The 72,089-nt window shown below is 39.5% G+C and overlaps 1 protein-coding gene and 1 pseudogene across 1 annotated transcript; both read left to right on the forward strand.

The window, feature by feature from the left end:
- The first annotated feature begins 5,977 nt into the window (after positions 1–5,977).
- LOC107531069 (malate dehydrogenase, mitochondrial pseudogene) lies at positions 5,978–7,003 on the forward strand (annotated as a pseudogene).
- Positions 7,004–15,538: 8,535 nt separating this feature from the next.
- TMEM47 (transmembrane protein 47) lies at positions 15,539–45,884 on the forward strand. The gene is made up of 3 exons (XM_087813516.1): positions 15,539–15,963; positions 32,251–32,391; positions 42,502–45,884. The coding sequence occupies exons 1-3, from the start codon at positions 15,738–15,740 to the stop codon at positions 42,678–42,680; spliced, it is 546 nt and encodes a 181-aa protein (XP_087669642.1). The 5' UTR covers positions 15,539–15,737; the 3' UTR covers positions 42,681–45,884.
- Positions 45,885–72,089: the final 26,205 nt, after the last annotated feature.

Below are 72,089 nucleotides of genomic sequence, written 5' to 3' on the forward strand. Positions count from 1 at the left end.
GTTGGTGTTTTAATAAAGATTGCATTGAATTTATAGATTGCTTTAGTTTCTCTGAGAGTTTATTATTGGTGTATAAAAATGCCATCGATTTCTGGGTGTTAATTTTGTATCCTGCTAACCTGCCAAATTCATTTATTAAATCTATTAGTTTTTTGGTGGAGTCTTTAGGTTTTTTTATGTATAATATCATGTCATCTGAAAATAATGAGTTTTACTTCCTCCTTTCCAATTTGGATGCCTTTTATGTTTTGTTCTTGTCTGACCCCTATGGCTAGGACTTCCAGTACTATGTCGAATAAGAGTGGTGAAAGTGGACACCCCTGTCTTATTGCTGTCCTTCAGGAAAATGGTTTTAGTTTTTGACCACTGAGTATGATGTTGGCTGTTGGTTTGTCATATATAACCTTTATTATATTGAGGTATGATCCCTCTGTTCTCACTTTGCTGAGAGTTTTTATCAAAAATGGGTGCTGGATTTTTTCGCATGCTTTTTCTGCATCTGTTGATATGATCATGTGATTTTTATCTTTCAATTGGTTTATGTGATGTATCACATTTACTTATCTGCGAATATTGTACCAGCCTTGCATCCCTGGAATAAATCCCACTTGGTCATGGTGTATGATCTTTTTAATATATTGCTTGATCAGATTTGCTAATATTTTGTTGAGGGTTTTAGCATCTATGTTCATCAGGGATATTGGCCTGTCATTCTCTTTCTTTGTAGTGTCTTTATCTGTTTTGTAATTAGGCTAATGCTGGCCTCGTAAAAAGAGCTTGGAAGTGTTCCTTCCTCTTGGATTTTTTGGAATAGCTTGAGGAAGATAGATGTTAGTTCTTCTTTGAATGTTTGGTAAAACTCCCCTGTGAAGCCATCCAGACCAGGGCTTTTGTGTGCTGGGAACCCTTTGATTACTGCTTCAACTTCATTAGCAGTTATAGGCCTACTCAGGTTTTCTGATTCTTCCTGATTGAGTTTTAGGAGGTTGTATTTTTCTAGGAATTCATCCATGTCATCCAGGTTGTCCAGCTTGGTGGCATATAGTTGTTCATAGTATTTTCTTACAGTCCTTTGTATTTCTGTTGGATCAGTTGTTCCTTAGCCAGCCAGTCGTCTTGTCCCTCAGCACTTCCTACCAGTCTCTATGTGGTCTCCCCTTTTCCTCCTTGGTTATGAGGGTGCTCTCCAGCTCATCTTTAGTTGCAGTTGACTATTCAGGATGGTTTTTTCATATTTTAGTTGTAATTCCAGTTTGATCCCGGGACAGTGTCAGTGTAGCTTCCACTCAGTCCACCACCATCTTTAATCTCTCTCTTATATGTTCTTTTTTAAAAAGAAATATGCTTAGTCTGAAAGACTAGGTCTCCAGGTGGAGAGAAAGGCTATTAGCAATGCAAGTGTGGGAAAATGGTGAATGGGGCAATCAGTCCTGGGCTGAAGTCTATTAGGAGGAATAGCACAAAAGGCAATTAGCAGTGCTTGTCATCTGATTCCCTGGGTATAACATAGCTTTAGGTCTCCTTGTAAAAAAACATTAGTTGGCCACAATAAAGTGACCTTGATGTTCTATCAATTTCAGATGACATAAGACAGAAATCTCAGTTTTTTTACCTAATTGTGTGGCCTTAGATAAGTGACTGAACTTTATACTACTCAGTTACCTCCCCTGGAAAGCAGTGCTAGTATCTACCTCTTTGTGTCGTTAAATTTAAAAAGCATTTGTTAAACCCTTAGAAAAAGCTAGCAGTTGGCAGGCACTTAAAAATTATAATTAATAATAATATTAAGAAAATCATGTGCAATGAAATCTGATTTGGAGCTAAAGACCTCTCTCAAACACTGGGTCATTAATACATGTGTGTCACAACAGTAAGTCTCTGGCAGTCCTTATCAGACATCTGAGAGATGTCCACAGTATTCTCTCTCTTTCCCAACTTGCTGGCCATACTTTACAGCACATTGCAACAGTCTTATAATGGAAGTCACCTTGCCTCAAATTTATATAAAGAACCAAATAGAATAGATATTGGGATGCCAGAGTGAAGGTGACAGAAACTCCCTCTTCCAATTACTAAATTTTCAAAGAATGCAACATAGGACCAGTTCAGTATCTGTTCAACAGCCTGATCAACAACATATAGACCTAGAATGGAAATACCATCCCTTTTAAAAAAAAAAAAAAGAGCAGCCTTGCTCTGCCAGTGTGGCTCAGTGGTTGAGCACTGACCTAGGGTCCAGGAGATAGAGGTTTGATTCCCAGTCAGGGCACATGCTTGGGATGCCGGCTTGATCCCCAGCAGGGGCCGTGCAGGAGGCAGCTGATCAATGACTCTCATCATGGATGTTTCTTTCTCTTACTCTCCCTTCCTCTCTCTGAAATCAATAAAAATATTTTTTTTTTTAAAAAGAAAAGTTTATCTGTCTAACCTGAATCAAGCCTGGGCTACAAATAAGTCTTAACACTAAATGAAGTTTGGAGGTTTTTTAAGTTCTTTTAAAGTTGTTTTTGGGTTTTTTTTATTGATTTCAGAGAGAGGAAAGGAGAGGGAGAAGGAGAGAGAGATAGAAACATCAATGATGAGAGAGAGTCAATGATCGGCTGCCTCCTGCATGCTCCCCACCAGGGATTGAGCCCGCAACCAGGGCATGTGCCCTGACCGGGAACCGAACCTCTATCTCTCCTGGATTGTAGGTCAGTGCTCAACTGCTAAGCCATGCTGGCTGGGCAAGTTTGGAGTTTTGATTAATATATTGCATCCGGACATTCTAATCACTGAATTGAGATTACATTTGCTACTTAAAGTGACCTCGGACTCTCTATTAACCTGAAAATGAATGAACAGATACCCATGAACTCTGTAAGAGATTTCAATGAACAGTGGAGGAAGATTACCGCCATGCTAAAAATGTTTAAAGAGACCTTGGGGGAAAGAGAAAATATTAAGTTGCATTTTATTTCTTCTATTTTTATTGTGGCAAAATGCACATAAAATTTACAATTTTAACCATTTTTAAATGTATGTTTTGGTGGAATTAAATGCCTTTATAATGTTGTGCTACCATCACCACCATCAATCTTCAGAACTCTTTGCATCTTGTAAAACTGAAACTCTAAACCCATTAAACAATAACTCCCCATTTCTTCCCTCCTCCCCCCAGACCCTGGCAATCACCATTCTACTTTCTGTAAGCTGCCTTTTGAATATATGTCTTTTTCAAGTAGATGAGTTAGCTATAAATGGTTGAATCATTTCCAACTCTTCATTCTTTAGTATCCACATATCTTGGTTGTTTCCAAGCAGGTTTTACATTTCTTTCTATACAATGCTTTTCCAAACGTTTTATTCTTATGGAGTCACTGTCAAATAAATTATTCAAAATATAGTGAACACTAACTTAATCTAAACTAATTTCTCTACTGTTGATTTCTTTCCATTTAAAGTGCTATTAGTGATTACCGCCAAACTATCCTCATTTATGTACATTATCTGCTATTTTACATTTGTTCTGATACTTCCCAGAAGGGATGATCAGAAGGAAAGAAACAGCTTATAAGACTAAACATTGCAGCATTAGCAGATATGCTGAGAAACTCAGGCATGGTTGGAAAACCATTTGGAAGAGTGAAAGAAAAATGGAGTAGTGACAAAACCACAAATGCTTAGCTTCAATAGTAAAGAAGTCTGACTAAGAACAGAGATCAAGGACAGAGTAAACATTTTTCACTACAGATTCAGTAATTTCATGTCTGGATTTTGTAGGACACTAGAGAGTCCTAATAATTGGCTTAGTTGTTCCCTTAGAACACTTAGTTGGGCAGACCTTGTGTCATAAATTTAGGTTTGAGGACATGCTGGTTGGCATGGCTCTGGCTTGGTAATGGCAAAACCAGCCCCACATTCGGTAAAATGGCAATGGAAACACTATCTCAAACTATGCAGAATTTTCAATTTGGTGAAATTGCTCACATGCAGGGAAAAACGGTTCCACATATTTCTTGGGGAGAGACAAGGATATTCATGATGATTGTATGTCATACAAATAATACAGTATGGGGTATGTGTGTGTGTGTTTTCAGACAATTTGAACCATTGCTCACTTATTCCAAAAAATGAAAAGGTCAGAATGTAGATCATGTGAGAGAATAAATATGACAACAGCATAAAAGGAATAAAAGTAAGGTTTTTTAAATGGGAAAATTTATACATCCTTAAGAAATGCCTTTAAACTGTTTTCATCTCTGTGTCTGTTTCTCTCACTGGAAATAGGGAATGAGAGTAAACATTGAAAATCATCAGGAAAACACCATGAATGATAAAGCATATGATAAATGAAAGTTGAATTAAGAAGCATGGAATAACTGAAAGTATTTTGCAAGAGGTCTATTGATAATTAAAACCACACCCTTTAAGATGATTCCTATTTTAGTTTTGCTGACTCCAAAGCACAAATTTGATGTATTTATTTTTCTTATATTACTTGATCCTGCACTCAGAAACTTGAGCAAAGAATGAAAACCAGATTTAGGTTTTCTCCAAAAAGGAAACATGTTTCTAAGAGAGAAATGGGCTCCAGAAAAAGGCATGAGCAACAGCAGCACACATCAATTCAGTCAGTGAAAAAACATACTAAAAACACCGAAAGCACACACAACACATGCAAAATATGTGCTCTCCATCGTGGACACACACAAAGTATTAAAATGTATGACCAAAGAAGTGTCCAGAGATTAAAATGAAGGTAACAGTGAATTGGTAATATGATTGAAAACATTTTGAGGAAAATTGCAATACCGAATAGAAGACTGTATTGGAAAAAATGTTCTTCTCTGAATGTGTTTAGGAATTTGCTTTATGTGTCTTGCTTTATCAAAATTGGTGATATCTTGTCAAGAAATAATAAAGGGTTATCAGAAATCACAGCTTCACTCAGTTCACTGTAGGGCAATGGTGTCAAAACATAGAATAGTGGTGTCAATCACCCTGATTCTATGGTAGCTATGAAAAATTGGTCCCTGCAAGGGTTACTAGCATGTCCTTCAGCCTTGTCAACTGTAGTAATCAATAATTTTTATTTATCTTTTATTTTTTCTCCTGACTGCCAACTGTTCATATATAATTGAGCTTCCGTAATTGTGAAGTAAATTCACTTGTCTTCCACTTCAGTTTTTTCTGAAAATCCTGTATCCACTCTGTGCCCATCATGTCCCCTGGATCAACTTTCTCAAATGCCATCTTTAGCTTACTTTTGCTTCCACAGTTTCTGTTTTCAGCACTGTTCACTGACACACCACCACTTTTTGTTTGTCAACTTGTCGATTAAGAAGATATATATATATGATTCCAAAATCTAATAACTGGGTTGGCTCAAGATAAGGACTTTAAAAGGAGTCCAGAGAGTAAACGTCAAAGCAGCCAGAGTTTGAAACCATAACAATGCAGCTCTGTCCCCTTTATCTAGACATATCATGCCCAGGCCCGCGACTCTTGGTATTTAATGCTCTGTGTCAGTGGGGACTAGCTGCCCTTTTGTACTTTGTTCCATGATGCTCTTGCAGATGGCTTGGATAATTGAACTTCTGCCTTTTGCTTCTAGATCCCTAGTAGTTTATTTATGTATTGTGAAGCTGCATAAATATCTCAAAGTGAATTCACAAGAAGCCAGGGGTCACTCTTAGTGTTCCTCAGTCTAAAAAGTTATCTTTTTAAGGTGTACTTGGAGAGGCATCATCGTTTGTCTTCATTAGTCAATTAACACATTGGCAAAATTTTGGTACTGCACTGAGAATCATAGCCCTCAAAAGTGGAAGCAAAACCAAAATGAGGTGGTTTAGAACTACTGTGTGAAGAATACACTGATGCCACAGAGGCCAGGTGGGGCGCAGCCAAGAGGACCTGAGCATTGTGGAGGCCGTAGGGGTCACTTGCCCACCTCTAGCTCTTTTGCTTGCTGGTCCAAACCCTGCCCACCCCAGACATGCTCTCTGCTCTCACCAGGCTGGTGGGCTGGTGGGCTGGCAGCACTCTCTGCCACAGCTTCAGCACCCCCGCCCCCAGAACACTGCTAAAGTAGCTGTGCTCAGGGCTTCTGGAGGAATTGGGCAGCCAGCCCCTTTTCACTTCTCCTGAAGAACAGCCCTTTGGTGAGCCGCCTGACCCTCTACAATATTGCTCATATACCCGGAGTGGCTGCAGATCTGAGCCACATAGAGACCAGAGTGACTGTGAAAGGCGACCTCAGGCCTGAGACGCTGCCAGACGGCCTGAAAGGTTGTGATTTGGTGGTTATCCCAGCCAGAGCGAGTCGCGACAAAACCAGGCATGGCCTGGGATAACCTGTTCAACACCAATGCCACAACTGTGGCCACCCTGAGTGTTGCCTGTGCCCAGCACTGCCCTGAGGCCACGATCTGCATCATTTCAAATCCAGATGACTTCCGATCACATCAGAAGTTTTCAAGAAACATGGAGTGTACCACCCCAGTAAGACCTTTGGGGTGACAACCCTGTATGTTGTCAGAGCCAACACTTTTGTTGCAGAAATAAACAGTTTGGATCCAGCTGGAGTCAATGTTCCTGTCTTTGGAAGCCATGCTGGGAAGACCATCATCCCCCTGATCTCTCAGTGCACTCCCAAGGTGGACTTTCCTCAGGATCAGCTGACAACCTTTACTGGGCAAATCCAGGAGGCCAGCATGGAGGTGGTCAAGGCTAAAGCTGGAGCAGGCTCTGCCACCCTGTCCATGTCTTTTCCCTGGTGGATGCAATCAACAGAAAGAAAGGAGTTGTCTATTGTTCCTTTGTTAAGTCCCAGAAACATACTGTCCCTATTTCTCCGCACCATTGCTACTGGGGGAAAAGGGCATTGAGAAGAATCTAAGCATTGGCAAAATTGCCCCTTTCAATGAGAAGATGATAGATAGTTGAAGTCATTCCTGAGCTGAAAGCCTCAATCAAGAAAGGAAAAGAGCCCGACTGGTGTGGCTCAGTGACTGAGCGTTGACCTAGGATCCAGGTGATCGGGGTTCGATTCCCGGTCAGGGCTCATGCCCGGGTTGCGGGCTCGATTCTCAGTCGAGGGCCTACAGGGGGCACCCGATCAATGACTCTCTCATCATTGATGTTTCTCTCCTTCTCCTTTCCTCTCTCTGAAATCAATAAAGATATATTTTAAAAAAAAAGAAAGAAAGAAAGGAAAAGAGTTTGGAAAGAACATGAAATGAGAAAGTGGCTAGTGAGCAATCCAGTTCCTTAACTTATTAATGCATTTTCATTTGCTTTGATGATGAATATTGTATTAACATTACCACCTCTTCCCAATTGTAGGTCAATCTACTGGTGCCTCAATAAAAGCAGGCTTTGATTTTCTTTAAAAAAAAAAAAAAAAAATGAAAGAAGATAACACTGATGTCAGTTAAGGTAGAAAATGCTGACTAATCATTGATAATGGGACCAAAATCGGTGGCAACTTTAGCCTGACGATAAGTGGACATGAAAGAAACACCATTGTCTTGGTCACCACATAATGTGTTGAAGAGTAAGGAAGAAAGTTGAGACTTTTAAAATCTCTTAACAGCTGCTTTGATATAGCTACTTTCAGTACAGGTGAGTCCTGAGACACCTGAGAAGATGATATAGATCTACTTCCTAAACTTTGACTTGTACATGAATCATTATGGATCTATTGAACTAAAGATTGTGATTCAGTAGGTCTGGGGAGAGGCCAGGGATCTGCATTTCTAGTGAACTCCCAGAGGAATCCAGTACTGCTAGCATCCCTGGACCACACTTTGTGTAGCAAGGATTGAGAGCACCAGGCATGGAATCTACTGAATGAGCAGATGGGGAGAGGAGGGAAGGATGGGACTGACAGAGAGAGAATAGGGGACAAATGCAGGTTCTGACGAGGCAAGCAAGACCTGGAAGGCTTTACTCTTCATACTGTAGGACCCCTTCCTCATGACTTCTCAAAGTACTTAGAAAGTTTGGTAATTCAAAACTATATAGTGCTATTTGATGTTTTTCCTGGAAATTGGTGAAGGGGCTGACATTTGCACCTAAGTTGGTTAGGAGTAAAATTGAGCATTTGACCTGTTGTAGAACCACTTAAAGAAAAGAAGAAGCAAAGATTTGGGAAAGGATTTTAGACTCTGAAGAATCATGGAATTAGATTCAAAGTTTACCTAAATCTCCCAGGGACCAGAAGGCCCTCGCTGACATCTGGATTATAATAATATAATAATTATAATTAGTGCTTACCATATGCCAGACATTACACATTATATAAATTACCTCATTAATCTTCACAACTTGAAGATGTAGGTATCACCCCACTTTAGAAAGGAGGGAACTGAGGTTAATGGCATGCCCAGATCTATACAGTCAGTAGGTTCCAGAGTCAGTAGGTACCTTAACCTTAGTCTGGCCGAATCAAAAGGAATCCCTAGTCTTGTTTACCAAAGAGCCTTTAGCAGCAAAACTTTCTCAAGTAATAAACCAGATAAAACCAAGTATAACTTATGTCAAGATCTTCATGATGATTTTCTTTTAACATCTCCTAAGATTTTTAAGTTCCCTAGATTGACTTCTACAAAGGACATTTTAATTTGTGGGCAGATACAATCCTCTTTTGTTCACATTTATAGAATTATTGTGATCTCTGGGGAATTACCGGGAATGACAAAGAACACTGATCTTCATATCATTCTGATATTTCCACCTATATTTGTTTGGACCTAAATTAGCTGACATTTGAATTTTGACAGACTGCTGACAAATCATACAGTACTACTGACTCACTTTACAGACAAATTTTAAAAGGTGAAATCTAGAGGTGAGCGCTACACTGAAATACAATTCCTAAGAGGATCATTTTTCCACTAGCCTCAGTCCCCTAGCATTGCTGACATTTAAGACCACCTTTTGGAAATTCCAGAGAGAATTCACTTAACTACATTCTTCTACTTGGAAGTGTGAGTATAAATTGCTCCAGGTACCCTTCTACTTAATCTTTTTTAAAATTTCAGCCTTTCTTTAACTTTGATCCATCACTATACTTGAGATGTATAAATTTGGGGTTTACTTTTTCCCCATTGATAAAATGAGTCCTTCAGGCCAAAAAGGAGAGGAAAGACCCACACTTTCTATGAAAGAGAATTTTCTTACACTATAGACATAGGCTCTATCAGGAGAACACTGGGAAGGGCTTCCAGTCACAACTTTGAGACAGTCTATATTGCAAACCATGAACACATGGGAGAGAATACAATAGTGCTAATCATCATGGATGAAACTATTTTTGAGATGAGAAACTGACCATGTTGCTGTCTAATTTGGGAAGGGGGGGTGTTCTATGCAGGCATTTCTCAGAATTTTTCTACCTAGTCACAAATGTCTTCATTCAAACGTCCAAGGGTAAAGATCTCTTTGAAAACTCACCAAGAAGTGCACAAAGATGGCTTTAGAGTAACATCTAAAGTCACAGAGGAGGCTTAGCTAATGAGCTCCAGAGAGAGCAATGGAAAGGGTGAACAATTATGCACAGTGACTCCTGATGATGACAATTCCATCTCTGCTCTAACTTCCTTTGGCTTGTGTTGAGGTCAACAGCTAAGTCATGATTCAACACTAATCTTCTTCAAGCTCCACCAAGCATAAGCTAAACCACCAACGTATTCAGCTATTTAGGGTAACCATTTCTCAGGCTTCAGGTGCTCCTTTTCAAATCAGTCCTCAACCGTGGTACACAGCAGGAGAGATGTAGAAATGTCATAGCACGCCGACGGTGGCCAAGGATAACTGGAACACCATTAGGATGAAATACCATTATGTTGGCAGGTGTGCACTTGCTTCAGAGTAACCAAAAGATTCCAAAAGCTTCCATTTATAGTAGTAGAAACAAAGAAACAACAAGTTTTAAAATGCAGTCACGAGGTGCATGAAGAGCTTACAGTCCACAAAACTGTAAGTGAATACAAATAAAATATAAATATGAGGGAAGATCTGCGCCTATAAGTGATTGTTGTTAAGGAAATAGAGGCTTCCAAAGGATGGAAAAGGCATTTAGATTTAGTCCCATTGGGAATATTCTAATTTTCCTTGTATTCCTGCCTCCCAGGCATCTAATTCACACTTCTTTCATTACAAGAAACATTTATTTAAAAACTAATCATCCTCCAACTCCAGTGGACTCTTGTGTTTTCACTTCCATGATTTATTTCTTTTCTTTGTGGGTGAGTAAATTATTATGGTCATAGCTACTACTGTGAAACAATTAACTTGAAATCAAAACATCAACACAGAATGTGAATAGTGAGTGTGCCATTACTGATTTAAATCTAACTGATTCAACAATATCATACATTTTTAATTGGAAACGACATTCGAAAATGATGGAATTTTGTTTTTTGAAGGTGGAATTCTTCATTTTCATCAATGTTCTCTTTAAAAAATAAAGTAGACATCAACAAAACGAAAAAGGAGCCCACTGTATGGGAGAACATATTTGCCAATGACACATCGGATAAAGGGTTAATATCCAAAATATATAAGGAACTTATACAACTTAATAAAAGGAAGACAAACAATCCAATTAAAAAATGGGCAAAGGGCCTAAACAGACACTTCTCCAAAGAGGACATACAAATGGCTAATCATCAGAGAGATGCAGATTAAAACCACAATGAGGTGTCACTTCACCCCTGTCAGAATGGCTCCATCAACAAGTCAACAAACTACAAATGCTGGCGAGGGTGTGGAAAAAGGGGACCCTAGTGCACTGCTGGTGGGAATGCAGACTGGTGCAGCCCCTATGGAAAGCAGTATGGAGGTTCCTCAAAAGATTAAAAATTGACCTGCCACTTGACCCAGTGATCCCACTTCTAGGAATATATCCTAAGGAACCCCAAACACCAATCGCAAAGAACTTATGCACCCCGTGTTCATAGCAGCTCAGTTTACAATAGCTGAGATCTGGAAACAGCTCAAGTGCCCATCAGTGGATGAGTGGATAAAAAAGCTGTGGGACATTCACACCATGGAGTACTATGCGGCTGTGAAGAGGAAGGACCTTCTGGCCTTTGCACAGCATGGAGGGAACTAGAGAATATTATGCCAAGTGAAATGAGCCAGTCAGAGAAAGACAAGGACCAAGTGATCTCGCTTATATGTGGAATATAATAAACAAAATAAACTGATGAACAAAGTGGATCCAGGAACACAGAAGCTTGGAACAAACAGGGATCTCAGAGGGAAGGCGGGGAGGGGTGTGTGGGTGGGAAGAGATTAATCAGGGAACTTGTATGTTTATGGGCAGGGCCCATGGACGTGGACATTGGTGTGGGGAGGGCCTGGGGGTGGGATGGCTGTGGGGTGGAGGGGATCAGTAGGTTTAAAAGGGGGACATCTGTAATGGTCTCAACAATAAAGATAAAGAAACATTAAAAAAATAAAATAATAAAATTAAAATAAATAAATAAAATTTAAAAATAAAAATAAAGTAGAAATAGCAATTAGTCATAATTATTTGGGATAACTCTAAGCCAAGAACAACACAACAAGAAATCTCAATAATGCAATACAGAATATACCATAACCTGGAACTATCTTGGACATGATTATCATAAATAACAAGCAAGCCTCATTATATTATAGTTCCACTCCCTTCTAGACCTCAAAAATGGAATGAAGAGAGCAAACCACTGAAGGATTCTGTTTCTAACTTCTAATGTATTTTGCCAACATTACCTGTTACACTGAAGAAAAAGTTAGTGGATATTTCTAATCTTTTAATGATCATTTCATCATCGTTTTCCTCTCCATTCTGTTTCTTCCTCTCTGAGAGCAAACATGTCTGGAATGCCTGTCTGGATGTGATCTCAGTGCTGAAAGTCCTCAGGGTAGGAAAACCTTTCTAGGATCTGGGGAAAGAAGCAGGATTCAATGAGCAGAGCAAAGTGGCCTGCCCTGATGGAGGGAGCATACTTTATAGGCATGGCGACCTGGATTTGGAATAACTGGAGGACACCTGCCCACTGCCTACCTAAAGAAGGGATAGAAGACTGACATTGACCAGAGGCTGCTGTGACAATGACAAGACTGGTGACTTGAACAATGTATGAGATTTCCTGGGCTCATTCCTGAAAACAGTGAATTGTCCCTGTTTAGTCCCTAACTGAGCAAGTCCCCTCTGGTTTATCTCAAACCACTGAATTTCAACTGATAAGCAAATGTAGAGATGGTGCCCTTGTGAGCAGAGAACATGACATTTTCTCTTAAGAGACATTCAGAGTTTCTAGCCTGACTGATTCAAGCATGGGACTGATCTCTTCCTTTACTTCAGGGTCTAGGGAATGACTCCTTCCTGCCTTGCCTTGGCTGCACAACTCACACAGAGTCACACATCAGAGTTCTGTGACTCCAGTTTTCCATTTTCATGGAGCTCCTGTACTGTGGGATAGAGTTAAGTTCGACTATTGTGACATGGTGCCCTAGGTTAGGCTCAGGTGAAAGAGGGAGCCTCTGGCCTTTGTGTGACACTACAGTGCTTCTAAGAGATCTCAAATTCTCTTGAGGTAGAAACTCTTTTTCACATACTACTTCTCAGATATGGGTCTATTTTAATTCTTGTTTCTACCTTTCTCCTAGACACACACACACAGACACACTCACCCCTTAGTTGTCATCTCCCATTCCACTTCCAGCCAGATAATTTTTTGTAGGTTTTCATTCAATGTTAATTGTTGAATCCCCCCTCCCCCGCTCTACTTTTTCCATCTTTGGGGTAAATGCGGGTCCACCATCTCTTATCTGACAGCTTGGGGCCAGCTGTGTTAAGGAACTCAGACTTTTTCAGATCTTTGAAGGATACTCTGGTTGCACATACTGTGAACTGGACAACACCCAACAGGGTGTGTGGCTACCTATCTATTCACACTAAGTGGGATAAATCGAAACTAAATAGCCTCAGATCAATTTGAAATTGGGTTTTCCACCAAAGGAGTTTGCTACAAACTTGTAAAAAGAAAAAACAAACAGCTTTTGTGTTGAGAGCTTTTCAGTTTTTGAAAGTTAGGGTTAAGGATGGTTGATCTACATTACGTCGTGCAAATTCTAGAAATGATTTAACAGAGGAGTGGGGTATTTTAGGAGAATTTGGCTTTTTGTTGTTAAAACGGCTTACTTTTCTAATTTTGGAGACAGTATACTGACAAGTTTGTAGGTAGTACAAAGAAGGATGGAGTCACTCAAGTAAGCGGTTGAGAACAAGCCAGAAAAATGAAGCAAAACGAGGGCAGAGGCGGCTAGAGTGGGGGTGGAGGAGAAAGGGAGCCCAAATTAGAGGGAACAAAGATAAAGATAAAACATCGGCTGACTAGGAATGGAACTTATTAAAGGGCAAGTGGTAGAACTTGGAGAAAAAAACATTTCTTTATGACTTGGAGGGCACAGTCAAGAAATTTTCTTAAGCATTACTTTCAAAAGGACATTGTAAGCCCTCGAACAGAAATCCAGGTAATAGAAAACTACCAAAAGCCTGGTCATTCCTATTAACCATCCTGGTTTTTTAATTTTCCAGTGTTCCACTAGAAACCATTTTCAAGGAGAAGCACTTAGGCTTCTTCCCCCTTGGGAGGTTGGAAGGTCAAAAAGCCTGTTCGGAGTCAGAGGTTAAGGAGCTTGGAGTGCTCTAGGCATTTTTTTTTTCTTTTTTAAATATATCTTTATTGATTTCAAAGAGGAAAGGAGAGGGAGAGAGAGAAACATCAACGATGAAAGGGTTATTGATGGTCTGCCCCCTGCACGCCCCCTGCTGGGGATGGAGCCCGCAACCGGGCATGTGCCCTGACCTGGAATCGAACCCCAATCGCCTGGATCCTAGGTGGAAGCTCAACCTCTGAGCCACACCCGGCGGGCTAGGCATTCTTTATTAATGGCAACAAATACTGTGATTGAAATATTGTGAATATAAGAAAGCCATGGGTTTTTCTTTTACATTGAGTTGGTTCTTATTCTCAAGTCATTTGACACTAACCGATTGTTTCTCACGTTCAGAATGTTGCTGGGGTCAAACTGTGGTCAGCCCAATGGAAAGCTGTGGCTAGAGGAAAGAAATGGTTATTAACAAAAACGATGACATCTTGCAGTGTCAAGGACCATGTTTCATTAAAAGAGAGGTGGCATTTCTTCCCTTCTTCAGATCTTAACCCCTCTTTTGGATTTCTCACCAAATTTTCCATATGGTGAAAGATCTGGGAACACCCCCACCCCCAGTGATCTATTATTCAACAAACTGCTAAAGGAAAAATCAAAGTAGTCAAAGAGATACAAAAGGCAGACGACCCACCAAGTTACAAGCTGACCTAGTTAATTACAGAACTGCAAATTCAATTTCAAGAGGTGTTTGTTCCTCAGGTATAGGTAAAAAAAAAATAGAGCGTCTCCTTAAGAACAGGGGCAAGGATTTGGCTGAATCCTTAGGCCGGAGTGCACATAGTAGGCGCTCAATACATATGTGTAGATCGATCACTTAAAGATATGCCACTTTTCCTATGCCAGGCCCTGGGCTAGGTCTTGCTGGGTACAAGAACAGGTTTGTGCGCAGGGAGGGATTTAGATGCAACTTGGCATTGTGCAAAGTTCAAAGAATAACGGTTTTCGTCAACACCCACTGGACGAACTGCACGTTTTGCAGGAGCTTCCAATCCCATTTTCGTGCCTGCATTCCCCGAGCAATCGCCCTTCCTAGGGGGCGGGAGAGGAGGCGAGTCCAGAGAAGGGAAGCGACGGCAGTTTTAGAGGGAAAGTTAGGAAATAGGAAAAACTGGTGGATTTCTGGGTCCGAGACTGGGTCCGTTCCGGGTTTGAAAAATTAGAGAACGAAATACCTGTTGTCACATTTCTCCTCCTTCCTCCAAGCCCCCCAGGATGAGAAATTGACCACTGACCGGGCGTTAGTGGTGGTGGCGGCGGTACCGAGAGAGAGAGAACCTCTCCTTGGTCCAACGGCTGCAGCCCAGGAAACCTAGGCATCCGCAGCTGACGCCCTCTAGAAAAGGACCCACCGCGGCTGGCTAAGAAAAGGAAACCCACGTGATGGCGGGGGGTGGGGACGGGAAGCCTGGCGACCCCGGAGCCCGCTCGGCCAGGGGCGGGTCCCGGGGCCCCGCAGCTTCGAAGAATTGCCGGTGGGGGTTGGGGGGCTGGTACTGGGTTCCGGGCGCGCGGGGAACCCGGGACGAGGACTCGCTCTGCGCGCTCTGCGCGCGAGGGACGGAGCGCAGGGACCCGCTCCACGCGCTCCGCCCAGGGTCGTGGCGGGGGCGCGCAGTCTTCTAGCGCCTGGCGTGGAGAGCAGGAGCCCGACACCGCCAGGGTGCGGACCACCGCCCCGCCCCACTCGGCACCGCCTCCCGCAACCAGGGGAGGGGCCGGGGCGGAGCGAGTCGGCCTGCGTTGGGGCGGAGCGGGCGCCGGCGCGGGCGCGGGCAGATCGAGGCGCGGGACTGGTGGCGAAGGTCCGCGGCGGGCTCGGCGGCGTTGACCCTCTCCGCCCCGGCCGGACACCTCCGCAGACCAATTTCGCGGCGGCGGGAGGCGCGGAGGCCGGAGGGAGAGAGTCCCCGCGCATTAGCGGCGCTGCTGTTTCCCTTCGGAGGGAGGTCCGGCACCCGGCTCTCCGGACCCGCCTGGCGTCTTCGCCTCCGGCGGGCCGGCCACTCGACTGCGGCGTCCGGGGCATGGCTTCGGCGGGCAGCGGCATGGAGGAGGTGCGCGTGTCGGTGCTAACCCCGCTGAAGCTGGTCGGGCTGGTGTGCATCTTCCTGGCGCTGTGTCTGGACCTGGGGGCCGTACTGAGCCCGGCCTGGGTCACTGCCGATCACCAGTACTACCTGTCCCTGTGGGAGTCCTGCCGGAAACCCGCCAGCTTGGACATCTGGCACTGCGAGTCCACGCTCAGCAGCGGTGAGGGCCTGGCGCGCCGCGATCCCTTCCTCCCGCCCTGGACCGCCCCGCGCCCCGCGCCCCACCGCCACGACCCACACCGTCTCTCCCCCACACCTTCTGTGTCCCCTACCCTTGTCCGCCCTGCTCCTTCCTGGCCCTTCGCGGATCCTCGGGACCCAGCCGCTTCCCTGATGTCCACCCTTCCCCTCCCCTCCTCTCGGTCCTAGTGGCCAAACAAACCCAATGCGACGTCCCGCGCCCTCTCCCCTCCTCCCGCGGTCATTCCTCCGGCTCTGGAGTAACCTGTAAGCTCTTTGGGGTAATTGTTATCATTTAAGGCGAGAACCATGTGGCTGTGTTAGAAATGCAAGGGCTTCCTCACCCCCTTTAAAAACAGAAAAAGCAAAAACGCCCCAACTCCACCGGGATGCCCCGGGCTCTCTCTTGGTCTTCGGCGCGCTCTGCGCCCTTCTCTCTCCGCGGGAATGCGCCGGAGTTTACCTCTTACTGCCCGAGTTCCTGCCGCCTCTGCTCTACTTTACCTGACTTTTCCCCAGTGAGTTTAGGTCGGGACTTTATTTCCTGACATTTTCGAGGGATGTGCAGAGTTGCGAGAGGGACAGGCTTAATTTCCCTTCCTTTTTTGGTGACACTGCCCTTGGCTGTGAGTTGCCCTTCCTTCCCTCCCGGTCCAAGTACCCCCTCTCTCCTGCAGACCTTCCTTTCTTTTCTCTTCTTGAACTACTCACAGAAGCCTGGAACTTCGTACCTTTTTCAGCCAGCACTGAAAGCTGCAAATGGATAGGATGGAGGGTGGGTGGAGAAGATGGTCACTGGGGCCGCCAGCCCCATGGGGGCTTTACTGCTTTACTCTCTCCTTGATCCCAGTTGCCTTCCCCAGCGCCCCAGTTTCGCACTTAGTAGAAATCTGCCAACTTCCGATTTCTTGCTACAACCCCTTTTCCTTGCTAATCGTGAGTCTTTAGCTGGTGTCAGTACAGAGAAAGGGGAAGGAAGAGAGAGGACCTGCCCGTGATTTTACGCACTTACACGCACCCCCCGAGAAGCTCATTAAATTCTTTCGTGCCAGTTTAATGTCTTTGGGACTATTTATAAAGCTTTACTGGAAACGTTCCCAGTTCCAAGAAAGTTGAAATAGCACAACATTCACGAGAATCTGATTGACTTTTGTCTTTGGTCTCTTGTTATACGAGAGATTAGTTCACTTGGTTAAGTTTCTTCCATAAATTTGATTTTCTGTTTACAAAAGGCTTTTTCTTTGATATTTCCTCAAAATTTCCATTGAAGGGTTTCGGCTTTGTTGTTTAATTCACTGTGGAGGGGACTGGTTGGCAGCAGGAGGTCAACATTTAGGCCTTTTAATTCTTTCAGGGTTGGTTGTTTACAACTAAAGATGAAATAAATCGGTAAAATGCCTTTCTTCAGTAACCAGGGGATCCAAATAAACTTTGGGGAAAATATCTTTTCTTTCCCCTCTTCAATAGAAATGGAAATTTATGTAGGAATGCCTGCTTTAGTGTGTCTCCTTAGCAACGTGAATCTTTTGCCCCTTTCCCACTGTCTCGTGAAATAATAGCCCCTGATTGTATAAAGACTTTTCAGCTAGGTTAGAGAAACCAGCTTCAACTCCCATTTTCTTTTCAGGCCAGGATCTTTTTCTCTTGGCCAGGAATGTGGGGTATGGGGAGAAGCCAGCTTCGTTTGTTGAGCGGTATGCAGTGCTGGCTAATCTCTCCTTAATTGCCTCCATACCCATTTATCTTGGCTTTTTTCCCCCCCTCTCCAGGCCAGGAAGTAGGGAGACCGGAGCTTAAGGCAAAAGTAGTGATACTAGGACTAGGCAAGGTAAAAAGCAGAGGCAGGTAGTTCCTGATGTTTTCCCTCGACCCGGTATTGTTCTTCCCTCTTGCTGAAACTCATACCCCAGCATTGACTTCTATTTGGGTTCCTGAAAACCAGCTTTAGTTTTATTTTGCTTCCAAAATAGTTTTCATCCTAGAAAAAGTATACTTGGTCAGCCGATTGGGGCGCGGTGGGGAGTAGAGATGGTGTTTTTGAGGCTATCTGGAACAAGTTGTTGGCTTTCTTTATGCAGTAGCAGTTTATTTTTGCTTCCCCAAGGTGGGGGGGGGGAACAATATGGGAAATTGCTCATGCTCCCCACTTTACAAAATCAGTTTTCTTCCAATGCTCTGTGCACTTGAAGCCTCTATCCGCCAGTGTTTTGAAACGAAGGGGGAAGCTCGAATGGCAAAGGAGCAGTGCTTTTCTTGCGTGTTCCAACGGGCCAGCAGCTTTTCTCAGTCTGTTTGCTGCTTGGAGTAGCAGAAAGCAGGGAGAAATGTGAAGAGATCCACTTCATTGTCTCTCTAAAATGAATTACTTCGGCAGGAACCAGCAAGGACAGTTTTACGGAAGGCCCTTCACCAGGATCTTCAGGGCATAATTAAAAACCTTTGTCTTAATTAGAATTAAAACTGCCGTGAAGAGGCCAGCTTGTATTTACAGAAGGGAGATTTCAGGAATGTTTCTGCTGCCTGCAATCTGTCCTACTTAGGCCCAATTCCTACAGAAACTTTCCCCTCCATTATTTTTAAAGCTGCATTTTAATTTTGGTACCAGATATGCATCGTTTGCTGCTTATAGCCTGCTTTATGGTTCTAAGCCAAAGCAGAACCATGCCTTTTGTGTCCTGGTCTATTGAAGGTTGCGTCAGCACTTCTAGTAGGAACCAGTAATCCGGGTGTCAATCAGCCCTAATGCTTTTCTCCAGTGTCCCAATTCAGTGTATGGAGGACAGTCCAGGCATTTCTCTTAAGATTGAAGTTTTCCAAAAATTACAAATGAGAAAATGGCTAATTGACTGTCATTTGTGGTGGAAACAAGCAAACAAACAAAGAAATAATAGAGTATGCTTGTCAGGAAGTTTAGAATCTGGAGTACTCACATGGCTGCTGGCCATAGAATTTCTTTCTAAGGATAGTTTTCCCCACTGCTGATTTAGGCTTTTAATAAATCCTTTTAATTCATGTTTAGTCTTATTTTTAAAACGATAGTTATGTTTTAGACTTTTGCTTAGTCACATTTAGTTGTGATAACTTTTTAAAGGAATATAGTTATTAGGGTTTCACAGCCATAGCAATTACAGGAGAATCCTACATGCAGATAGGACTGCTCGAGTGTACACAGAGTGCTGCTGCTCTGAACTTGACTTCAAACATGCTGTATAACCTCTAGGGTGATTGTGCGTTTCTTCTTTAAGATTCATAAATATGTAGCTATTTTATATTAAGCACATTGTTGGGTTTTTTTGATGTTTGTGTGATTTACTGACTAAGCAAAAAGCAAGGACCTGCAGATGGCCAAATGAACACATTTTACCGGGAATCATTTTGGGATATAGCAAGTGCATGTATCCATTTTTCCATCCACAAAATACTTGATCAAATAGTTAGTGGCATTTCAAGGAATATTGTTAACATCATTCCTGCACTGTCCTAAAAATAGCTGCATTTGTAACATGAGTCACTGGAGTTTTGAAATGGCAGTGCACTGTAGGCTAATAACATGTGAATATTATTTTTCAGTTGACAAGAGATTCTTTTAAGAGTGCTTTATATGTAGTTCATTTTTTAAAATGGTAATATTAAAATGCACTTTAAAAATATATATATCTTTATTGATTTCAGAGAGAGGAAGGGAGAGGGAGAGAGAGAGAGAAACGTCAATGATGAGAGAGTCATTGATCGGCTGCCTCCTGCACGACCCCCACTGGGGACCAAGCCCACAACCGGGGCACGTGTCCTGACCAGGAATCGAACCCCGATCTCCTGGATGCTCAACCCCTGTGCCACGCCCAGCTGGGCTAAAAATGCACTTTAAAAGGTATTATAAGAAACTGTCTTGGCTGGTAGCTTAAGGTAAACCAAAGTTTAACACCTGCAAATCTTAGAAAATCTGAGCTACAGTGATTCTGAGTTCAGAGAGTTATCGTCTGTGCATATTTTAAATCCATACCTTAATTGGAAAACAGCATTTTATTTGGGAAAGCTCACAGTGTAGTTTACTCCAGGGAAGGTTCAGCTTGCTGCTTAAAATGAGTTGATATTGATGCATGTTCACAAATAGCTCAGCAAACCTGGAGGTCACAACAGTTGTACCCTCTTCTGGTTTCCTGCAAAAGAACATAAGTAGAACAAATGCTGTTTTGTTTTTTTTAACCCTCACTCGAGGAGTGAGGATATTTTTTCCATTAATTTTTAGACAGTGGAAGGGAGGGAGGGGGAGAGAGAGAGAAACATTAATGAGAGAGAGACACATCGAATGGTTGCCTCCCACACGCAGGCAGGGATCGAACCTGCAACCCAGGTACATGCCCTTGACCGGGAATCGAACCCGCAACCCTCTGGTGTGCACGCTCTAACCACTGAGACACTGCCTAAATGCTGGGTTTTTTTAACCTACACAGCTCACATGGGCGGAAACATTATACAAAGAGTAGCACTTAGCACCAAAACTTTCTCAAGCAATAAACCAGAGAAAACCAAGTATAACTTATGTCAAGATCTTCCTGATTTTCTTTTAACATCTCCTTAGATTTGGGGAGTGTTGGGGCAGTGTGGTGATTGCGGGGAGGGGGGAGGGCATAGAGTGGATAAATGGTGATAAAATAAAATAAATTTTAAAAAAACACATGATTTTTAAGTTTCTGAAATTGACTTTTACAAAGGACATTTTAATTTGTGGGCAGATATAATTTAATTCCTCTTTTGCTCACATTTATAGAATGATTGTAATCTCTAGGGAGCCATTTAGATCAATCTTTGTCAGCTAAGGGATTTGATGGGTATGTGAGAAACCTGGCCTTTCATAAAACATTTCAAAACAAACAAAAACATATCTTAAGCAATAGGTTTTGCCTGCTGTCAGGGGTACACTTTAGGAATTTCTTTCAAGTTTCTGTTTAATAGTAAGACCACTCTGAGACCATAATACACGTCCAGTGCTACTAGATATATCAGTGAAAAGGATTATCAGTGCTTTAAAATAAGTCCCTGGAATACATTACCTAAATACCACAGTAAACTTCTATATGAACTATGCCAAATTATAGCATAATCTTGTAGGAGGGTCAAGTAGTCTTGTAAGAATACATGCGGCTTTGGATTCAAAATGCCCTGAAATTGGCCACTTACCAATCATGTGATTTCATACAACTTAATGTCTTCAAATGGTTTGTTATGAAGATTAAAGATACAAAAGTACTTGCTCACTAAGATTATATTTCTTCCTTATTATATATTCAGAAAAACAAACCCAAAGGGAGTTTTTTCAGTAATTAAGGACTTTTTCCACCTTAAGTGGCAAATTTTCTTTGCATTAAACAATGAAGTCCATTGTTAGTTTCAAATTTAGATTTTGATATGCATTACCTGGCATTTAACAGTGCTCCTGGTAGATACATGGTCACAAATAAAAGCTGCCTTTTATTCAGTACTCTTACATGCTGGACATCTCAAGTATTCCCAAGGTCACAGTAAACTTGCAAAGTAGCGGATGTTATACCTATATATTTTTGAAGAAACCAGGGATTTTTGTAAGTTTACGAAGTTCTCAATCAGTGGTAGAGACAGGATTTATCCAAGAGTGTTCCAATTACTAATGCTGGGAAACAAACCACCCCAAAAGTTAGTGGCATAAAATAATAATTATTTTATTGTGCTCATGGCTTCTGTGAGTCAATAATTCAGATAAGTCATAATGAGGATGACTTGTCTCTGCTCCAGGATGTCTGGGGCCATAGCTGAGGGGAGCTTGAATGTCTGGGCACTGGAACATCTGGAACTACAGGATCCTCTTCCAAATGGTTTCATTTCATTTCACACTTTGGTGGGAATGGCTGGGAGGCTGGACTAAGTGGGGACTGACCTTTCCACCACGGTGGTCTAGGGGTAGTTGGACTTCTTACAGGATGAGTGTGTTTGTCCAGACCCAGGGTCCTAAGAGAAACAGACTCTATCTGAACTAGCCTAGAACATCACAGAGGGGCCATATGGCCAGCCCAGATTCCAGGGGAGGACAGTTGGACTCCACCTCTTGATGCATCAACAACAGTGTCACATTATAGAAGAGCATGCAGGATAGGAGATGCTTTTGGCCCATGTTTACAGCATTTATTTTGACACTGGAGTCTAGCTGCAAATCTGCATTCTTTATTGCCTCTGAAGAACAAAGACAGCTAACCACATAGCTACTTTCCTTAAGAACTCTGAATAGATTATATAAATAATTTTTGGCTGGGGCAAAAGCTACCCTCAACCAACAGATGGTTTTAATTAGTCACTTGTCGGTGGTTACTTTGGATTGAGAATCAAATGAACACAAGAACCTAACCTGCCCACAAATAGAGAACTTTTTCTTCTCTCTGTATAACCTTAGGTCATCTTCAATTAACAATCTCAAATGACTGAGGCTCAAACTGATTAAGAATCTGAACAGTAATCTGCTACTTGGTGTTGCATGATGAAATTTTGGTATTTTTTAAGTTTTGTGAGTCTGATGGGATGCTTTGTAAACAAATACTAAAATCTTAAAATTCCAGACAGGAGCCAAGTCTTATAGCTCTAGAAAGGTATTGGAGTTGCAGAGTTGTTTTTTGTTTGCTTTAAAAAAAAACACCACATAATTCTTCGCCTGATAATTGCCCATATATTGAATTGCAGAATCATAGCACATTTGGAGTAGGAAAGATTTTAAAAATAATCCTGCCCAATCAAATGTATTGCATGGATTAAGAAAAATGGGGCAAGGCACAATGTTAAAGACTCAATAGGGAGATAGTAATTAGCTGTAGTATTTTTGCAAGGTGGATTTTCAAAATTTCCTGTAATATTTCGGATAACTGTATCTCTTGGTGTTTGAAGGATTGTTGAATACTGTCATGTGTGGAATTTTTTATGAAGAGCTTAGGGACTACTTGTGAAATAGATGTCTACTTTTTTTTTTTTTTTAAATCCTCACCCCAGGATATGTTTATTGATTTCAGAGAGAAAGGGAGAGAGAAACATCAATGTGAGAGAGTAACACCTATCGGTTGTCTCCCATATGTTCCCTGACTGGGGATCGAACCTGCAACCTTTTTGGTGCTAGGGAGGACTCTCCAACCAACCAAGCCACCCAGCCAGGGCAATGTCCACTTTTTTTAAGATTATCATCCAAAATTTGATTTCACACAGAATTTAGAGTCTTCAAATACTCATATGTTGATAAGTTAGTTAAGTTTTAGGTGTTTATTATCATCAACTTTACATTGTTACCATGACTGGTCCTTAAGAGTCAACAAAGACTTTTCTTTAGGTTTCTCCATGATACTTTAAAACAGCTGCTTAATTTTAAGTTGAAAAATAATTCTAAAAGTATGTGGAAGCCAGCCATGTAAGGTTCTTAAATAGATTAAATGGATATAAATTTTACTAGGTCAACTTATTACTGCATTCTGGCTTTATTATTAAAAAATACATTTATTTGTCAAAAGAGACTGATTTTTTTAAGCAGAATTTCATCTTCACATGTCAGAGTCACTAACATTTAAGTCTTTAACAGTCTTGTCAAAGTATTGGATCATCTCCCTTGAAAATTAGACAGGGACACCTTTCCTTATGCTTTTTTGCTCCTGTATTTGTGTAGGATTTTGATATGCTAGTAGATCATCAGTTTTGTATCCTACTATAATCTTGCCTTTGGCACCAAAGACTCCCATTTAAAAACAAAACAAAACATCCCACAAAAATGTGGCACCATGGTTCCCAAAGAACACGGTCAAAAATATCCAGGAGATCGTTTTTGTCTCTACCAGCTTATTAGCTTACGAGGTTTAAAAATGATCTTTTAATGAGCCATGTTGCAAGCTAATGTCACAAACACCGGTTCTGTCTTTTCAAAACTATATGTATAGTAGGCAAAAAGATGCTAATAAATAGAAGCTGGGACTTCTGAGTCACATGTTCTCTGTGCATAAAAAGGAACAACCACAAAAGAACTCAAATTTCTATCAGAGGGGGTCTTATTGCTGTCATGGTTTAAGGTCCCTAAACCAAACGTTCAGCAAAATGCTGCCATAGTGCTTTGTGAATGCAACCTGGAGTCTATTCCTAGCACCATTAGGTGACTTAAAGAGAGAGAAAAATAACCTCCTTTCTTTCCTATCTTCTCACAGGTATCCAAGGAGTTAACTCCACTGAAACACATTCATTGATTTCATAGCAGGGAGTAGGCATTATCCTGGTGCAAAGTCAGCTGTCAGTCAATATGCCAGGCACTGTGTGCCCCTAGGGGTCAGAGTAAGGTGATGGGTGAAATAGTTTCTTTTAAATAAATTAATGAAATAATATAAATGTACAGAGTTCTGTAAAGGGGGACATTTTGAGCTTGACTTCTGCAGGAGGATAGAAGGGATCTCATTTAAAGAAACTTGCTAACAGAGAGCTGGTGGGGGCAGTGGCTTGCCAATCTTATCCCTTCATACTTGTTTTATTTACTAAGGGGGTGTTTAAATACCAACTGTGGGTGTCTGGCTGGCTGTCTTCCATCTTGTCATCTCTGGTTATTGTGAGCTACCATAAATCCATCACAAAAGCTTTTGAGTTGCTTAGAGGAAGGTCACCCCTCCTAGCCCCGGCGTGGGTTTTCATCTTCCTGCTTTTGAAAATAGCCAAGTTTTCCAAATTGTAACCTCCTTAGGTTTTTTTCCAAAGAATGGAGAAGAACAATGTTCAGTGTAACAGACTCAACACAACTAACTTTATAGAAATACTATGATTAGAAATTACTGTTGAGGAATACCTGTACCCATTAGATAATATTAGTTATCACCAAATGCTGATGAAAGCTTTCTAGTATAGTACATGGGAAGAAACAGCAGTCATTAGCAGTGATGGCATCTTTCCTTTTGTCTAAATACTGAAACTCGCTTTAATAGCCAGGCTTTTTGCAAAGCACTGTATACAGTGGCTTTCTTTCGGGTAAAAACTCCATATGTTATGGTATTTAGATGATAAATTACATTTCTATCAAATTTTCTAAGATAGAATTCAGTGACCCAGCTAAAATGTCACTGTATTTGTTCTAATGTCAATACAAGGCAAGTCAAAAGGCTCGAACAAAGTTGTCGTGGATTGAAAATTACTAACCTGTTGTACTTTTGGGCAACCAGAATTTTCCAAAATTTTGGCAAAATCGATCGGCACTTTGGTCATTAGAGTTTGTTGCATTGCTGATTTTGGATGGTTACTGGGGTCACTTATGTGCTTAAAATCAGGCTGGGACTGTACTTTTAAACACATTTTTTAAATCCATAAATGGGATAAAGAGTAGGACTCTAAATTCTACTGTTTCCAGTTTGATTAACTGTGCAGCACACGGCAAATAGTGTCTATATTATAGGTCATTTTATAAAAGGCAGCGTTGTTTGCCTTAAATATTTGTGTGCACATGAAGAATGTTTTGATACTAGTTGTTTGAAAAAGAGATAGTGATTTTAATTATTGAAATTACAATCCAGATTTTTTTTTTTTTTTTTGCTGCCTTTTGTTTGTGTCTCCATCTCATGGAATAGTGGAAAATTAATGCAACACTGATGGATTTAGGTCAAAATGCAACGTAGCCAAGAAAACAAAGTGTAAACTCCCTTAGTAATGGCTTTGGTGTCCCACTGCATTTGCCACATGCAGACTAACTTTTAAAAATTAACTATGTAGTTTGATACCTCCAGAAATATTTCGGGGTTCCTTTTGCACAAAATAACAGCACCTTTTTGGTTCATTCTCCATATATGAGCATATGGCCTTACTCTCCAAACTCAGAAGTATGTATATGTAGTATTAACCTCAAAATAAATTCTTACATTACATTTGATGAAAACAATTCAATGCCATAATTTCTGACAATGTGAGCTAGCTGGGAAAAAAACAGGGTCTTCGGTGAGGAGATGGATATCTCGGAGAACATGGGTTTGAAATGTTAATCTGTAACTGAGCTTTTTTTTTCCTTAAACAAATATAACCATCCCAATACTTCCAATTTCTGATGACAGAATGGAATTAGCAATACTGAATTTGCTTTCTGAGTTCTTACCAATATAACTAAAATAAATGTTTTGCTAAAAAATGTGGCCTACATGTGAATAAAGGTATTTAGAAGAACTGGAATGTTTGCTGGGGTTGAGCGAAATGATCTAGTTCATGTGGATAAATTAGGGAGAGCTTGTGGGTGGCCTCTAAGGTGGTGTCAAGATGATAGGTTGAATAGTGAATGAGTTTGATTGCAGTCCTCGATGTCATTTTGGGTCATACCATTTTCTTTTGGAGAATTCAGAAGTGAAAACATAAGTGCCTGTCTGTCAGATTTGAATGTGATTATAAAAGGTATTAAAAATCAACCCTGTCCAGGTGGCTCAGTTGGTTGGACAGTCGTCCCATACACCAAAAGGTGGCGTTTGTGAGGCAACTGATGGATTTCTCTCTCTGTGCAAAAATCAATAAAAACATATCCCTGGGTGAAGATTTAAAAAATTTATTCAAAATCAATATTTTAATTTGTGATATAGAAAAGTGAGAATCCTGCCTTAAAACATTAGGATACATTTAGGGAAGTACTACCCCACCTAAACTGGGAGTTAAATTTTAAGGTTAAAAATCTGTTTCTTCATTGCTTTTTAATTATATCTAATTGGCCAGAAGTGGCAATTGTGTGCTAGGAATTTACATGCAATAGAACTAATCTCAGTTTATAAACAGCACCTACAGGTAAATGAATTAGGCAGTGTTTGACAAGTTAAAGGTTTTGAAATGAGACCGATGGAGGAAAAGCTTTAGGTACTGATGTGGTACATTGACCTTGGCTCAAAAGTGTGGGAAATGTGTCATCATTAAGATTTTGTCTTTCCTGAAAATCGGAAGTCAATTTTTACCATGAATTCCCTAAGGGAATGGGAATTCTCTGGTTTGGCAGTTATAATGTAGCCCATATAATTTTCATAATGCAGTGGCAATTTCAGAACTGTGTCATGTTAGACTGTAAAATAAGTGGCACAATTCTGCAGAATACTAAGCATTTACAGACATTGAAAACTCCGGTCAGAGCCAGCTAATAAAAATACCTTGAAAAAGGATTTGAATTTAGTTCCTGTGTTGTATAATCATTTTGGACTTGATTTTATGGTAGGGTGTGGAGGGCTGCAAATCTAAATTTCCCCCTTTTCCCCTCTTAGTTCTTCTGACTGGCCTAAGAATTAAATTGAAAATAACCAAATTTATTGCCTTTTTACTTAGGGGGGTTCCAGAAGAATATGGGGCCCTAGGACAAATGGCCGGTTGAGGTTTATATGCCATTCTGGAGCTAAGGAGAAAGGACAGTAGTGGTTGGACTTCAAAGGGGAGAAGGCAGTTCACATGGAGATGCAAAGCAAATGTTTGGTAAACAAATATTTGCTGGATCATCTTTAACAATGGGACAGAGGTAGGATTTGATCTACAGTGGGCCTTGCTAGGCCTACACACTGGTTCATATTAAAGTACAGTTATCTGTGATGCTAGCTCGCTTCCTGGAGCAGCTCCTCTAACTAAATTCTTTTAGGCAGTCAGGCGGAAGGTCAGAGTTTCTTCCTGAGTCTTTTGTTTCTTAAAAATAACCAGCTTAAAATAATCAATATCCTCACAAAGGTGTATTTTGTGCTGGCAAACTCTCCTCCTCCTTATGACATGAGGACTGCCCGATTTTTGTTCTGTAACTACAGGGCAAAGTATAACATTATATATATAAATATATAAATATTCATTCCTGTTATTTTTTTCCCCTTTTTTTTTCTGGAGAAGTACACACTTATCTTGAGTCTCGGCTTCTGTAGGTGCAGTTCCATGCTTCCAGTGCGTCACTGTGTCAATTTTGCCAAAACACTCTTAAGTGGAACCTGACATATACTATGACTCCCTCTTTTCTGGTTTGATTTCTGGATCTAAAACATTCCCCTCAGCCCATTTGAGCCCTCACCGGTTTATGGATGAAGGATATACATTACTTCCTCAAAACTAATGATCACTTGTTCTCTCAGGTCTTAGAAACCAAACTCAGATTTCAAATCGGCTGGCCTGACATTGAACAATGACCAGCTTTAATTGTGCAGAGCCATGCAATTTGTAAAACACCACCATAGCTATTGATGTTCTGCAGAGCTGGTTTCTGGTCACTGCTCCACTTCACTATGAGTATATCATTTATAGAAATGTGTAAAATTAATGCAGAGTAATAAATCTCTAAGGACTTTTAACACTTTATCTGACTAAATACTGTGAGGGCTATAAAATTAGGGAACTAAGATTGATACAGAAATTCACCAATTATGAGAACTTAAAATAGGTGATTTTTTTTAAAGAAATGGGGCTGAAAATTAAGAATTTTATGACATTTTAATTTGTTTTGCCAACACTGAATATGAGATAGCAAGGATTCCTGGCATGCAAACCTTCTAATGTAAAAACCATTAGTGTAGAGACAAGTTTTCTGGTCTTTATTATATTACTGCAAATTGCCCATCCTATAGTATATTACAAAATATTTTATATTTATTTCAAATCTATATTTGGTAGATAAGTGAATATCTGTGTAAACATAAAGCCTAGCCTATTATTTTAATGGCCATTAGTAGGTATCTATAAAAGTATTTTTCATTTTGTCAATTCCCCATATTCTAATTTTGTTCAGTAAGAGGGAAATGGTATCAGGTCAATCTACATAGTCCCTGACTTCAGCTCACCCATAAGGCAGGCCCTAATATTTAGATGGATTCTAGATGTTTGCTGAAAGAGACACAACACCAGGAGCATGTTCACAGCTCCAAAATGCATAGTTGCTGAACCTTGAAAAGTGCCCCGGGCTTCTTTGACGGCAGCGGCCACATCGACCCGCTCTCTCAGCTCCCTGATCGAAGCTCATCCGTTCAGCGAGTTAAAGCTTTGGTCCTGGGCAGCCTGCCCGAGTGAATCCTTCCAAATGGACATAATGACAGCAATCCCCGAACTTGGCACTGTCCGCTAGAGATAAAGCCTCAGTACTTCAGTTTGGGCCCCAGCCTCTGGCCATGACAATGGCAAACATGGCCCAATTCTAGTCCCTCTTGGAAAATAAAACGACTTTTCTGTGTGAGCAGGTATCTCTGTGGTTGTGGACCAAAGCGAAGGGTGGTGGTGCTGGTGACGTGCCTTTTTGACTCGATGTCCAGAGTGACTTTCTCATTGGCCACAACCCTCAGTAGTTAAAAGAAATATAGGACATTTAGAAGAAAATCAGACCTCGGTGTATTCATTTATTTTTTAGAACTATTTCCTGTGCTATAAGAGGTTCCCTTCCTAATTAGGTTCTGGACCCTTTTAATAGCTGTTATTCCCCTGGTAGCTTCTGTTGCATTTTATGTGCTGTTCCATATGGAATAAAGTAGTAGTATCTTAAGGAAATTCAGCATCATGTGAGATTAGGATTTTTTTACAGTTTTCTCTTGTTCAATTGGATAACCATCACTTTGTGCTCCTGTATTAATCATTTGTCAGATCGACTTCATTGTGAATTTATTATCGTCTGAGAGATCTACACCTAGAAAAAAGTTCACTTAAAATGGTAGAGAAAGTCTAGACCAGGCGTCAGCAAACTACATTAGGGGGGGATCAAAACCAGTCCGCCATCTGTTTTTGTATATAAAGTTTTTTTGGGACATTGCTTTGCGCATTTGTTTGTGTGTTGTCTGTGGCTGTTTTCACGCTGTGTGGCATAGCTGAGTAGTTGCAACAGAGATCATGACTCACAGAAACGAAAGTATTCACTCTCTGGCCTTATAGGGAAAGTTTGCCAGTTTTTTCCTGTCTTAGTCTATCTTTACAAAATGCCAATATATGTGGTTTAGCTATTCTTTGAGGATATTTAAAGGAGAGAAAGTGATCGAAATTAATTCCTGGTTTATTTTCGGTTGAAGGTGGAAATAGTCACATTTATAGCATTTTATGCAGATTGGGCCATGTAAACAGGCTTATCAGAAAAAAGCATTATATTGTACTTTTGAGATATTTTTAAATGAGTAAACATTTAGTTGTATCATGATTTAATAGGTACCTTAAAATTCTTATTTATTTAAAATCATTTATAGGAAGTTGCTGAAAGTCATCATCATTTTATAAAAGTAATAGTACAACTAGAAAGTATTCAGCATGGGTTCTCTTAAACAAAGTCTCCAGAACTGAATGGATGGATAGATTTTTATTTTCTTTGTACCCCAAACACTTTGATATAATGAAAATTAGATTTATTATTCAGAAATTTCAACTTACAAGTTTTCAGAAGGATTTCTGTTATGTTGAAGTGCAGTATAATTGTGCTATGTACATAAACTTTTTTGAAGAAATTTAGAGACCTCCAAATATAAAGATTCTTTTGTTGTTGTTTTTTTAATTCAAAGCTGCATGCTATTATGGAGTAAAAAGCCATAGTATGAATATGCTTTTAATCTGCAGTTGAAAGCCAGATATACTTTTGAAATTATATGGCTTTGTTACAAATAGAAAGCATGAAGAAATGTTCTCTACTTTCTTGTGATTCATCTTTACGTATTAAGAAGTCTGGGTTTGTTCTGTTTTCCCCTTGTTTGTTTGTTTGTTTCCTGAATACAGTGCAAGTTCCAGGTTAATGCCAGTTATTATCCGGAATTTATTAGAAGATGTACAAGAGGGCCCTTGAGGCAGGGATATTCAAGTCTAAATAAAAGAAGAAAATATTGGGTATTGTAGGTTCCTCCACTCATCTCTTAGACTCCAGTGGCAAAGAGCGCACGTTGGAAGGTTTCTGGAGAGAGAATTGCAGCCTGCAGCATGCAAACCTCATGAGTTCTTGACTTTGGATAGACCACATTGCATTTTAATCATGGACTAAAGTCCATTTTCATTTCCTGCATGTACATTAAAGTGAGAGCCAGAAGAGGCAGCCTGGGACTTCCAAATAGCCCCTGCTGAAGAATGTTCTCCCTACTATCATTTTCTGTGATGCTTCCTAATAAGCTGGCCAGTGCTTTCATGTATTCACTTTGCTTGTTCTTGGAGAACATTTTGCTCTTATGGGATGGAAAGTGGGCCAGTTTTCTGTCATACTGTTTGTACATCTTTATTTTATAAGAAATGACAAGTGCATTTCAGTGAGGTTTATGTTTCACTCAGGGCGTGGGAGACTCTTAAAGTGTCCGCCTACAGGGGCCTGCACATAGTAAGTGGTCAACCTGTGCTTACCGTCTCCTTGCATAAATGGGGAAAGGGGCTGATCAGCCATTTGGAGGTGATTTTGGCTCCCTGGGGACACCTAGTTTCAGAAACCATCCCTGTGGCCATAAATACAACAGTAAGTTTACACTAAAATGAAAGAAGAGGGGGAAAACAGCAAATCCCCCTGATGCTAATTTGGTGGGGGGGGCATTGTAATGAAGGGGAGGGGGGAAGCAAATAAAAACTTGGCGGGTTTTTTTGTGTGTTTTTGCTTTTGTTTCCTGTGTGTATGTGTGTGCACACGCACATGCAGAGAAGAAAGGCTTTCCAAGAGAGAACAGCAATTAAAAAAAAAAAAAAGGCCTGCTTGCTGCCACAAGCAGCAACATGGATGAATATTAAGAACATAAAAGCCAGGCATATAAAATAGTTCAAACCATTTACATACAGTTTAAGGAAAGGAAAAATGTTCCATGTGATATATGGTAGCTGACCATCAGTAGCCTGTGAGGAGGTGATGATTAGCTGAGGAGGGGCCTGAGGGAACCTTCTGGGCGATGGAAATATTCTATATCTTAATCTGGATGGCATTTACTTGGGTGTATACTATATATTAAAATTCATCAAGTTCTCTCCTCTGTACTTGAGATTTGTGAGCTTTATGTAGCTTAATAGAAACTTTAATAATAATAATAATGAAAGTAGGTCATGGAGGGGGCACCAAATTTAGCATGAATGCTTAAAATAGCATCCTTGGAAGAAAAGCGTGGCAAACCTCTGGTCTAAAAACTGCTGAGCTGAACATAGGAAACTTTTCTGAATAAGGACATTTATAGTAATTCTTGTTGCAAAACATTCCAAATCCCGAAGGATGCTTAGCATGCAGTAAATTCACATCCATTTAGCGCAGCAAGGTGAAGGCTGCCGAGCATAGTTCTCTTGATTCCTTGAGGACTGGCTGCTTAAAAGCAATGTCTTTCTTTTTTCTTTCTAGATTGGCAGATTGCTACTCTGGCTTTACTCTTGGGTGGCGCTGCCATCATTCTCATTGCATTCCTGGTGGGTTTGATTTCTATCTGCGTGGGATCTCGAAGGCGCTTTTACAGACCTGTTGCTGTGATGCTTTTTGCAGCAGGTAAATATATTCTTTTCCAACCGGTATTAAAGTTGCGTGAACCTTTCTGCTATCTTCTCATGCAGAAGCAGCATGCATTTGCTGCATTGCATACAAATGGAGAGACATTGGTTGTATTTTAAGATAAATTGGCTGAAGGTTTATCATGTGATCAGTTTTCAGTGTGTTAAGCATTTCACAGGGCGCAGTGGCAATTTCTAAACTTCTAAAAGGTGAATAAATAATAGTTCCTGACGGGGCTGTCGCCTTAGGAATTACAGCAGATGTATTTACCAATAAATAGTCTTTCTTCACATCTAGTCCCCCCCCACCACTCCTTTTACTACCCCCTTGGGGATCTTAAGGCAACATAATTTTTTCTGACATGAAACTAAAAGAAAATTCCAATATATATACATACCCTTAAAGGTATAAATCTATGTGGACATAAACATGGTTATACTGAAAAATCATAATGTATCACTTGCACCACGAGACATTTGAATTGTATGAGGTCAATGGCATACTCATCAATTTAACAACCATCATTTTATGAAGCATTCTGTGATTAAAATATCAACCAAGGTAAAATGGAGTTTTACAAAAAGTCAGGGAGCTATTTAAAAAGGGAGTTTATAAGATTAAAAGCCCAGTACATTGTTTCGTGTGTTTCAATTTTCATTTGTAAGAATAGCCTTGAATATATTGTTCTTTTTGACTCAAACTGCGATATTCTTGTGGTTCCTTCAGTTTACCCTGTCAGTCATACCTGATTTAAAGACTGCAAAATAAGCCCCTGTAACTGTCAATAATGAAGACACTGACAGAACCATCTAGACTGTTAGGTGGATTTTTTTAAAGATGGGAATAGATGAAATTTCTCAGGATTTGAAGGGTAGTTTGAGCTAAAAATATAAAATCAAGTGTTCTGCTGCCCCCTGCTGTTCATGTTCAGTGTCTATCTTCCTATAACAATGACTGATCAGAAGGTAGGTGTTAACAAAAATGGAGTTCTTCAAGGGCTGAAAGAACTGGGACGTATGTATAATTCAAATCCCTTAAGTGACTTGCCCAAGATAGCATATTAGTTACACTGGTGGATCTAGTGGTTCATCACTACTCTCTCACTCATTCATTCAGCTTTTTATTGGGTACTTATTCCAGACTTCTAATAACATAGAAAACACCATTACAAAAAATATTTTGAAATCTTAGGTAGTGACCGTAGCATCAATATTTTTTTGATCTTGTGTAATAAAAGGTCTTTATTGTGAATCACATCATACAACATGAAGATTCTCCTAAAGATTCCATCAGTAGTCTCTAGTTTATTTCTTGGCTCATGGATTTACCATGGCTCTTTTTCTGTTTTTTGAATGAAATAACTTAGGTCTTTTAATTGTAGTATAATTTTGTCCTTGCAGCCAGGATTTATTAACATAGTGATTAATCAGTTGTAATAGAATTTCTTGATAAATTGTTCTGAAATGATATACCATTCTTTAAAACCGGAATTATGCTTTAAATAATTTTTAGAATACTCAGATATTTCTGATTTTAGGGTGGTATAGAGATATTGTAGACATTCTCTTATAAATATCTAATATTGTGCTCCCCCGTTACTATCCCATTTAGCCTTTAACTTACCACATAATGGCACATGCATTTATAATTTATAAAGAAAGGTGTTGTTTATAGCACCTATTATAAACATGCTTAGAAAAGTAACTGTGGAAGTTTCCAGGTTTTTTTCTAAAAAAATTCTGTATGTTTTTCCAACTGTAGCAAAGTTTGTGAGAATAAGTACTGGTTACAACAGAAAACATACTGTAAATGAAAAGAAGTTAAAGGTAATGGATTTGGTCAAAACAGGTTTTGATTGAGCTCTAGCTACCACAAATATTAGTAAATTATAAAATAATGAAAACAATCCCTATAGCAACATTCATGTGTTATTCTCCCCACTGAGACATAAAATAAGCACTATACTGCTACATTTTAAAAATGTACATATGCTGCAGTTTAATTGGACTTATTCTCTTATTTTTAAATATGTTTTTCATTGATTTTAAAGAGAGAAGAAAGGAAAGGGGGGGAGAGAGAAACATCTATGTGAGAGAGAAACATCCATCAGTTGCCTCCTTCACGCCCCCTTCCTGGGGATCGAGCCACAACCCGAGCATGTGCCCTGACCAGGAATTGAAACGTGTCGCAAAAAGGTTTCTCTCTTCCATCTGCAAAAGCCATTCAGGAGTTGCCTATAGCTGATTTCTGGAAAAGATATTCATTAAACATAATAACCTATTCTTGATTTGGGCCTAAGATTAACAAAGTTGGAATGTCTTCCTACTTGAAATAATGCTAAAATCATGGTGGTTTATTTTGCTTGCTCCTTAATAAACATACTTATTTTAGTGGTTGACTTGTTTCACTCTAATTCGGTTTAGTGATCCTTTTAAAATATGAGTTTGGGGCCATTTCCCTTTTTTATTCACCGTAGTCTGCTTGAAATGGTCTGGCTTTCTCAACCCTTTTCTCAAAGTGTTTCCTTCTCCAAATGTTATCAAGCCTTACCATGGTGTTCACACACACACAGAGAATGATAATCTTTCTCAACAAAGAAAGATTCTCTTTACTTCTGCTGAGACATACAACAAATAAAATCAAAACAGATATAGCACTGCCACTTAGAAACGTCTCTGCCCAGGGCTGCATATTTACTTCATTAATACAGTACCCTGTGCTGTGCCTGGCACTCTGAGGCTCTCAGTAACTGGTTGAATAAACGATGGACAGATGACTAACATATGTGGCTTTCACTCTGATGGGGGAAAAGGCATGCAAATAGCTAGCTAACTGTAACTCTCTTCTTAAACCATTTCTCTCTCTGCAATTTATTAAGCAGCAACTTTGATGTGACCAGAAAGCTAAGACCAAAATAGCTGAAAAAGTAATAGTTATAAAACTGATTTTAACTAAAAGCCGATGATTAAGTCTTATAAAGCCAGCCAAACAGATTTGAAGGGGTGTTTGTTTTTTTTAATCTTCTCTTTTTCTTTGAGGTCCTTAATTTAGGGTGGGCTTGTTACCTGCTTGAATAGTTGCTAGAAGAGTTTAGAGCTGACCATCACTGCGGCCCATCTAAAACATTGTCCCGTGTTCCATATCTCTGTCACTGGTCCTAGAACCCTAGACTTCAGAATAAGCTGTTATCTCTAATGTTGATAATAATAATTAACTGAGCACCTACCATATGTCACACTGCCAGACACTTAGCATACTCTGTCTCTGATATAACAACCTTAAGATTAGGTATTTCTTTTCCCCATATTATCAGTGAAGAAATATGTTCAGAAAGGTTAAGTAATTCCCCAGGGTTATCCAACTAGTAGGATGCAGAGCCAGGGTTTTAATGCAGGACACCTATCTGACTTAAAAACCCAAGTGAGGATTCATGAGTCATCTTTCCTTGGGTCCCCACAACATTTAGAGAAACAAGAGCAGCATTCACCTTGGATTTCTAATCCAGCTGCCAGTTGTGTGCTGCAGTTGGAGTTCATCCTGTAACTCCAGTTACTCCATCTCGGGAGCAACACCTGAAGGAAGTCAGCAACCTGAGATGTCATAAAGACCACAAACTGATCATTGCAGCACAACTGACCCATAGCACATCGTGAGAGCTGTGCACATTTCCAGTAGAGCCGACTACAGCATATTATTTTGTGACTGACAATGACACATAATATAAGATCCTGAAACCTGGCATCTAGTTCTCACTTAAGACTCAGCGAAACTGGAGGGGTTGCCTCTTTCTGGGTCTTTTATTGTCTGGCTTTACAGATGTTTTTCTGCCCCACTGGCACTTACGATTATTGTTTTTTTCTTTGTTTCCAAGGCCTTTAATACACATTGCAGAAAATTCCCAGTCATTCATAATTCAAATTTTAAATTACAGAATTCCCACTTGTTGTATTATTAATGATGTTTCTTTTCTTGCATCTACAAAAAGCTGCCTGTAAATGACCTGATGTGAAACGATTTTTTTTTTTTTTTTTTAGGGTCCTGCAACTGTGTACATCTCTCAGCTATCTCTCATTAGAGGCTTGTGTTTCGCAGCCCTCCTTACCGCCCTGTAACACAGTTGAGATGGCTGGAGGTATTGGGATTCTAGATTTTGACAGGAAATTAGTGTCCAGCTTAAATCTCAAACTAAAAAGGAGTTCTTTTCACAGATCTTTATCAGGATCAAACTACCCTTTGGCCAGAACAATTGACAGTATCATTGCCAATAATTAATTTCATATGTATGACTTTTAGCAGTTATAGATTAAATTTTAAAGAAGTTGATAACTTCATAGTAACCCTTTATGGGCAAATGTTTTTATTCTCCAGATTATCATTTCCTTTATGTACTTGCTATGTTTAGGCATCAGCTGCTGAGTCCTATCAATTCTGTCTTTAAATTATCTTCTAAGTCTGTAGCTTCTTTTCATATACCAATTTTGCCTTAGTTGAGGATGTCACTGTTCACAAAGCCCATGATCTCAGTCCTCAAGTTTGAACTTTCCCTACTTTGTTGTATTTTTCTATGATGACACCTGATTTAGAATGACTATGTGAGCCCTTCCTTTCCCTCTCCTAGAATCCGGTTATTCAGTTTTTCTTTTGTAGCTTTGTCTTTTCATTCCTCCATCTCCCTTTCCTCTGACATCACCTTAGTCGTCACTGCACACAGGTATCCATTCACTGACTAGCCTCCTAGGGGCCTGTCCTTCAGCAGTCCCTTCGCCGTATAGTCTGCCTTGCACACAAACACACGAAGTGTAGTTCTGAAATACAAATCTGCACTTGTCACTTGTCCCTTTGGTTTCCCCAGAGGCAGAACCCGAGACAAGGAATCAAGTGCAAGTACTTGATCTGGGAGGGAAGAGAAGGAATACTGAACATGAGAAAGGGAAGGAAAGGCAGCCAAGAAAGAAGACACTATCAAACCAGTTTTCGCTGTAAGCAGCTGGAGCTTACTCTTCCCGGAAAATACCTGGAAACCAGTAGAGAACACACACATCAGAGCTATCTCACTGGAAGGGCTAGCGAATGGGGGTACTGTATTTATAAACCAAATTCTGAGAATCTTTGGTAAGGGCTGTTGGTGTTGAGGAGGGGATAGCAGTGTTCATTTCCCAAAATGCCAGGCCTACACTGCACTCAGGCAAGGTAGCTGGAGTGGCCAGAGGAAAAGACAGGCAAAGAAGTGCAGGCACTGACAAGTGCAAGTCGGGTTGACATGTGCTGGAGTCATGACGATGGGCCCATACGGACAGAGCACCAACAGCCTCTGCAATGAAAATAACCTCTCAGGTGTTTTCCTGCAGAGACCAGTCTGTTGTTTTTATAACACCACTAAGCCTTTTATAGCCTGAGCTAAACATCTCCATATGAATGTCCGCCTCTGTGAATTTTTTGTAAGCACACCTTATATCTCTCAGCTGCATACAGGCTGCTTCTTAAAAGTCATCTTTCTCTTCTGACCAAGTCCTGTCTGTCCTTCAAGAGCCAGTTCAAATGATGCTTCCTCTCTGAAGCCCTCCCTCCTTTCTCCAGGCAGAAGTGGTGCTTGGAATATCGTTAGAGCTCAGTCAGTGTGGGATGAACGGCTTCTAAGTGGACGAACCTCTGCTACTACTGTTGAACATGTTCGTTTGCAGTGACCTGTGTGCCTGTCTCCACCAGAGTATGAAATGTCAGAGGGCAAGAGCCATGTCCAATCTGTCTTATTCCCTTCTCCTAAAACAGTGGGCATCCAATAAATGTTTGTTGAAACATTGAAATATCTCCTTTAAGAAAATATTGAATATTTCAATGTGGACTGTTTTGAATATTTCAGTGTTGAAAACATTGAAAAAATATCCCTTAAAGAAAACTAGCAATAGCACAAGAGTCAGTACCTCTTAAGTGCTTTTCATGCTTCTATCCACACAATTTGGTCAGTAGTTCTGTTGTTTCCCTTTTCAGAAGTGGGGAGGGGATTCAAATGAACCTCAAATTCCCTTCGAATTCTAGAATACTACAAAATGTCACCTTTGTGGTCTCTGACATAGAGCATCGAGACTAGCAGAGCCAGTGCCTGTTATGTTTCAGTGATTGGTGGTAAAGCATTTTCTTGAGTTCTGACCTTTTAGGTTTGTTTGTTTTTTCCTTTGCAGCATCTACGAAAGACAAGGAGGCATTTTTACGTGCATATATGTAATTTATTAAACGGAGAAAATTATTTGCAAGTGCAGGATTATATATTTTTTTCTCAATTTTGCTTTTACATGCTTTTTTCTCAGTGATTCCAAAGAGACTAAAATAATTCACAAGCATCAGGCATTTTAGGGTAATTTTCATCTGGCTACACCACGGTAAAATTTTATCTTTAAAAAAGCCGCTCAGGAGAGCGTGCCAGGGGAGCCTAATGGAGTTGTATTTCCACTAGAGGGAAATTAAGTTATTAAATTATACCATGAGGGTCAAATAGTTGCTAAATAAAACATACTGAAATGAATATTAAAAGCAGTCCAGCTAAACACCTCACACCAGGGACTGGCTGATTCACCAAAGAAGCAGTATGATCCTTTTAGAATTTATTTCAGATGAGTTACTCTCTACTCAGAACTCCTCAGACCTCTGACCATGGTTCACAAGTCCATCCTGAAGGGACCCCTGGCTGTCCTTTCTGTCATCTCATTCTACTCCCTTCCTTCCTCTCGGCTCTGCAACCACAGCCTCCTTGCTGATGCTCCTGCGGCAGGAGTTTTGCTCGGCCTGTGCCCTCCCCCCAGGTCGCTCACTCCCCACGATACTGACCTGCACCCCACACGTCACTCGAGCCTGTGCTCTGTTGACTCCCCCCCAGAGAGGCCTTCTTCAGCTTGCTGTCTGAAAGAGTATAGCATCCTCTGTCCTGTTTACTTGCATTTTTATGTCCCTTAGCGATACCTGCTGTCTTCTGTATTTAATTACCCCTGAGGGTAGCACTTCTGTTCCCAGTGCCTTAAACTGTTATCACTTTAGAAACATTCAAATATTTATTGAATGAATGAACTTGTTGAAAGAGTAAATGGATTACTAGCCCTAGTCACATTCGTATGTCAGTCCCATCCTGCCAGGATCAGTCATGATTTGACTAGTGACCACAATACAGAAACCTTAAGGAGAAATGCCTTTTTTTTTTTTAACAGACTTAGTAACTTTGGCATTTTCTTCCCCTCTAGCTCGTGATTGATAGTTAATTGACTGCCTGTTAATTTTAAGACGTTTAAGACATGAACACTTTCACAAAAGCACAGAGCCAGCTGAATATTTTTTTAATTGATATACATTTAGCACTTACCGGCTGGAAATAGTGTAGGTTATATAATATGCTGTCAGTTGTCCTAAAAACAACGTAAAATTTAGCAGTTGTTTGAACTACAAACAAGGTGCGATTTCTGTTTTGGACCCGAGAGATTCTCCTTTTTTATGGATCTACGCTATTTATCCATTCACTCTCAATAGTAAACGTGGACATGCTGGCCTGTGCAGTGTTCAACTGCATGGCAAAAATGTTTAGAATTCTTATAGCAGGTTCCAGAAAGGTCACTTGACCCTTAGGTAGAGCTTCATTGAAAGTAATTACTTTGAGGAATCATGCCCTCGTGAATTTTCTGTACTTCATCAGTTTTATGCCTGAGAGAGATGATTGCTATACAGATTTTCTAGGGACATTAATCATATTGGTAATAATGATCTTTTACAGGCACTGAGAACAGACGAGAATAGATTTTAAAGCACAAAATTCTAGTTCAATTAAGCACACTATCCATCCTATGGCTCTTTTTAAAAATGTAATAAACTGTATCTTTTTTATTTTATCAAAGTTCATTTTTGTCTTCTACTCCTTAATTGTTCACATTTAGTTGGCGCACTTTTGAAATTTACAGTACTTTTAAGATGAGTTGAATAATAATCATCTTAACAAAAAATTTACTTTATATATCAGGGGGTGGCAAACTTTTTAAAAATATATATAAAGGGCCAGATAGTAAATATTTAAGGCTTTGCGGGTCACATGGTTTCAGTTACAGCCATTCAACTCTGCTATTGTAGAATGTACAGTCCATAAATGAATGAGCCTAGCTGTGTTCCAGTAAAATCTTTTTCAAAATCAGCAGACCAGCCCTGGCCTGTATGGCTCGGTTGCTGGTTCAATTCCCGGTCAGGGCACATGCCCTGGTTGTGGGTTTGATCCCCAGTTGGGGGCGTGCAGGAGGCAGCTGATCAATGTTCTGCTCTCACATTGATGTCTCTCTTCTCCCTTCCTCTCTCTCTAAAAAAATCAATCAACTATTCTATTTAAAAAAAACATAAACAAAACCAGAAAACCCCAACAGGCCAAATTCAGTAGTTTGCCAGCCTCTGTCACATAGTACCGTACCCCAGATTTTTCAGGGAGACAATTGTTTCTTAGACTAGAGAATGAGGCCGATGCATCCCATAAATTCTAGCTAAATTGATTTATAAAATGGAAATGATATAATAGTTGATTCAATAGGCAGTTACGGTTTTGAATGGAAGAAATCCTCTCTTTTGTAATCCCATGTCTCATATAAACATATCCACCGAATAGCCCTGGCTGGTGTGGCCCAGTGGTTAGAGCATCGGCCCTCGCACCGAAGGGTCACAGGTTCGATTTTCGGTCAAGGGCACTTCCCTGGGTTGCAGGTTCGATCCCCGGCCCCATGCAGGGGGCGTGCAGGATGCAGCCAATCGATGTGTGTCTCTCACATGGGTGTTTCTCTCTCCCCACCTCCCTCCCTCCCCCTCTCTCTAAAAATCAATGGAAAGTGACTGGGGAGGGGGAAGGAATGGGGGGAAAAGGGTCATTGGGGAGAAAAAGGGACATCTGTAATACTTTAAACAAAAATAAAAATTATAAAAAAACAAAAACAAAAAAACAACAACATAATAACCTCTAGGTCCCTCCAAAAATATATATATATATCCTCCAGTGAGCATTAACAAAACAAAACAAAAAAATGTTTTGTACCACTTTATTTAGACATTTTTAAAAGCCCTCTTTCCTGATTAATTGGCTTGTTTTATTTTATTATGCATGACCAGGAATAAAGATTTTACTAAGAACTAAGAGTTCAGTGTTTTTGCTCTAATCTAGTAGTCATGATTCACTTAGGTTTTACAGTACCATCGGTTCCCCTGCCTTCACGAATTAATTCTTTTTGAAAGTAAGGATGAAATAGATAAATGTCATCTGTTACGGGTAATAGAAAGGATATAATTGGGTGTGGCTTCTTGACAGAGATGACTTTGGAGCCTTTTTAAAGATGAGAGGGGTATGGGCTATATGAGAAAGGAGTGGGGGAAAAAAAAATAGTTTTTGAGACGGTAATAGGGCAAAGGCATCAAAATAGGACCTGGGATGCTGGGCTGAGGCAGATAATCCTGAGAAGCAACCACAAAAGCACATCTTGAATCACAGCTTGACTGGTTTCGTAAGTACAAAAGAATCTGACGTCCCCAGTTCCTCAAGAGCATAAATAAATAACAATTATAATGGCTCATGGGCAGGGTCGCTGTTCTTGGGTTGCTGTTTACAGGTTTTATACAGTGGAACAGGTCAGCTTAACTAGCGCTACTTCCCATAACACTGATCGTTATATAGAGGGGGCAAAAGGAGGTTTACAGCTGTAAAGACGTGAAATTTTATTTTTATATTATTTATTAATTATTATGTTATTTGTACAACTGGAAGCCTACTTTTGCCCACCCTTGCGCGTGTTTGTAAAGTGAGAATTACTTCTTTGTATGCCCATATGAGTTATTATATTGCACTAATTATTTCGCCAAAAACTATTCTAGTGATTTACTAATTATTAATAGAGTAATTATTGCTATATTGTGAAAAACAATGTTAAAGATAAGTTGTTTAATATTTTAAAGTATATACCCTTTAGAATAAGCGATGCTTCGAATGTTTTGGCTTTTACGTATATTTGGTCAAAAAGTCATTCTCATACCTACGTGTATTTATATGTTATATTATTTTATTTCCTGTAAATATGTTTTTCTAATTTTGCTTTGCTTTTCTTTCAGTTGTTTTACAGGTTTGCAGCCTGGTCCTTTACCCAATCAAATTCATTGAAACTGTGAGCTTGAAAATTTACCATGAGTTCAATTGGGGTTATGGCCTGGCGTGGGGTGCAACTATATTCTCGTTTGGGGGTGCCATCCTTTACTGCCTGAACCCTAAGAACTACGAAGACTACTACTAGAACCAATAGTCTGAAATCGGGGGCGGGGCGGGGATGGAAACATCCAACAGGGATACGTCTGCATCTTTTCTAACTCACTGTTTTCTAAAAACACTTGTGGAGTGTCAAGCAGTTTGCTGAGTTGATTTAATATCTTTTGCCTTTTGGCTGTCAACATCATAACCGGCTTTTACATCCATTTTAGGGACCTGCACAAATTAAGAGAGCTGATTAGACATAGGCAAATGCTGCAAACTTCCAATATGTTCATGCAATTTTTCTTGCCAAGTGAAGGGTCTGTATGACAGCGCCCATTGTGGGAAACTAGCTGGAATGAGAAATGCCTGAATCTCCCGTTGCCTGCAGGGGCGCAGCTGGCATAAGCCACTTGTACAAGTTCCTTTGCTCTGACAAGGGTCCTTATCAGCTGCTTTTCCCAACCAGTAACTCCATTGCCATTGGTTTTATCTTGAGTGAGCTCTGGAATAGTGAACTGCCCATCGGCATCTAATGGGAGTCCTGAATATAAGTGATCAATGGTACATATTCCATCTTCGAGAATATTCTTTTTAATGGGAAGGTGTGCTTTGGCAATCAGCATTTCCTTGGGAAGGCAGTCAAGACGTAGAGACACGTGCTTTCATTATGTGGTTAGAAAATTGTGCCTCAGCCAGATCTAGAATGAGGAGAACTGGGAGGCTCTGCTTTCCCTGGGGCAACTAGAAAGAAATCTGCATGAGTTGCTTTTGTCCTAAGTACTCGTTAAATCATTTAACGAACATTACAGCAGATAATTGTGCATATGTAACAAGCTTAAATAGTTTTATCGAAGATGGACCATTAGTACAGATGGTAATACGTTGTTCCCTAGCCCTACACTTGCATTTGCCTATTACACGTAAAATTGATATTTGCTCTAGTGAAGTGATTTGAACACTGACTGTGTACACGTTGTTAAGAGGCTTAGATCGGTATGCACACTTCTTTACCGTACAAAAGTACATATTAAAGCTTTTGCTCTATGTTCTCTACTGTTTCACTGGAAAGTTTTAATAGAATTGTATAAGAAGAAAAATTGAAATGGTGTTAATCTGAAAATTATTGATTCTCCTATAAGCACTGTAGTTCAAAAGAGAGTAGCAGTTAGGATGATCATTTTGTTTAAAATAGAAGGCTGCTTTTTTTTCTCAAGTATTTTAAATATCTTTATTAGAAAATAAAGGAATAGCGATAGATTTATATGAATGTCTAAATGTCTCAGTAGAGGAGTTCATCTGGTTATCACCGGGTCCTCTGATGTTAAGGAATGGGCTAATTGATTTGTGCACACAATTATGATGGATTTATGTTAAGGAAATCATTTGTTGACTGTTTAAATGAAAGGAAATATCAATAATAGGGAATAAGTTTGCAACTAATCTCACACCGCAAACTTGTTCATCTTAATCCTGTTTAATATACAAATTTGGATAGTTTAATTATAAACATATTTTTATATCAAATACACAGTTCTAATATAAAAGTTATAAATAATTATTTTTGTTAACAAAGGCACTAAAACAGTATGTCCTGGTTTTGGCCCTCCTGCAGAAAGAAGCATTGAAAAAAAATCATTGAAAACACACCTATGTTCTCTTGTATTGCAAAATCTCTTAAGAGCAGGACCACATCAATAGTATTTGATAATTTGCTTTACCTCCCAAAGCAAAGTTCAGCTTGTCTTAAGAACTGTTGCCAAAACAACAGGAAAAGAAAAAAAAAAAAACTATTTTATTATTCAAATGTTTTAAAACCTCTTATCTTCTGACTTTTCTATAGAATCACAAAGTAAAGATGAAGTATCAGGCTAATTATTTTAGCAGTGACAGACAGAAGTGATTAAACGCATCCTAGAGAGAAACCTTTATAAAAATGTACGTTTCTATGTAGACTCACAAGAAACGGTGAGCGGACACTTTCCCGAAAGATGTTAGTCTTATAGGATCTTTTGAAGCAATTTTCTTGAGAAATACACTTAGGAAAATGTGGGCCAGACTGTCTTGCAGTTAGTTAATTGCTTATTGTCAGAACAGCATGAGAAATACGATATTCGTTGCAAAGGGATTTCGGCTACTAAACACTATTGGGAGAGAATCTCTTTATTCCTGAATAATGGAAGACCAGTACTCTGGTGTCGACATCAGTGAGGCACTTTTCTTAGTCCTACTAGAGGATGCAGTGTGCTCTTAGGCTAAATATCACATCTCGAGTCTTACCAGGTTTTCATTCTCTGTCAATAGGACCAGCTGGGAAAATGACAGAATAAATACGTTAGCAGCTAAGGCACACATATTTGCAGTTTGCTGAAAAGTAGATTGCTTTTCAAACTCCCCCCCTTCCCAGGGAAGAGCCCCGTTCTAGATTTCTGCCATGGCCAATGTTCAGGAGCGTCTCATTCCTAACAAGCCCAGCACACGAGCTGTTGCTCATCGGAAACACAGTTTCGTCTCTCAGAACAAACACGAGTGGATTTCTCAGCTACATTAATATCACGTCTTCGCGGCTGTCGGTTCGTTTGCTGTTTTCTCACGAGCAAAACCGTTCACGAGAAACTCCCTGTTTGTCTTGGAGGGAGAGGGAACACATATGCGTATAGCAAAAAGTACTCAGCAGGGCTCGTTAGACTCGGATTTCTTGCACAACTGTTTAGCTTTTTGTAAGTCCAACACGTAAATTTTCAAGACAAATAGAGAGAGACCTATGTGTTTGAAATATAAATGATATATGTGGATTAGCATGTACCTGTATATTATTAAACATGCAGTGAACTGGCTGGTAAGTGATGTCTGTGTACGGCTAGCAATGTAATTTATTCAGACTGTATTTTTGTACAGAGCAGCGCACACTAACCTATGCCTCTGTGTCCTCTTTGATGCCTAAAACTGTGCCTAGAAATTTCATCTGTCTTAAAAATACAATATAACTTCATGCTGTTTATGCCCTTCGTTTCTCTACTGCTGTTCTATATTTATTATTTGAAAATATATGACATGTTTACTACTTAAATATGAATTCATGGTATCCCGGTTATTTTTTTTTTTTCTAACAGTCCACTGGGGGCAACCTGTTTATCACTCCAGTGGTTTTGGGTTTGCGGTTTCAGGATCAATTCTTAATTTCATGATTTTTGTAGCTGACATGAAGTTATCTATGTGGAAAAAATAAAAATAAAAGTGGCTTCACTGATGTGGTTTGACTCTGTGTCTTCTCTACTGTACACAAGCTTCTGAATTACATGTCTTCAGTTCATTTTCTGCTTTATATAATCATTTTGAAAACAGCTTAATATGACATGCTCGTTTTGTGTCAGATTTCTTTAAAACTACATTTTGTTTCAAATTCTCAAGAGTCTATCCTCTGCAGCTGAGTTATATGAACAATAAAAGAAAATATCCTTTCAAACTATCTGCTTTAAAAGGAAGGAGATACAGTGTGGGCTGTTGTTTCCCCTACTCTCTAATCACAATTAGAAACAGCAGCAGTGAAAGGGTTTTTGTTTAATTTTTAGTGTTTTCCAGGTATGTTAAAGCAGAGTTTCCTACATCACTTCTTTTTTTTTAATTGGAGAGGCAATCTAAATTTTTAGTGCACACGTGTACATGTATATGTGAAGAAATTCATTAAGTTTAAAGTCAAAATTTCCCGTCACCCTTTGTGTATATAAAACGGTGAATATAATTGGAAAGAAATTTAAGTTAGACAATAAAATTCACTTGTGTGATTGTCAGGAAATTCTCTTAAAGTTATAAATAAGACTAGATGATTGAGCAACTTTCTTGTTGGTAAATCAGTTTGAATATAAAATACATTTTTTTTTTGGTCATTTATGTCTCAGGAACCCTCAAATTTTTAGAGATCCACAGTATATTTTTCTGCTTAAAATATTTTAAATCATCTGTGAGTCTATGATATATTTAATATCAAACTTTCAAAAGTGTATGTAAAAGTTATAAATTCTCTTTTTTTTTTTTTTTTGGCCAATTTTCTATCATTTTGGAAATTTCCCTTGCTATGGCCTTACTCTAATTTGACAGAGTAGCATCATTCATTTGATGTGTTATATTTTCAGCATAAAATACTTCATTTTATACAGAATCCTCATGAGCAGAACACCTTTCCAAACGTCCTGCCTGGTGATTTTCCGTGACCCAGTTTCTCTGAATTTGGAAGACATGGAGACAACTTCCCTGGGATTTGACAAGAGAAAATCCTTTGCCTTCAGAGATTTCATTGTGAACACGAAACAGGAAAACCTTTTGAATTTGCTTTGCCATAATAGCCATGTAGCCCGTTAGCAGATTGTTTTATTAAGTCAAGCTCATATTATGTCAACACAGTGTCCCATTTTGATGGTTTCCAAGTCATTTGGTTGAAATTATTCTGCATTCTGTAGAAGAATCCACTGAATGCCTCGATTTCTAATTTATCAAATTTTCACATTATGACCTGTTAATAGCTTTTCAGAAGTGCGACCTTAATGAGATCAAATTAAAAGAGCAAATAAAAATTAGAATTATGTGCTTCGTATTTTCACAGGAAGCACTGATTTATTTGAAACGTTTAACTTCTATTCAAATATCAGAACATGGTGTCATAGCTGCTCAGTGTCAAAGTTAAAATCAGACTCACAAAACTCCATGTAATAAAATGCCAACAGTTTTTCTATATAAGGCAGGTTTTCAGACTGGTAAGTCCTCACACTTTTAACAACTACCAACTGTTGCCATGAGCAAAGGGCTCACGGATCGATACATGGAAAATTTGTTTTTAGAGTCACCAGCTAGGCGACTCCCATTTATATTCCAGCAGTAAGTCTAATGGTTCCAAAGTATAACTAAGAGAACAGGAGCTGAACTGTTCAAGTGGGAAGGATAATATGTGTAGTGTTTCTAAGCCAAGATTAACAGCACACAGAGAATGGTGTTCTTTGTAAAACTAAAGCTGTGTTGAGTGGTTCACCAGAGAAACTCAGTTTTGGCAAGCAATTATTTCCAAGCTGAATGACTTCATAGGAATAATGATTATAAAAGAAGCTTGGAACAAGTACTGGAAAACCATGTCATCAAACCAGTAAAAATCTTGAATACTTCACTTTCTGCATGTGACAAAGATTAATGAAAAAAAAATAGTATCTAAACAGTTTACACACACCCCCTAATTTGGGCCTATGGGAGGATGTGTCCATGACTGAAAGGCATTTCTTACACCACAGAAGAGAGGTAGACATGGAGTTAAACTTAAAACATATATGTGATGATGGTGCTGAAGACTGTCCCTTGATTGCTTTGAATTTATCATCATAAAGGTAAAATAAGAAATGAATGCCATAAAGCATATTTAATTGTTTTCTGGCTCCAAAGCCTGCCCTCTTTATTTGTTCCCATGTATGCACTGGCCCCAGAAGAAACAAGGGGACTTAAATTCACAGTCACTGCGCAGCAATTGCTGATAAAAATGTTTTCACTTGGGGGGGGGCCCATTGCAAGGAGAGAAGCAGTAGTTTTGATTGCTCAACGTGGAAAGAGAGTGCATCGCCTATTTTATTTTTTTAATCAAAATAGTTCACAAGGAAGAGTTCAAAGAAATTGTCTTAAACCTGAGCAGAAGACATTTAAAATGATGAATGGGGGCTTAAATTGTTAAGGGTTAAATGGAGGAGAAACCACTTCACTGTGTTCACTGAAATGACAGAGAACGCTGTCACCCCAGGCAGCCTGTCCCCCGCAAGCTGTATCAAAGCGGCTTTGGAGAGGAAGTCCCCTTTGTGGCCATATCACTTCTCGGTGGCAAGGTGACAACTCCTGACATCAAGAACACTTTCCAGTTTTTAACTCTTAGGTGATTCATCTGAAGCATTATCTAAAGGGAAGAAGCAAAATGAGACATTGTCATAAAACATTTAACACTTACGGTCGTGAAAAGTATGTTTTTCATTCAACTCCAAGCTTATGGATGTTGTTCACTGTGAGAAGAAATTTGACATCATGTAGAAATCCTTATGGAGGCATAATATTCCATATAAAATTTCCAGTTATAGTTTCTGAAGACCTTGACATTTTTCAATGCTTTTGAATGAAACAGAATTTTGGAAAAATCCATTCCCAGAATATTTCTTTGTAAATCTCAATATTTAGTACCTATCTTTCCAGTTGATGTTCAAGACATGGAATTCTTTGAGTTGCTGTCTCCCATTTTTTCTGACATGAATAAAATTATTTTCTCCCCTAACTGCATTAGAAAGTCAATAAACACAAGTATATATTTAGACAGAATTTGAGCTTCAGGAAGTTCAAGTATGATCCTAAACACACTAACCTGCTGCTGCTGATTCCATGACATGTTTGAGTCAGAAATGCTTTAAAAGTTGAGGCAACAATTAAGACTTCTTATGTCTACTCAAACCAGAAGCACCGTTTGGCTTCAGTTAGGCTTATTTGACTATTACGCTCTTTTGATGGTGGAAAACCCATGTAATACGCTGTTTTCCTAAATTTAGGCTGGTTTTGATTTACTAGTATAAATATGTACACATTCCGTGTATTTATATACTTAGAATGGTTTGTGTATTACCTACATTGCAACAGCAGCATTTTTAGAATTATTTACAATTTATGGAAATACAAAGTTAAAGTCAGTAAGGATTTGGGGGGGGGAGTAACTACAAGAAAAAGATTAAACAGTTGGATCTGACAAGTTTTACCATTTAGTCATAACTGTGTGGCATAAAACTGTGCAGATAGGAGAGCAGAGGCCTAACAGGTTGATGTAATTGTGATGAGCTTTGAAGACTGCTCCACCCACAGTGATTTTTCTGAGAACAGTAGAGGCCTTGGCAGAAAAAACAGCCATGTTTTTTCACCACACGACCCTGCACCCCTGGCCAGAGGTGATTAGAGCAGGGTTCCTGCCTTACTCTAGCTCCTTCTGTTTCTCCTGCCCATTAATTTGGAATTAGTCTCTGCATGTAGCTAGTAATAAAACGCATAAACTGTAGGGTTTGGGAGTGGGTTCAGGGATACAAAGAAAAAAAACTGCAGAGAATAAAGAAATGTAATAGATATTCAGAGAAAAGCAGTCAGGAGGGACTACATAAGGCCCAGGGGGAATGAAAGGGTGGGTGGTCCCAGGTCCTAGGAAGGCCAAGCTGCCTTGTGTTCTGTGAAACACTCCTGTGTCCTTCCAATAATCTCCTGTTCTGACTATCCAGTTTTAGCTGCAAGCAACAGAACCTTTTGTCAGACAAAGCACCCTTTGTTAGAGGCTTCAGTATTCAGGCTGTGGTCAGTCTCTGCAAAAGGACTGGGAAGTAGGTGAAGATTTCTTGACACACTTCCCATCTCACCCCAGGATGCCCAGCACTCTTATTGCTTTGCCAAAAATTGCTCCTAATTGGCCCATTCACAATAAAATGCAACTGAGTGAAAACAGTTTGGTGTAAACTCTCCCTTCTGTGTGTTTGTTTTTTCCCAAGATCAAAGTCATATGCTAAGAGGGAAAGATCAATAATTATCAGATGGGATGAAAGCTGTCCTGGAATCTCTGAAGCCACTCGTGGTAATGTCTCCTCCGTCTTAAATGCAGAATGCACTGGCAATTTACGTTAGCCCCTAAGAGCTGTTGCACCGCACAGCTCTAGAAAGTTCCATTTGCATGTGTTCTCGAAGAATGTTAGTCCTGCTGACATTGCTTATTTCTTTGAACTTATGGCTTCTCTTGAGTTCAAAGTAATACCTCACACGAGGTTTCCATGGCCTTCACTCTAGTGCTGCTCTGGGGTTGGGTGAATCATCAAGCCCAAGTAGAATGAAGCATGTTGGAGCAAACCTATTAATTGCATTTGGTAAAAGACAAAAAATATTTGTGTTTAAATGACATGCTAGGATGACTATTTTAGTTCTTAGGGCAAAGTATCATATATCCAAATTATTGGTCATCTCCACAGCTTTCATCCAGGCTCTAAGTCATCCACTTTAAAAGGTTTCCTGGGGTTTTGTTCCTATTTCATTTCAAAATAAAGTTCTGTGGATTGATGTGAATTTCAGCTTTGACTGTCATTTTTCTGTGATTCTGCAAGACAGCAGATGGCCTCAAGCCCTTAAGAAAAACGGATTCATCTCCAGAAGTACCCGCTGGTATGATGTACAATCCCTACTCTTTGTGGACAAGATCTTCAAATTGTCCAGAGAAGCCGCACAGAACATGAAACAAAAGACTGGATCTGATCCCTGCTTCTCCGGAAAGAAGGGTTCCCTAAGAATTGATGGAAGACTTGAGATATGGTGGGACTTCCTCTGGACCTTTTTAGGTGTTTCAGCATCTGATGTCGGTAACAAATTCTCTACACCAGCATTTTCTCATTTGTAAGTTTCTGAGGCCTTCAAAAAAAAAAAATCCTTGACCACATTTAACAAAAAGTCCAACCCTTGGCACATGCTCTCTCCCTGGGGCCTGAGAAGCAAAAGCCATTTGTTTTTGAAACACCAGGGAACTGTCACATTTCCTGGGACAAGGGAGAACGCATGCCTTGTTCTGTTCCATTCTCCTTCGGGCCTAGCAAGGCAAAGCAAAAGAATTTTGCGTGTTTTATTCCATCGTCAGGAAAATGACATGAGCACCCACATAACAAACATTGCACGAGGCAGTTAGGGGTGCTGTGTGTTCTACGCTATATCTAAATGCTGCAGAAATCAGAACAGAGTCTTCAAAATGCACCTGATCAGGATTTTCTCCCTCCTTCCTCCGGCCTTTAAATGCAAACACATGCATACTGACAGCTCTCAGAGAAATAACCCTAATGAGAATTTCTGCCTTTCCCCAGGGGTGCATCATCTATTTAAGGAAAAAAGAGCGGGCTCCCCACTTCATTCTCACATCACACGTTCAAAAGAGCAATTTCCATTTTTGAAGTATTGCTGAAAGGAAAGAAGTCATCTTTTATCACAGCCGGGAAAGGTCAGTAAGTCAGTAATCCTCCATTCACTGCCTGACAGAAATATCTTCTTTCCTTCCACAGCAGACCAGAAAAGTGATTTATTTGCGATTGGCATTCATACATAAAATGGCCAGTGCACCCAGCTATGCCTGGGCAATCCCTTACATGGTCCAGAGGCTTCTTTGATTACCTGCTAAGGCCGTGAATTGAATCTGGTGGGGCGAGCATTGTAGATAGGATTCCCAACCTCCCCACAAGCACTTTTCTGTAATATCTAATCCTGCCAAGGCCAAAATATGTTCGTAAGAAAGACCAACCAAGAAGCTTTCTTTGTTTCTGTGCCCAGATGTTGGCCTTCCCTTTGCATTCTCCAGCCCCCCCACCTCAGTTTTGTTTGTTTCTTGCAAAACTCATGTGCTTGTTTTCCAACCCTCCACATATTTACTACCTTTTATTTCATCTTTAATATGGGCCCAACGCTGTACAAGACTATGGGCCCTTACTGAAGGTATAATCTGAGACTTCATGGGTCTTATATTTTAAGTAGGAAACACAAAATCGCATGCACATAGAAATGATAATTCTGCCTCATATTGTGGAATGACTTAGAGTTCTCAAAGTAGATTCGCGAATTTTATTGCTACCTGATACTTTTCCTAACAATATAGAGAATTGTAGCAAGATTTTGACCAAAACTACTACATGGTCAAACAAAATGATACATGTAAAAATCAGTCGAGGTTTTCCTGTCCACTTATAGGCTAGATATTTTATTATGGGAAAAGAGCACATGTGTACCTGTGGCCTGTATTTTGTATAATCTAACACACCACTGACTGACTTTATGTACCAATAAGGAAGGAAAAACACACCCGAGACTGGCCTGAGGGGTGGTGTAGCAGGAGTCCTCTGAATAAAACCAGGCCACCAAAGGCTATAGCTTCAGTATAAAACTAAGTGACTCAATAAAGTGGCCACAGAGAAAGGCACAGCAAGGGAAACTTAATGTATCAACCCTGGCACTGTGTGGAAAATTTGAACAACTAGTCAGTACTCATGTAGGTCTGAGGTCTGAATTCACACTTCCAGTGGAGTCCAAGAAAGCTCAAGCAGAGAATTTAATTTAAAATGGTCTCATATGGCCAGTGCCTGAAGTTGGCTGGCAAAAGCAAATAAAACTTCCCTCTGGAAGACCTGAACTTCCATCCAGGGCTGACAAAAGGTACAAGATGCAGCTGATGATAAGATGCACCCTGATTTCATTGGTGTGAGACACTAGGTTTTAGGGTTAATGAAATATGGTTATTACTTATTTGTAAGTGACTAAACGACATTCATCTCAGCATTAGCTCTTGGTTTTTATTAAAATATTTGCGATTTAAGAAGTTTATTGTTATATATCTTCGTCAGTATTTCCCAGTATCTTTAACTTTAGGAGACTTATCTGTATTGTCTTCTGAAATATGTTTCCAGCCTCGCAATTCAAGGCTAGTGGCACTTATTCACAGAATAATTATGGTGACAGATATTAGGCAAAACTATAACTAGTTTATTTGAAAGATTTGCTGTGTATAAAAGCAACCATTTAAAGAAGTAGGACGCTTGCCCTGGCCAGTGTGGCTCAGTTGGTTTAGCATCACCCCTGCACCAGAGGGTCGCCGGATGGATTCCTGGTCAGGGCACATGCACCCATTGCGGGCTCAGTTCCCAGGGGGAGGCATCCAGGAGGCAGCTGATCGATGGTTCTCCTTCATTGATATTTCTCTCTCCCTCTCCCTTCCTCTCTCTCTCTCAAATCAATAAAAACATACAGAAAAGTATGACGTTTAACAGCAGCTTAAGCTAAGGGACGTTGATGAACCAGAAGATAACCTTGTAGGGGTGCTTCCATACTTGACTTTTTAATCAGTATTGCTTACTTGCTTTTTCATCTTATCTTGAAATAAAACACACATAAAAGTGTGCAAATACATAGGTAGAACTCAGTAGTTTATCCTGATCATCTATATAACCATAACCAAGATCAAGAAATCGAAAGTGCTAGCACTTCAGAGATCTTTCATTCCCTTCCCACAACTGTCCCCCACTTCCCCCACCCAAGACATAATAATTACCTTGTTTCCTCTTTTAAAAAATAGCTTGACAATGTAACTATTCATCCCTCTACATTATGGTTTTATTTAGTGTGTTTTTTGAACTCAGAAAAATGGATTTATGCAATATTTGCTGTGTTTCTGTCTTATTTGGCTCAACATTCTTGAGAGTTATACATATTATTGCATATAAACTGTAATTTGTTCATCCTAACTGCTGCGTAGTATTTCATTATATAAAGATGTCACAATTTATTTATCCATTCGACAATGGCTGGAAATATAGTTCGCTCTCAGTTTAGATTATTACAAATACTGATGGTATGGTTATTCTTGTATAGGTCTCTTGATTAAAACTAAGCCCACAATTCTGTTGTGTATTTATAACTTGGAATATAATTGATGGGTTATAGGAAATTCACATGTTCAATTTAATAACTATTTCCAAGCAGTTTTCCAAAGCAGTGATATCAGTGTTCATGCCCAGGAGCCACCTAATAGAGTGCCAATATTTATTGTTTTTGTTGTTTGTTGTTTTTTTATTTTTAGTTGTCTGGCTTGTAGAAACTTTTTTCAGTGACTTTTAAGAACACCTAAAAATTTGCAAATAGCACTGTGGGATTATACTGTCAGGATTCAAAACTACTGACAGGCCAGGACAATAAAGCAGTAACAATAAGGGGAAATTTAGCAGGAATTATCCAAAGGGACATCATCTGACCAAGTACAGCATGCGGAGGCTAAGTGTCACAGGATTTCACACGGAAAGGATGGTAGGATGTTACTGAGGCCTAGTTCTCAAGGGAAAAATAGTGTTATCCAAACGCACATCAGTTCTCCCTAAGCAGAGCTTATGTATGCCAACACCCTAAGGGGGAGTTACCACTTCACTTAGTAGATGTTTGTTAATGAATAAGTGAATGAATGAATGAATGAATGAATGAATGAATGAATGAATGGTCGAATAGTTTGTGTTCAAAGGTGAATGCTAGAGAAAGTAAAGACACTCAAGAGCAAAACTCACCTGTTTTCTCTCTTTCCTCTAAATTTCCTTTATTTAAAAATATATTTGTTTTAGAGAGAGAGGAAGCGAGAGGGAGAGAGAGAAACGTCAGTGATGAGAGAGAAACATGGATCAGCTGCCTCCTGATGCCCCCTGCTGGGGATCGAACCAGCAACCAGGGCCTGTGCCCTGACTGGGGGTTCATCTGGCAGCCTTTTGGCGCATGGGATGACTCTCAACCAACTGAGCCACACTGACCAGAGCTAAATTTCCCTTTTACTCAAAAGAAGGACAGAGAAAATTAACTGACAATTATTAGAGGGGCTGCAAATGACTAAATTAAGAACCGGTTTAATCAAACCTAGCCTTTTTTGGAGATGTTTATGAAACAGTAGGTTTCGTATAAATCATTTAAGCCTTAGTTATGCTTTCCAAAGCAGAACTCTCTTTTCCTCTTGTCTAATGCATTTCTTCTGGGTTCCTTTTTGGTTTTGCTTCTAAGTTCATTTTTTTTCTTTCCCTTTTTTTTTTCTTTAAAGTGTCGTTTCTGAGTTTTAGAAAAAAAGGAATCCTGCAGACCAAAAACCTCTCAAATCAAGAAGTCCCTCGCCTGGTCATGCCTTGCTCAGCTTAGGTGCTAACTTCCACAGAGTCCTGTTTCCTTCCAGTTCTACACATCATTCATGTCACCCAGTGAGTGCAGCATTCTGGTTTTATTTTCTCAAGAAAATAATAACTTTGGGGGGGAGGTTGATATATGTACAAATGAAAAAAAAAAGAAATGGAATTTTAAAAATTCATGCCCCAGAGAATATTCCATGTAAATAAAGTCACACCTCATAAACTTAATGCCTATTAGCATCTCCAGACTTTTCTTTTTTATGTTTATCCTGATTTCCAGGCATAAACAGCTTCTTGTTTTGCACCATTTGTATTTGCATGCCTCCCCAAAGCTGAGGAATAAGTGCCCTGTTTCATTGCTATTTCCCTAGGTTATTTTGGTTCAGTGGTCTGATGTGTGAAACGCTTCATAAAATTAAGAAATATCTTATTAATGCCTTCGTTTCCCCTTCAGGTTTTTTGCCTGTATGATCTATGCTACAGATTACATTTACTGTAAACTTAATCTATTTTTAATGACACTTGCCAAGGAAACCGTGGCTTTATTTTTCTGTTTACTTGGTGGTTTCTTAGCAAATAGTGGAAGGAAGATGGCATGTGAAATTCCACCATTTATCAATTTTCCCTATGTAACCGGCATGCTAAAGAACAGTGCATCTTAAATCGTCTAGTGCTTGCCTGGGGTTTCTTTTTTTATGAGACAAAGAAAAAACTTAGCTGGAATTTTACAGCATCTTTGAAAAGGAGTTGCAGCTTCATAATACTGACATATTTTTAGTGTGCTTTACCACTGACAAAGCACTTTCCCCCCAAATCTCAGTTCATCTTCATAAGAACAAAGCCGTTTAGTGTACTGGTTAGACTGTGACCTCTGGAGTCAGGCCTCCTCATTTCAAACCCTTCCTCTGTCATTTACTGTCTGCGAAGATGACCAGGGTGATGGACTGAACTCTTCTCTGGGTCACAGTGTCTTCTTTTGTCCAGTGAGGGTTATAATAGTGTCTATAGATTTGTTAATATGAGTGAAATGAGAGAATCTTAATTTGTATCAGTTAATTGTCACAATACTATGTGTACTGATAGAAATCCTCAGTGGTTTACGGCAAAAAGTTTAGAGCTGGAGGCTGGCTGCACTAATCATACCTGGTGGGAATAACTCTGAGAGTTGACTGGGTGGCATTTGATCGATGATGGCCTAGGCTGGGATGACTAAGTCCCCTCGATTCTGTTCTGGATGTATGTCATCCTCTAGCAGTCTACAGCATGGCACAAGAGGGCAAGGCCCACGGCTGGATTTCATGTCAAGCCTGTGTGTTTGCTCACCCATGCTCACATCTCAGTGACAAAAAATAAGTCAAGTGGGTGAGCCCAGGCTCCAGGGACAGGGTAGGCCAGCCCACCTGTGATGAGGGGACACTCAAAATGTACATTGCAAAGGGCACAGATACGGGGAGGGGTCAAAATTGGGAGCTATCATTGTCATCTACTATAACATGTAAAACATAAGGCAAAGGAGTCAATAAGTGTATAGTGATTAGTATAAAGCTGATCCAAATGAAATTATCATTTTTGTAGATCAAAATGATGAATCATCAGCAATTTTATATGATTCAACCTCAAACTACACCACAGCATCCTGTATAAAGGAATTATCACCTACAGTTTTTCTTCAGCAGAAGAAACTGAAGCCTATATTCATTTTCAAGATTACTCAGCTGGTAAATTTTAGCTCTTTACTTAAATATAGTCCTCTGACTCTAAATCTAGTTGTCTTTTCATATATTATAGCTACCTTTTGAAATTGTTTGGTAATAGATCATTCTAACTGTGATATGACTTTCTATATTACAAAGAGACATAATTTCCCAACCATTTATCCTCGTAAAACGCATGCACTGCCAGTGAGTACTGACATCTGAAACACTTGGTCTTTTGCCAACAATAGCCCTGAGCATTCCATCTCTTGGTTATTAGTTTCTAGAAATAGAAATGAAGCTAGTAGTAGCTAAATACTATGTCAGTATTCCCAGAAAAGCCATCTCAAAAGCACTTGAGAAGTTGTGAGTTATAGCTAAATACATTCTTTTATGCTTCTCTCATTTATGTTTTTCTAAACATGGTGGCTCTGGTGTTTTTCACATTTATTTCTTGTTCATGTACTTAATTATATTTTAGCCAGTTAAACAGATACATTCTGTATAAATATATATTTGGGTTATTTTTATATATGTGCATATTATATATTCAGCATGAAACTCTGATCACAATATTTCTAGAGATCTTTCATGTATTGTTTTGTCTTTTGGATGCTCTCTACTCAACACATTGACTAGATTAGTAAATAGCTGTATAGTTACAATACCATTGATTTCCCTGTGTGTGGATTCAGATGAGTCAATTAAATGAACATCCAAATCAAATTATTCTTCCAATTAGAAATAATGTTTCATGTAGCTCAGAAGGAGACAATATGCATAAAAGCAATAAACTATTGAAGTTCCTCGTTTACATATATTGCTGCTGAATTCAGTTTCCTTACCCATCAGTTAGTATCTAATCAACAATAGGCCCAACTTCATTTCCCATTTCCTACTCCCACTAAGGTTAGGAGCATCGAAGGCCCTTTACTTTTCTAACAAACTGGTCATTTTGAGACTGCAGAACTCTGTTTCTTAATACTTTTTCAATTGAACGATTGCACTGATTCATCTGGTTGGTGCAGTCAAATCAAGACACACACATATATAGCTTACTAGTGTGGAAAGCCATAGCATCTTCTCAGCACTAGTGACACCCTAGGCGCTCCCACTTAAGTGGCCTGTTTCCTGCTCTGAACCTGAAAGCCATGTGTCCCCGGAGCACCTGCCATAGGCCATCCAAAGGAAGTGTGAGGAGAAGGGGACATGACATCACAGGGCCCATCGTTGCTTCCTATTTTTGTCATGTACTAGTTGGATGACTTTGGGAGAGATATTTAAGTTATTGGTCAAAGCTGTGACATGCAGAATCCAGAGAAGCGTCTGAGAGATATCTGCTTACACAGGGTGTCCCCCCAAAATGTACCCACACTTCAACAGCTGATAGCTCCATTTTGAAAATGCAATGTATTTGAATAAACACTGCCTTTTAATTATTCAAAGTATGTGTATGCATTATTTTGGGACACCCTATATATCCAGTAAAGGAGGAAATGAAAAATAGCCCACACAGCCTCTAAAGCTAAGGACGTCGCCCATCAAATCTTCCAGTGATAGTATTTTATTTGGGGGGTTTTCTTTTTTTGCACACTGTAATTGCCACTGATTATTTTGATTCAAGAGTATAGAGGGCAGTGTTTCTCAAACTTTTTTACTGTGGTGCAGTAAGAAGTGCATTTTTATTTTAGATCAATATACACATACTGCACTCAGACACACACATGTGAAAGAAAAGTTTCATCAACTATTGCTACCTGTATTACCTTCCAACATTTTCTGCTCTGCCTTGTTCTGTTGAAGTTTATTTTATTTTTAAAGATTTTTTTTATTTATTGACTTTTTAGAGAAAGGGAAAGGGAGAGGGAGAGAGAGAAAAACATGGATGTGAGAGCAAAGCATCGATCGACTGTCCCCTGCTCGCCTCCTACTGGGGACTGAGTCCTGAACTAGCAACTTTTCGATGCGTGGGACGACTTCCAACCAACTGAGCCACACCAGGAAGGGCTATTTTATTTTTTTTTTAAAAAGGTTGATCTGTATCCCAGCAGCAATGTGTCATAACATATGTTTAAAATACTTTGAAGTAAGATCAGAATTTAAATCCCAAATCATCCACTTATTAGCATAGTGACTGTGAACAAATTAAAAATTTCAATCTCCCCATTTGTGAAATGGGAATTATCATAGAAATAAACTTTATTTCATAAAAAACATTGTGAGTATTATATCAGATAATTTATATAAAGTACAAAGTATAATAACATTACTTGGGGGGTTTCAAAACACTACCTTTAATTGCGTTACAGATAAAGTTTAAAAACATATTTGGCTGTATTCTATCAAATTCAGAAAAGTTAGACAATAATTTAGACAATTTAGATGCTTAAATTTCTTTTTCCCTTGACTATTTCATGTAGAGAGAAACGAAAGGTTATTTTAGGATGTTTAATAACCACTGAAAAACAGAGTTGATATTCCAACACCACTGACCTAGTTTGGTGGGAAAGGCCATGAATGCTTTGGAAGCATCATTCTAGAACTTGACAAGGGCCTCCCTGCACAAAGCCATTCAGGGCACTGGCCCGGTATAATTTCACTCTGTTCCCAGAAGCTCTAAATCCAGGCCAACATTTGTAAACACCAAAGCATAATTGATTGCCACGTCACCCTGTTCTCTCTTTTCCCTCCTCGCCCTACATCATTTCCCCGACATGACTCAAAGTTTAAATTTATCTGAACCTTCCAAGTGTGTCCAAGAAAATCGTATCTTTGTTACTCACTTACTTCCCTTTGGGCTTAGGACTCTTGGCCAAAATCAAATCTCGTATTTCAAACCAGATCTCTCTCTGTTTACTGCTAGTGTGGGAAACAGAAGTTCAATTTAGCTTAATTTGTATTCTCTCCTTAAGTTAGTAATGCAGGCTATTATATTTTACACGGTAGATGCTACGATGCAAAATGCAACTGGGACCCTGTTGGCTAGCAACCCAGCTAAGTGAATCAGTGGAGATGTTTACAGGGAAGCAAATGACATGCTTGCTTCAATTTCGTGTCTTTCTAATGGTAAGAAAATTTCTTTTCAAACTGCAATCTACAGGTGCTTGCCAACAAACCTTTTCTGTCGTGACTGTTTTTCTTCACCACCCTCTTTTGCCATAATCAGTAAATATTGTTGACAATGGGTTTCAAACCATTCTGCTAGCAATGTGACATTTCTATGTCATGTGGATTGTTTATCATGTCCTCTTGATATCATCGGGAACATAATGTATTTTTACTAGGAAACTGGATGATCGCTTAATTGCAGTGTTTCTGTTTTCATTGGATGTGCTATTGAATAGGAATGAAAGGAATATGGTCCCCTAAATAAATTTCTCTAGCTAAGCTAGAAATCTGATTTTCATGTCCCATTTATCAGGTGAATCTAAGGCCCGCCTCAAAAAAATCCTCCTCCTGAATGGAACTGGCTCATGACTAGTTTCTGAGGGAAGGTGAAGTTTATTTTGATCTAACCCACTTCAGTCACTTTTCCATTAAGAAATCTTGAAAACTACGCTTGTGACCTATAAAATGTTCAGGCAGCCTTAAAAATGGAATCATTTTAAACCAGCAGGAAATTTCATTAATGAAATCACTTACATGCTCTGTGTTTAATTGCAAGCCCTTTGGGGAAAAAATGCTACTGTGCCCTGAGATGCACTCAGAGATTTTCATGATAAAGGCTTTAGGATTTGAAATCTTTATCAATTTAAACTCAGAAAAAAATGAGAGAAGTTAACCACTCATAAATTAGTGCCTTCGTCATGAACAGGCATTCTGGACTTTTTATTATTTTATTACACCTTTGTGCCTGTATAAAAGGTGTCTGGCTCCAGGGTATCTGGGTCAATGGTAATGACCTGCCTCTGCTTAGGCCCAGTGCATGTTCTATCAGGTAGACTTCTAGGTCTGTGATTTCAATGACAATGTGATTACGCTGCTTATATGTATGTGTAATCTTAGGATATTCCGACTTTTCCCAAATACGAGGACAGCAGTCACATCAGGAGTAAGCACTAGAATTTGGACCAAAAGACCAAACCAAAGAAAAAGCATTAAATGGATGAAAGGAATCTAACCAGAGGAATGAACCCAAATACCTATGTGCCTGCAGAGGTAACATGAATGAAACTGGTTGGATGCAATACACGTTGGAGAGTAGTGGGGTCCATGTCTAGCTGGGATGGAAGGATTTATTTGGTTCAGAGCCCAGCTGCTAGGCTGATGTGAAAATGTGGCTTCAATGTTTCCAGGTCTTCCCATTTTCTATAAAAAGTCCGAAACAGATTTCTAAATTGAAAATGTTATCAGCCACTTAAAAAATATTCAAACATTCATTTATAATAATGCTTGTTGGTTTCTTTTTTACCTTTGGGTTCTCATTCCTCCAAGTTTTTAGATATAATTTACATAAAATAAACTACACAGACTGATTAAATATACAATCTAATAAATTTTGAAAATGTATATGCTCACATAACCTTTACTGCAAACAAATTATAGAAAGTTTCCATTCCCCCGAAGATTTCGCTTATTCTGCGTTCCAGTCAATTCCCCATCCTCAGAGGTGACAACAATTTTGATTTCTATCAGTGTAACTTAGATCGGCCTTGTCAAGAACTTAATATAAATGGAATGACACAGATAATTTGGGCTGGGTTCTTTTTGCTCAATATAGCATTTTTTAGATTCATTCATGTTGTTTCATGTATCAGTAGTTTGTTACTTCACATTGGTTAGTAGTATTATATTCAATTCATTTTAAAGCAAGTGTGGCCCAGATCTTGAAATAGACTTTGCCTTCAGGAAAATGATTGGTTATTTCTGGATTGGAGAGAAAAATCATAGGTGACAGCAAAGAATCTTAAATGCAGAAAGGATGGGAGAAAGATCATGTTGCTAAGAGAGTGTTAAAATAAAACAATGTAAAACAGTGGAAATAAGAAGCGGAAGGCAGAAGAGAGCAAAGGCATCCTCAGGTAGGCCTTTCAAGGTTTTTAAGAATGTGGGCCTGAGAGGGACATAGATGTGACTAAAGAAGTGAAGAAAATAGCTGATGAATGAAGGCACAATTTAGAGGGTGAGAATTTTTAAAAGTAGCCTGTGGTTTTTGATACCTAAACTCATTTAAATGCAAATGTTTTAAATGTTTTTAAAATAAAAGGATAGCAGCGCACTTTTTGTTATTCGATTTTCCTTATGATTAGATTAGGGGTAGATGCTTTGGGCAGGAAGACCACAGAGGGAAGGTGTCCTTTTCAGCATGTCATATTCAGGGGACACACTGTCAGCATGACTTGTCACTTGTGTTAACCTTGCTCACCGGGCTGAGCTAGTGTTTGTCAGGTTTTCCCATCTTTTCTTTTTATCATCTCGTAGGAGCCTAACTCCTTTACTATTTAATAATGATTAATTTTCATTTTCCTAACTTGTGAAGGTTAAGTTCACATTGTAGAATTGGCTCTATATTGATGATTCTTCAAGCACAGGTCATATATTTCCTACTTCTCACGCTGAAGAGAAATAATCTTCATTCTGTTTTTCATCAGTGTCTTAAGCTCGGCAATGACATTGAATCACAGTTCCCTAACAGTACAGAAAGTTTCCTCAAGGCCATTTCTAGCTATGATCATTCAATAGTTAGAAAGCAGTTATCACAGAAATGACTTCTCCTTGAATGTCAATGTTCTAAAATTGTTATACTTCAGTCCAATCCTCTTGGATTTTATTAATTATTGTTGGCTATGTGCTGATATTCCTGGAGATAGTCTGGTAAACCCCTTCAGAATTGGATTGCACCATATGAACCAAATATATTCACTTATTTTCTTTTGCTTGCATTGCAGACAAGAACCATGAACTATGATGAGTGTCCTATTTTAGCCTAAAACTCAGTCCAACAGCAAAATATTTTACTATGAATCAAGGCCTGACTGTAGATAATATAATGTCATGCTTCCATACCAGGAAGGCTAGTGTAGGGTTGAGTATAGAAACATCAGTGATTGGATGATTCAGTAAAATCATCATCTCTCCCAAATAATAACGTATTTTCAAGTGAATGCCAATGGCAACCCGGGGTATTCACATTCTTCTTCACGAAAACAAAATAGAGTAACTTCTCAAAACATGGAATAAAATTTATTCTGATTAGACCAACTTAGGTCATACAACCTATATGGAGCAAAAAAAGAGGAACCAAGAGAAATTCTATTCTCTTATTCCATTGGCCAATATGAACTGTCTCTGGAACTGGAACTACAGGAGATATATAAACAAAATTGTTCTGTTAAGAAAGAGAAGGTGTGGCTTCAGGCTGTTTTCCATTGTGTTTTATTTTCTACTCTAATATCTCCTGAAATTTTATTTACATCACATGAGCATTTAATAGCAGTTCGTGCCATTTAACACATGAAAAGGCAAGTACTGAAAATGCACTGGCATCTAAGCACAAAGTGGTTCATCAAATGCAGACACTGAATTTTTATATTGAAGAAATTATCCATAGCTTTCAGAAATAAAAATCTTTCTAGCCCTGGCTGGTTTGGCTTAGTGGTGAGGGCATCAGCCCACAGACTGAAGGGTCCCGGGTTCGATTCCAGCCAAGAGCATGTGCCTCGGTTGCAGGCTCGATCCCTAGGCCCCAGCAACCAATCGATGTGTCTCTCTCACATCAATGTCTCTCTTTCTCTCCCTTCCACTCTCTCTGAAAAGCAATGGAAAAAATATCCTAGGGTGAAGATTTAAAAAAAAAAATTAAAAAAAATCATCTTTCCAAATTGTTTATTTCAATTGGATTTGTCCCTGGCTGCAGAAATAAATAAAAACTCCTTTTAAATTTGTGCAATATGCCTTCAAACACCACAGATGTACGGAGTCACTGATAAATAATTCACTTAGCCTGGAAACAGATTTCTGAAATCTGTAGACATCTAAGTTTCCTCATACCTTTCCTTGTTGATATTAACTAGAATAAATGAATGATGGCATTCTAATCAGGACATAAAAGAGTATCCCCTTTAAATTTTCAGCAACCTGTCTTGCCGAATTACAGATATCATGCTAGTTATATTAATTCTATCAAAAGCCCTCTGGTCAGCTGCATCTAAATGCTGCAAATAGTTATGAATAGTTGATCTTTTCTCCAGAAACAGCCATATTTGCAAATTATCATATCTCCCTTAGGAGATGTCAAATGCAGGGGAATGTGATATTTCTACTTCAAGTAGTATAAAAGCAAGTTTGAATTCATTTTACCCAAACCACTAATGTGGTTCAAGGATTTTTCTCTGATTTTTATCCAACACTGCAGATTACAAGGTATCCTAGGGAGCATTTATTGAATAATCTGCCTAGTCTATTCTCCAACATCCCCAAATAAAAGAAATTAAAGAGTATTTCTCCCCCCAAAAAACAATAACTTAGATTCATAGGAATAATAGTACTTACATGGTTTATATACATTTTAGTTAAAAACTAATGTTGACTATGGAATCAATCAATGTGCTTCGGTGACTTTGAATAACTTTTAAGAATGTAGCTACAGAACAGAAAATTGTTTTCAATGAAGTTTCACAAATATATATTATAAAATATTCGTAGGTCAAACTAGATCACAAAAGAAACACAATTACTTGCATGCTGAGCAAATTTCCCCTAGATTTATGCAGCCTGAATATTTTTTCTCAAAGAATTAAGTTGTAAACTTTTTTATTCCTAAAGTTAAATTTACATCCAGTGAAATAAACAATACTTGAAGTGTACAATTCAATGAAATTTGATTGTATACACACACTCACATGTAATATATACACATGTAATCTATAACCACTCAAGATAAAACCAAAAGACCCTGGTGCTTCCTTATTCCAGTCATATCTCACCCCCAGATACGCAATCAGTGTTCTGATTTCTATAGCCAAGGGTTAGATTCGTAAGTTCTAGCACTTCATCTAACTGAAATCATGAAATATATAATGCTTTGAGTCTCTCATCTTTTAGTGAAAATTATGTCTATGGAATTCATACATGTTAGTGTGTGTGTCAACAGTTCATTATTGTTATTGCTAAATATTATTTCAGTAGATGACTATACCACAGCTTACTATGTTGTTGATAGACTTCTGGGTTATTTCCAGTTTTTGGTTATTGTGAATAAAACTACTATAAACATTCTCATACAAATCTTTGTGAGGACAATTTTTTTTTAAATCTTTATTGTTGAAAGCACTACAAGTGTCCCATTTTTTCCCCCCAATTGACCCCTCCACCTCGCTCCCACCCCCTCCCAGGCCTTCACCTCGTTATTGACTGTGTCCATGGGTTATGCATATAACTTCTTTGGTTAATCTCTCTTCCCTCTGAATTATGACAGACATGTGTCACTGTCTCTGGATCTATTTAGTTCATCAGATTCTTTTGTTCATTAGCTTCTTCTTAAAGAAGACCCTTCAACATTTCCTGTAGTGCTGGTCTGGTGGTGATGAACTTCTTTAGCTTTTCCTTGTGTGTGAAGCTCTTTATCTGACCTTCAGATCTAAATGATAGCTTTGCTGGGTAGAGTAATTCTTTGTTGTAGGTTCTTGCTTTTCATCACTTTGAATATTTCTTGCCACTCCCTTCAGGCCTGCAAGGTTTCTGATGAGAAATCAGCTGACAGTCGTGTGGTTGCTCCCTTGTAGGTAACTAATTGCTTTTCTCTTGCTGCTTTTAAGATTCTCTTTGTCTTTAACCTTTATCATTTTAATTATGATGTGTCTTGCTGTGGGCCTCTTTGGGTTCCTCTTGTTTGGGACCCTCTGTGCTTCCTGGACTTATAAGTCTATTTCTTTCCCCAGGTAGGGGAAGTTTTCTGTAATTACTTTTTAAATAGGTTTTCAATTTCTTGGACTTTTTCTTCCCCTTCTGGCACCCCAATAATACAAATGTTGGGCCTCTTGAAGTTGTCCCAGAGACTGCTTACACTATCTTCATATTTCTGGATTCTTTTTTCTTTTTGCTCTTCTGGTTGGGTGTTTTTGTTTCTCATGATCCAACTTGCTGATTTGATTCTCAGTGTCCTCTACTCTACTGTTGATTCCCTGTAACTTATTCATTTCAGTTTGTGTAGCCTTCATTTCTGATAGGTATTTTATTCAGTCATCCATGGTCTCAGTTGTTTTCGTAATAGTCTTACTAATATCCTTGAGCATCCTTATGACCAAAATTCTGAACTATCTGTTAGCTTGCTTGGTTCTGTTTCATTTAGTTCCTTTTCTGGAGATTTCTTCTGTTCTTCCCTTCCCGACATGTTTCTTTGCCTCCACGTTTTGGCTGCTTCCAGGTGTTTGTTTCTATGCATTAGGTAGAGCTGCTGTGTTTCCTGGAATTTATAGAGTGGCTTTGTGTAGTAGGTGTCCTGTAGGGTCCTGTAGGGTCCAGGGGCTCAGCCTCCCCAGTCCCCTGAGCTGGGCCTTCTAGGTGCTCCCCTGTGTGGCCTGTGTGCACTGTCCTGTTGTAGTTGAGCCTTGGTTGCTGTTGGGGTCACTGGGAGGAACTGACCCCCAGGCCAATCGGCTGTGAGGACCAGCTGCAGCTACAGCCAGAGAGCTGCTGTGCTGGAGACACCCCTGTGGAGCAGGATTTGCTTCAGTGGGGCTTTGGTGTTCACCAAGTGCGCCCCTTGAGTGTCACTCGTGGCTGTGGTAGGGTTGTCATCCAGCGTGGTCGAGTCTGAGCACCAGGTGCACTGTCTCTGGGGCCTCCCGGGAGGTGCAAAGTCAGCCTGTGCCAGTGCCCTGCCCAGGGCCCCCCAGCATGAGCTACACAGCAAACCGTAGTGGCTGCTCCTTGTGCTGGGCTTGGAGGTGCCCAGGAGAGGCCAAGCTATGAGCCAGTGCAGCTGCCGCTAGTGCCAGGCCTGGGGCCACTTATCAAGCCGTGTGGGGCCCGCTGCTGCTTGTTTGGGAGATTTTAGGAAAGTCCCAAGCATGGGGCCCGAGAGGCCACTTGCACAGAAAAGCCCCTGGAAATGGCCTGGATGAGCTGCAGGTGGGGGGGCGGGGCCTCCGGGAGTCATGGGGCGGGGCCAAAGGTGCGGGTCAGGTGCTGGCGACTCAAACATGGCGCCTGCCTGCCGGCTGTGCGGGAGGACTCGCCACAGGAGCCATGGCCTCCCCAGCCCTTCTGCCCGGGAGGAAGCCGCCCTCCGCCTCTCGCCCGGATCTCAGGCAGGTTAGTTCCCCCCGAGTGTCCCGGGTCCCTTCAGGCCGCTGCCCGGCGCTGGGCTCAGAGGGAGCGTCCGAGTGAGTCCGCGCGCGGCCCTTTAGAGGAGCTGCTGGGGCTCCCGCAGCCTCCGCGACCCTCAGGGACAGTCCCCACTGGTTTCACAGCCCGGGGTTGTGGAGACGTCTCTTCCTGGCCCTGGAGCCCTGGGCTGGGGCCTGCTGTGGGGCTGGGACCCTTCCCTCCTCCGGGAAACCTCCTCCGCCGAGATGTCCTCCCGGGTTTCCCCGTGGCACCGGGTGTGGGCCCGCCGCCGCGTCTCCGGGATCCAGCCCCGCCCCGCCCGCGTCCCCGCCCCTCCCCCGGTCTCGGTGCTGCCTCAGCTCCCTGGTTGCGGGGCTTCTGTGCAGCGGGATCTCAGGTGTGGGTCAGGTGCTGGCGATGGTGGTTCTGTATTTTGATGTGGCTGCGGGAGGCGGCGGGGACCATGCTTACCTGCGCAGGGACAAAAATTTTAATTACGTTTAAGTAAATACCAAGGAGTGGAGCACTAGATCTAAGGGTGAGGTATATTTAGCTATTTAAGAAATTGCCAACCAGTTTCCAAGTGATTGTAGCACTGTGGTTTTAATTTATATTTCCCTGATGCGCAGTGACATTGAGAATCTTTACATGTACTTACTGACTATGCACATATCTACTTTTATGTAGTATTTGTTCAAGTAGTTTGTCCATTTTTTCTTAGTCACTTTTCATAGATCTTTATATATTCTAGGCACAGGTCCTTTGTCAGATATGTGTGTTGCTAATATTTTCAACCTCTGTATGACCTGTATTTTTTATTTCATAAAGATGATAACTGAGAAACAAATTTTTTTATCTCAAAGTCCAATTTATCATTTTTTTACGTTCAATGTTTATTTTTTGTGTGGCTGCTCTAAGAAATCTTTGCTCGCTCCACGTTCACAAAGATATTCTGCACTGTTTTAAAAACTTTTATAGTTTTAACTTTTACATTTATATCTCAAACTAATTTTTGTGTACCATGTAAGGAAGGAGTCAAGGTTATTTTTTCCATATATTTATTAAGTTTCTCTAGCCCAGATATTGAGATATTTTCTTCCTCCTTTGCACTGCATTGAGATCTTTCTGGCAAATCAATTGATTATGTGTGAGTCTTTTTCTGGATGATGTGTTCTGTTCGTTTGAGGTAGTTGTCTATGTATTTATATTACCAAAGCTCAATTCCTATAGCATTATAGAAAGCCTTGAAATTAGATAGTCTACATCTTTACAATGGAAACTTTGGTCATTGGTTTTAACTCTTACTTCTAAAATAAACATGTCAAGGTATAAATTTCCCTCTATATATTGCTTTAGTAGCATCCCACAAATTTTGGCATGGTATGTTTTCACCAGAATTCAGTTCAATATTTTTCTCATTTCCTTTGTGATGCATTCTTTGACCCATGGGTTATTTGGAAGAGTGTTAATTTCCAAAGTTTGGGGCATCTTCTAAATATCTTACTATTATTGATTTCAAATTTAATTGGTATGTTTGAAGAACACATTCGGTGAGTATTTAGTCTTTTCAAATTTATTAGTACATTTTATTGCCTAGAATATGGCCTATCTTGAGGGAGATTCCATATGCACATGAAAAGTGTGTTCAGTAATTGTTTAGGTGATCTATAAATGTGACTAGGCTACGTTGGTTGATAATGTTCACATATTCTACAACCTTATGATATTTTGTCTACTTGGTTTATCAATTATTGAGATGGAGTAATGAAATCACCAACTATGACTGTGGCTTTTTGTGTTCCTTATTTTAGTTTTGTCCATTTATATTGCACCTATTTTGTAGCTCTGTTATTTGATGTGTTTACTTTAAGGATTGTGGTATCTTCCTAATGAATTGACTGGTTTTTTATAAGGTTTAAGTCTACCTTCTACGCTATTTGTCCCATACATTGCTTCTTTTGTCATCATTTACTGCTTTTTCTGTGTTACTTGCATATTTTGTCTTTCATTTGATACCTACTTATCTTTTATTACTTTTTGTTGGGATTATAATATGTGCCCTTACTTTATCGCAGTCTACTTAGAATTAATAATACACCATTTCATGTACACTTCAAAACATTTAAGAGTATACTTCTATTTTCCCTCCTATACTTTGTGCTACTTTATCATACATTTAACTTCTGCATATGTTAAAAATCTCACATAAAATAATGTTTTTTATACTTTAAAAATTAGTTTTCTCTTAAGGAAATATAGAAACTAAAAGAAAAAAATGACAGCCTTTATATTTACCCATGTATTTACCATTTCTATTTCTACTTTTTGTTGTAGATTTGTGTGTTTCTGCGGGAGAGAGAGAGAAGGAGAAGGAGAGAGAAAGGAATTGGGGGTTTGGGAAGGTAGAAACCTGTTGAAACGTGTTTTCTAAATGTGTTGAAATGTGTTTTCTATCTTGGTGGTAAAGTGGTAAAGGCACACTACCTGGCCCTTAGGTTTAAACATATATATAGGAGAGCCCAACCAAACTCTCTCAATTAAGAAAACACCGTGAGCTCGGTACAAAACCTTGAAAAAACCTCTACAGGTCAATATTTGAGCCTATATTGATAAGGACAGTTGCTCTGAGGTTCTGTAGCCAGAGGTTATGTATCTGCCAGCTGGATACAGCCTGCAGTTTGACATATGAGCTCTTCCATCTCATAGCAGCAAACAATTGACGGAAATTGCTTGACCTAGGCCCAGATGTGGCCAAGCGCAAACAGGCCGGCAGCATAGTGTACATGGTGCCATATACCAAGGAATTTGCAATTTTGAGTGAGACTGGTGAAGCAGCCTAAGCTGAAGTTGGCAAGTGCTTTGTCAAACAAACCTGGGCTTGAGACCAGAAAAATCCAAGGCAAGGTCTGAGGCAGAAACACCAGTCGATTTTAAATGAGGGGTGCCTTACTCAGCAGGACCATAGGGAGGCTGGAGGCCTGATGTGTCAGCAGCGAAAGGAAGGACAGTAATGTAGTTGAATAGGACTGATACAATATTGTCAGCGTAAATGCCAGTATATTGTAGCTTATAAAGTGATTGTGTCCACAGGGAGAACCTCCAGTCCCCAGAGCTATGTTGCAGTTTTAATGGAAGCAGGCATTCTACTCTGAGGCTGCTGTTTCTCGAGAAAAGGCAAATTCTATAAAAAATTCAACTTGCTTCTCAGAAGAGTGACCCATGGAAAGCGATGCAAGGCCACACATTTTCAGTGCGGATTGTACTGTATCTGGGGGCTTAACGAAAAGCACTTAGTTTCTCAAATTACTGCACAAAGTAATTTGTGAAATGAAAATCCTTGCAAACACCAAGTGCACTCAGAGAGCACTTGAAGTACTTGGCAATCATTCTGAAGCTCTTTATTAAAACACTACAGCTCAATAAAGCCAGCACTCTCTGAAGGGGTGGGGGGGAACATTTTGAATGACTCGTGGAGGGTACAGGGATTGCTTCAGTTGATACTTTAAAAGTTTTCCTCTCTTCTCCACTATATTAATGACTATACTTGACAAATACTTTATTGCCCATAGATCTATATAAATGATTTGGTTTGAGCAAAACATTTCTGCTAAAGTTGTCTCATAAAATGTGTGAAGTTCTCATACATGTGAGCAAAGATTTTTGCTCTCTCTCCAAGCTCGATGCCCTTCATATGTAAAATGAGGATACCGAATGAAAAATTATAAATATATTTCCAGTGACGTAGTCTTACAAATGAGCAAGTGATTATACACTAAAAATGTTCACTGTCACTTAATGTAAAATACTAATATCTAAAGATAATCTAAATGTCCAAAATGAAAAAAATTCATAATGGTATAGTTGTTCAATGCAGTATAATGCAACTACATACAATCCCATTCACAAAGGGCTTTAATAACATGTGAAATAGCCTGTGATACAGTATGATTTTTAAAAATTGAGAAATATTATGTTAACAGCATCATCTTACTTTTTGTATAAATTTCATGTAGAGGCTGGGGTAACAGTTACAAAACGCCAAACTATACAACATCTAATGGAGGAGAATTTGGTAATATCTAACAAAATCATGTATGCATTTACCCTACAACTTAGCAGTCCCACTTCTCAGAATTTACTCTGAAGATATGACTCCAACAGTGTGAAAATTCACATGATCAAGGTTATATATTGGAGTAGTATGTGTAGTTGCAAGATATTGGCAACTACCTAGATGCCTCAGCTTAGAGAGAGGTTGAATAAACTATGTTACTCATGCACAAGTGAGTATAATGCAACTGTAAAACAAAATGAGGAAGATCTCTGTGAACTGATATAGAGTGATTCCAGGGGGTGATATTAAATAAAGAAGGCAAAGCGCAAAAGTGTATAAAAATCTATCATTTGTGTATATGAAAGATGGAGAAATAAAACATACACATGTCTGCTTGCCTTTTCAAAAAGAAACACAAAATACAACGAGTAGGTTACACATAATGGAAAAATAAGGTTAAAAAGATACAGGCAGGAATGACCCTTCTTTGAGTGCATCTTTCTGAATATTTTTGAGTTTTCAGTGTATGTTAATGTTTTACATATTCAAGATTAAAATGAAATCAATAAAAATGAGAAGGGAAAATACCTAAAAGGGAAAGCAAATGGAAATAAATTAACTTAATTTTATTTCAAATAAATATCATATCCACAATGAAAAGGAAGGAAGGAAGGAAGGAAGGAAGGAAGGAAGGAAGGAAGGAAGGAAGGAAGGAAGGAAGGAAG

Source organism: Miniopterus natalensis, chromosome X, assembly GCF_054644295.1.
Source record: "Miniopterus natalensis isolate mMinNat1 chromosome X, mMinNat1.hap1, whole genome shotgun sequence".
NCBI classification, from domain to species: Eukaryota; Metazoa; Chordata; class Mammalia; order Chiroptera; family Miniopteridae; genus Miniopterus; species Miniopterus natalensis.

What these genes read in the sequence shown, in the direction of transcription:
- TMEM47 (XM_087813516.1), top strand. Translation starts at nt 15,738, where the DNA reads ATGGCTTCGGCGGGCAGCGGCATGGAGGAGGTGCGCGTGTCGGTGCTA. An exon ending in CGAGTCCACGCTCAGCAGCG is followed by an intron (nt 15,964 to 32,250) that starts GTGAGGGCCTGG and finishes TTTTCTTTCTAG; the next exon opens with ATTGGCAGATTGCTACTCTG. An exon ending in TGTGATGCTTTTTGCAGCAG is followed by an intron (nt 32,392 to 42,501) that starts GTAAATATATTC and finishes CTTTTCTTTCAG; the next exon opens with TTGTTTTACAGGTTTGCAGC.